The sequence below is a fragment of the Jaculus jaculus genome, chromosome 6 (assembly GCF_020740685.1).
Source record: "Jaculus jaculus isolate mJacJac1 chromosome 6, mJacJac1.mat.Y.cur, whole genome shotgun sequence".
NCBI classification, from domain to species: Eukaryota; Metazoa; Chordata; class Mammalia; order Rodentia; family Dipodidae; genus Jaculus; species Jaculus jaculus.
In genome coordinates, this window is record NC_059107.1 from 69,442,837 (window position 1) to 69,497,718 (window position 54,882).

Sequence of the window (54,882 nt, forward strand, 5' to 3'; positions counted from 1 at the left end):
AAAGGGGATAACCATTGAAGTATGATGGGTGTATCCTCACTTTTGGCAAAAAAAAAAAAAAAACAGTAGTAAGAGCTTCTTGTTGGAGTCCATAATCTTATGTCTCCATAGGATTCTGACTTGGTTCCTAGTTCCACTTATGGGTTCCTTTCTAGTGAGTAGATCTCTTAGCCAATCAAAAAGCCATTGATTACTGGGAGCCACCACTACATAGGTGTGCATATCTTGTCAGGCTCATTGTTTTTATATAGCAGTGTCCCCTGCTTCCTCACATCATTGTTGGTCATTTTCTCCCAGCTGTTCATGTAGCACTTATCAGCACTATATGGACTAGCCATCTGGGAACTGACTTCCTTCCACATTCCAGCTAGATCTCTCCATGTTCCATGTCAAAAGTATGTGTGACTTCAAAAGTAAGGTCTTACCTTTTACCCCAAGGTGTGGGGGCAGGGCTAATCAAGTGTTTTGAAGGAAGCCTGTCTTGTTTTGGGGACATTGTAGGTCTCTGACCAATATATCAATGTAGGTTGTAACAAATAATAATAAGGGAAATTAAAATCCACAACCAAATGTTTTAGGGTTAGTCTTCATCCCATCCTGTTAGCGCCATTCTTAACAGATGATATCCCTCATGTTTTATTGAGGGTTATATCTTTTTTAGTCCATTATCCAGGAATAATGTTTCTATTGTACAAATTCACTTTCAATTTAGTGCTCCCTATTTTTCCTTCAATCCACATTGCCCTCCCAAACCCTTCTATCACTATTATCTGTCCCTGCAGTTGCCTATCAGGAATGTCTGCAACTCACTCTGTTACATGTTAGAAACCACAGATAAGAGAGAGCATGTGACATGTGTCTTTCTATGCTTATGTGAGTTGGATTAGTATGATTTGTGCCAAGTCCACCTGTTTTTGTACACATTTTATTGTTATCATTTTTCCTTACTGCTGAGTAGAATCCCATTGTATAAATGTACCACAGCTTCATTATCTATATGTCAAACCATGGACATGTGGGTTGATTCCAGTTCTTAGGTATTGTGAATTGAGCAGCTATAAGCATTGTTGAGCAAATATTTCTGCAGTGAAGCATGGAGCTTTAGGGTAGATTCCCAGTAGAAGAATAGCTGAATCATTTGGTAACTGAAGTTTCATCTTTTTCAAGAGTCTCCATCGTTATTTATATAGTGGTTGTACAAGTTTGCACTCCCACTAGCAGTGAGTGAGGGTTCCCCTTTCCCTATATCCTTGCCAACTGATATTGCTGTTTGATTATTAATTAATTAATACTTAGTATTACTTATGAGAGAGAGAGAGAGAATAGGTGCAACAGGACCTCCAGCCACTACAAGTTAACTCCAGATGCCCATGCCTCCATGTGCATCTTGCTTGTGTAGGTCCTTGGGAATCAAATCTGGGTCCTTAGGCTTCACAGGCAAGTTCTATAACCACTAAGCTATTTCTGTAACTCTTGCTGTTTGATTGGTTAGTGATTGCCATCCTGAATGGACTAAGGTAGAATCTAATAGTTGTTTTTATTTGCATTTCGTGACAGTTATGAATGAGGAACATTTTCTTTTCTTAGGTATTAGACATATGTATTTCTTCCTTTGAGCATTCCCTATTTAGTTCTCTGCCCCAATGTTTTGAGTAAATTGTTTGATATTTTTTTAAATTTCATAGTTTTTTGAGTTCTTTGTAGATTCTAGGTATTAGGCATTAGGTCTCTGACAGGGATATAGCTGGCAAAGATTTTCTTCCATTCTGTGGGTAGACAGTTGGCTCTGTGATATACATGTACTAAAGCTTTTGAGCTTTAGGAGATCCCACTGATTAAGTGATTGTTTAATTTCTTGGGCTACTGGAGTGTTATTAAGGAAGATGTTTTTCACTTCTATATAAGGAAGAGTACCCCCTCCTTTTTCTTCCACTCATTTAAGACTTTCAGGTCTTATATTGAGGGCTTCAGTCCATTTGGAGTTGATTTCTGTGTACAGTGAGTAGAGTGGATCTAGTTTCATTTTTCTACATGTGGTTATCCAATTTGTCCAACACCATTTGTTAAAAAGTTCTGTCTTTTCTCCAGTGTACATTATTGACAGATCTCCTGTAGCTATTACTTGAATTAAGATCATATAGCTCTTACTTGTACTAAGGGCTGGGTCTTCAATTCTGTTCCATTGGTCTATATATCATTTTTATGCCAATACAGTTCTGTTTTTGTTACTATGGCTTTGCAGCATAGCTTTTGATTGGGTATGGTGATACCCCCAGAGGGTTTTTGTTTGTTTGTTTTGTTTTGTTTTAAGGACGTTTATTGGTTTTTAAATGGCTCAAATTGCAAATAAAGGAATTGGGTCATGGCATCAGCCTAAGACATTAATGCATCTTTGTCAGTTGGCTTCATAACACCGTGATACCCAGGAGAAGAAAGGTGTCAAGGCAAAGCCACAATGTTAGCGGTTAGGCCCTCTGACTCAATATGACTGTAATGAGTACATATGGAAGTTGCTGGGCCTGCTGGCCAGGGTCACACTGGGAACTTTAATTCTGCTCATAGAATAACCTGTAAAGATATGAAGTCAATCTCTTTAAGGACAAGGATTTATGAAAAGCTGGATAGAATAGTAGTTACTAGAGGCCCATGTTTGGTAACTTTACATACATACTTTTTACCTGTAATGCTGGAACACATCTTCTGACCTTTTGAAATTAGGACTCTGTAACAAGAAAGAAGAACTAATGAATCAACTGTCTTAGCTCCACAGAGGAAAAAAAAAAAAAACTCTGACACTTGTTTATCCCACTGAAATTACATTCTAAACAGCATGCATGAATCCTTTCAGTGTGTGGGTGGCATGTGCCAGTGTTTTCTGCATTATATGCCAAGTTTAACTGCTTCATTCTAACTTTAGAAAACATAGGTCCAGAATTGTTCATTATAAACATAATCCGACTATGAAGTCTCCTAATGACACCATAAATCTGACTGTCACCTGATGAAGTGACAGGTATCAAAGCACAAGCATCTCCCAAGTATGTTAGCACTGCTGACAGTCTGTGCTGTACACTCCCAGGAGATGGCAACCTCAACACCAATATGCTCAGCACTGGTAGGAAGAGATTACCAGGGACCAGCATCCTGGAAGGAAAGAGGGTTCACTCAAACATAATAGTGCTAAATCCTCATAGTTTAAATTTGTGTGACACATATATGCTAACTCTCTTTTTAATCTACTTCATAGTTTATTAAAATCAGTGATGGAGCTCTGGAACTTTATTTTTAAGAACCAGAGTATGGCACATATGTTTCAATTTGGACAGACTATTAGCAGACACAGCGATTTCTCAAGAATCTAGAAGACGTTAACTATACCCCATAATCACCAGGTAACTATGCAGTTTCAAAAAAGGATGACTGTCAGTTTCTTACTATATGCAACAACTATGCCAGTAAATTCTTCAATATTTTGCATAGTGATGGTTTAAGAAGTGGTACGGCTTACCATCTTCACAATTGTCATCTTTCAAGGTAGTAGAATACTAAGCCATTTTCAAATGGTATAAAATTTAAGCTTCATAACAGACACCAGAGGAAGTGGCCTGTCCTCGGAGACCCCCTACCCCATCTCACCTCTGATTTAACAGAAGGAAGGAATTTTAAAATTTAACAGGAAGGAATTTCCAAAGAAACACTAGCTCACGTGCTATATTCAGGACTGTTATGAAATAAACTGAATTCACTTATTGGTGAAGCAAAATTAATTTCTTTTTAAGTGAATTTGATTTTCAGTGCAGTTCCAATTCATGCTTTTAGTGATACATAACAATTTCCAAAGTGCTAAAGAAACTTTAGTCACTGAGTCTTCAATGGTAACATTTATAAATTATATTCATTAGTATGTCAAGGTAACAAAGGAGTTATGTTTTAATTATACAATGCAGCATTTTTCTGATTCTCTTGGATAAGCTTTCCCTCTTCTTTTTTCTATTCTTTTCTTTGCTGTGTTCCATCTTTCTGGTTCAAAGTTCCCTCATTAAATTAAAAAAATACCTCATCAACTTTGGCTCTTGTTTTAACAGATATTTCCACATAGTTAACATTCTACTGGTCAGCTCTGGCTTTCACCTCTTCTATAGAAACCTACCTTTTATCTTCTAAAGCTGACTTGTTACCAACCAGTAGAAATGGTACATTCTTCTCTTCTTTTACTTTTTTTTTGTGTGTGTGTTTGTTTGTTTTGAGGTAGGGTCTCACTCTAGCTCAGGCTGACCTGGAATTCACTATGTAGTCTCAGGGTGGCCTTGAACTCACAGCGATCCTCCTACCTCTGCCTCCCAAGTGCTGGGATTAAAGGTGTGCGCCACCACACCCGGCTTCTTTTACTCTTAAAATCTGCTTTTACTCTTAAAACCTGAAGTCTGCTGTGGCTGTAAAGAATTCCATTTCTGTGATGGAGAATGCAGAGAAATTTCAGATGCAGAGGAAGCCCTCCCCACTTCTAAAGTAGTTGTTTCTAAATTCAGAACAGTCCTTCTGCCCAGCTGTATTCAAGATACTGATTTGCAACTCCTCCCCATCCAGCACGACCCTCTTCCTGCAGCTGTCTGCTTTGGTGGGCTCAAAATCCTCCACAAACTTGTCATGCATGAAATGCATGGTCAGAGCAGACTTGCCCACTAGCTGCTACCTACCATGATGACCTGATGTAAATACAAGGAGTTCTGGCTTTATTATTTACAAGCATCTACCAGTGTGTTGACCAGAGGTTTAAGAAGACTGCACTCTGCCAGCCGGTCTCTCATGGGGATCTAGGAAGGACTGCTCACTAGAGGTGGTCCATGAGGTTCCTTAGGTAGCCCAAGGGCATCAGGAGGCCTAAGGCTGGGGGAACCCGAGAGCTGCGGAAGCCCAAGCAGAAGCCACAGCAGGAGAAAGAGGAAGTGAAGGTGGAGGTAGAGGTGGAGGGGAAGGGGGAGAACTCCCGCTCTGTGAGACCCACCCTTCTCCCTTCTGCTCTGACCAGAGGTGTTTCTTTTGTATATCCAAGGCCTTCTGTCATTCCACATGAAATTTTACATTATTTTTTCTGTCACTGAAGAATCATGCTGGAATTGTTATTGTTATTACACTGAATCTGTATATTGCTTTTGGTAGAACTACCATTTTTGTAGTATTAATTCTACCTTATTCAGGGACATGGGAGGTTTTTCCATCCTCTCATGCCCTCCTCAGTTTATTTCTTGATTGTTTTTGTGCTTTCATTACGTAGGTCTTTCACATTCTTGGTTAGTGTTATTCCAAGGTATTTGACATTTTGTGGCTATTGAAAATGGAACAGCTTGACTTATTTCTTTCTCTGTATATTCGTCCTTTGCATATAGGAGGACCACTGATTATTGTGTGTTGATTTTATATTCATCCACTTCGCTGAAGGAATTTAGCATCTTTAGAAGTGTGTGGTAGTCCTTTGGGTCAGTTGTGTATAGGATCATGTTATCTGCAAACAGGGCTTTTGATTTTACATCCCTTTCATTGCATAGGCTAGGAATTATAGTGCTGTTGAGCCACAGTGGTGAGAGTGGGCACTCCTATCTTAGTCCTCATCTTAATGGGAACTTCTTTATTTAGGTGCTTCGTATATAGCCTTTATTGTGTTGAGATATAAACCTTCCATGCCTAGTCTTTCCAGGGTTTCAATCATAAAATGATGTTTTATTTTGTCAAAGTCCTTCTCTGCATCTATGTAAATGATAATGTGGCTCTTGTGTTTAAGTTTATTTATGTGGTGGATTAAGTTAATCTGACTCTTCCAACAATGGGAATCTAGGTTAGTTCCAGTTCTTAAGTACTGTGAGCTGAATAGCTACAAACATGTTTAAGTAAGTATCCCTGCAGTGAAGTGTGAGGTCTTTAGGTTAGATACATAATAGAGGAATGGCTGGGTCATTGGTAGAGTTGGTAGCTCTATTGTCATCTTTTCCAGGAGTCTTCATATTGATATCCATACTGGTTGTATGAAGTTGCATTCCCACCAGTCATGAATGAGGGTTCCTGTTTTCCCACATCCTCAACAACATTTATTTTCATTTGATTTGTTAATGATTGCCATGCTTTCTGGACTAAGGTAGAAGCTCATAGTTATTATTATTAATTTCCCAGATGGCTAGGGATGTTGAACAATTTTTTGGTGAGTATTAGCCATTTGTATTTCTTCCTTTGAGAATGTCCTGTTCAGTTGTCTGTCCTGTATAATGAGTGTATTGTTTGATTTTTTTTTTTATAACTTAGTTTTTTTTTTTTTGAGGTCTTTGTTCTAAATATTAGGTGTCTGTCAGTGCTATAACTGGCAAAGAACTTATCCCATTCTGTGGGTAGTCTAAGGCTCTGAGTACATGTTTGTCTGTACTACAGCATTCATGAAATCCCACTGCTTGTGTGATTGTTTAATTGCCTGGGCTGCTAGGAAGTCTTTCCCCACATCTATATTGTATAGAATTCCCCCTAATTTTTATTCAGTACTTTTAGAGTTTCAGGTGTTATATTGAGGTCTTTCACTTCCTGGTTAATGTTATTCCAAGGTGTTGCATTATTTTTTTGTGGCTATTTTAAAAAGGTACAGCCTTGCTGACTTCTTTTTCTGTGCATTTGTGTTTTGCATATAGGACAGCTACTGATTTTTGTGTGTTGATTTTGTATCCTGCTTTTTTGTTGAAAGAATTTATCACCTTTAGAAGTTTTATGATAGAATCTTCCAGGTTATTTATGTATAGGATCATGTCATCTGAAAATAAGACTAGTTTTGTTTCTTTCTTTCCAAATTGTATCCCTTTTATATATTTCTCCTGTCTTAAAGTTTGGTCTAGGACTTATTTTTAAAAAAAAATATTTTATTTATTCCTTTGAGAAAGAGAGAGGCAGATAGGTGGAGATAGATAGATAGATAGATGGATAGATAGTCAGATAGATTATAGAAAGAAAGAGCGAAAGAAAGAAAGAAAGAAAGAAAGAAAGAAAGAAAGAAAGAAAGAAAGAAAGGAAGGAAGGAAGGAAGGAAGGAAGAAAGAAAGAAGGGGAAAAAAAGGAGGGAGGGAGGAAGGAAGGAAGGGTATAAAGAAGGAGGGAAGAAAGAAAGAAAGGGTCTGCCAAGACTTGTAGCTACTGCAAACTAACTCCAAAGGCATGCCCCATACTGAGCATCTGCCTTATGTAAATACTGGGTAATCAAACCTGTGCCCTTAGACTTTGCAGAAAAACACCTTAACTGTTAAGCTATCTCTACAGCTCATGGGCTACAACTTCTAATACTTATTTCTTCTTCTTCTTTTTTTTCTGGGCAAATCATTTTCCATCCTTTCACTCTTATGGGGTATCTATCCTTAGTGGCTAGGTGGGCTTCTTGAAGACAGCAGATAGAAGGGTCCATTTTTCTGATCCACTTTGTTAATTTGTGTCTTTTGATGTGAATATTTAACGTTATAACTCTGTCATTCTATTTAAACCCTGTCATGTTGGAGGCTTTAGGGATTTTGGTGCTTTCTTGGCTTTGAAAGTTTTTGTGCCTGCTCTGTGTGTGTGTGTGTGTGTGTGTATGGGGTCTTCCTCTTGTATGCTGTTGAGGCTGGCTGTTTTCTCTTCTGTATTCCCTGAAGCATTCTCTGTATATTGGCCTTGTGTTCATATAGTCTTAGAGATGGTTTTTATCATGGAATATTTCCTTTCACCATCTATTATGATGCATAATTTCAGTAGTATGAGTAAAGTAGTTTGAGTTGTAAGCCACAGATTTTTAGATTTTGAAGTGTTACATACCAACCCCTTCTTGTTTTCAGGGTCTCCATTGAATAATCTGAAGTAAATCTGGTGAGATTGCCATTGTATATAATGAGTTGTTTCTCTCTTGATGTTTTTATAACTCTGTTTGTTTTCATTGTTTGGGGTTTTAACTGTTGTGCCTTGGAGAGTTCCTTCTTTAGTCAAGTATGTTTGGTGTTCTGTGAACTTCTTGTATCTGAATGGGCATCTCTTTTGAGAGGGTGGGAAATTTTTCTTCAGTAATTTTGTTGAATTTGTTCTCCATTCTTTTGGCCTTAATTTATTCCCATTCTGGTATGCCCATGATCTTGATGGTTGTTTTAAGTTATCTCACAACTCTCTCCTATTCTGTTTGTATGATTTTTTTAAATTATGAAAGAGTTTGGAGTTCTAATCAATTTCTTCTGTCTTGTCTTCCAAATCCTCCATAATTAACTCTGTTAGTGAGCATATCTAGGGAAGGTTTTACAAACTTTATTTGATTTTTGTTGGCTGTTGCATTTTTCTGTATTGTATCCATCACTTCTTAGAATTCAGCCTTGCCTCTAATTATGTCTTCAGTAGGGCTTAATCAGCTGTTTACTGGGATCTCCTATTTGCTGACTTACCTTCAAATTATTTATCTCTCTTTTGAGGTCTCTCAGGATATCCTCCATTAAGTTAAGCCTAGTGATGAAAGCTCTGTGCTGTAAGAGATGTTTCCACTTAATTTTATTTATGTGATTGTGGGTTTTATGATAATCTGTTTCCAGTTACACAATTTTCTTTGTCAGGGTAAATAAGCTTACTGTGATTTCATTGGGAGATTCAAATTCTGTTTTCTCCTCTGTGATTTTATTGCAGACTTCCATTTTAGATGTAGGCAACCTTGTTGGAAATATCTCTGTTTATTCTCTCGTGTTATTTTTCTTGTGTTGGGATCTACCCATTTTGGATTAAAATTCTGTTTTATCAGGTTGAATCAAGTCCCTGCCCCCTTGTGGCATCTTCAGTGTGTGTTCTATTTTGGGTTTGAAATGGATTAGAGTGGGATGCCATTTGCATACACAAATGTGGAGTTGTAAAATATGCCTGCAGCTTTAGACTGGTGGCTGATATGAGAGCTGTGATTGCAGGTATGGAATCTTTTCAGCCCTTGATCAGATTACATTTGTTCATTGCCTGTTGGGCTCAGAGTCCCCAGAACTTGGTCCTGCCCACCTACTGTACCTAGCTAAGCAGGTTGTTGGGGACTCACTGGTAATCCCTGGTGGGTGGTTGTCAGATATTCCAGTGTTCCCATTCTGGTGCAGGATCAAAGTCCAAAGGGTGTGTAGGAAAAAACCCCCGCAGGGGGTCCCCACGCTCTGCCCGAATAAGGCGACACCCCAAATCACTCACTCACGAGAAGCGGTCTTGATCCAAACTGCAAGAGGATTTTATTCCAAGCGCGCTGGGGCCCACAGTCGTACACCGCACAGGGGTAGAGGACTGCAGAGCCCTGAATGCAGGAATGGGGTAGTTTTTATAGGGTTTCTAACAAAGCCTGTGTATTAGACCAATCATTATTTAATATCAGGAGCCCCTGCAGGGTGTTAGCCAGTCAGTTTGTGCCACCCCACAGTTTCTAAGCCAATTAGTTTACTTTGCTCAAGCCCCTCATGGACCAATCACTCTCTTATGACTATGACCTTGGTGGTCAGCGTTTGCGCAGGTCCTTGGGTGGGAGTAGCAGAGTGTGGTATCAGTCTCCTGTGACCTTGGAGGTCAGCACTTGTGCAATTCCTTAGGTGGGGGTAACAGAGTATGGTATCAGCCTCCTATGACCTTGGTGGTCTGAGGCAGGCTGCTACAGCCTATGGTGCGAGTTACTAAGGCTTACAGTGTAGGCTACTAAGGCTTACAGTGTGGGCTATTAAGGCTTATGGTGCAGGCTATTTACAGAAACCAAATAAGTGGTTCACTTCATTACTCATTTCCCATCCTTGAGGGCTATCTCATGCCCTTTTACCTAGTTTTATATTAGGAGTGGGCTCTGATATAATGAGAAGAGGGATTCTTTACTTGCTTCCAACAGAGAGTAAAGCCTGGAGTTTGAGGTATGCAGGGAGCCCGCTTAAGCTCCCCTTGGAGCGTGATAGTATTTCTGAGCTTCTGAATTCTTGGGCCTTTCAGGTGCACAGGTAGGGAGATACTAGCAGTGGGTGTATTAGTAGTGGAAAAATGGTGTGGGACACTAGGCTCCATGGACTAGTTTGGAGATTAAGTTAGCAGAGTTAGCTGGTGTAGGGCCATTGGTAAGAGGACACAGCCAGCAGCATGGCTTGGCAGGATCAGAGCAGGTGGCTGAGGCACACAGGATTTGCTGAGGCAGGATCACTTTGGTGGGTAGGAGGACCCACTGGGGAACTGTAGGCATAGGTTTGATGCACTGGCCCCAAATACACAGCTCCCCTAACTTGCTCTGAGTCCATAGGCCCAAATACACTATGCCCATCACCATATGGAACTGCAGAAGCCTCAAATATACTGGCACCCTGAAAGCACAGGCCCCAACCATGCCACACTCCTCACCTGCTAGGAGGGCACAGGCCCCAAACACTCCACACTCTCATCAGCCCAGAGTGCACAGGCCTCAGACACACTGCCCCTCCAAACCTGTTTGGAGCACACAGTCCCCAAACCCACCTGGCCTGTCACCGACTTGGAGCACACAGGTCCTAAATATGCCAAGTCCCTCACTCACCTGGAGTGCCTTCTCTCTCTTTTTTCTTGGTCTCTCTTTTTTTCCTCAATTAAGTAAGCCTAGTGATGAAATTGAGGATTCCATGGCATTTTGTTTATCCATTTATTTTTAATGATTTGCTTTCAGTTCAGTGATTCCCTTTCTCAGAGTCAAATAGCTTATTGTGTTTTCATTTTGGGATTCTATTTCCATTGTCCCTTCTATGTTTTCATTTGAGACTTCCATTGTGGAATGGGCAACCTTGGTGAAGATTTCCCAGTTTGTTGTCTTTCATTTTATTTAGTTATTTATTTGCATTGATATCTCCCCATCTCATGGTATACATCTAATTTTATTAAGGGGAAACAAGTATTCTCCCTAGTAGCATGCTCAGGGAGTTTTCTGTTCTGGGTTTGAACTAGATTGAGGTAGGATGGCACTGTGTCCAAGGATGCACAGTTTGTGGAGGCTGCCAGTGTGCAACAGCTCTGTGCTGGTGGCTGACACGAAAGCTGAGGTTTTGGTCCCGCATCACAACCATGCCTTGCCTGTGGAGCTCAGGAGCAGCATCACTTGACCCTGTACCCTACTGTACCCAAAAGAGTAGGCTTTGGGGAACTCACAGGTTCACTCTGGCAGATTATTGCCAGATATTCCTATACTTTCCCTCTGGGGAAGATGTGATGTCTCATATAGTTACTGGAAGGGGAGGGGCTATGGGGAGGTGAGGGCTGCTGGGAAACACTGAGTAGTCAGACCCAGGTCCATAGAATTTGCTGGTGTAGGGCTGCTGGGTGTGTGGAGCTTGCCAGGAATCAAAGGATGTGGTCAAGGCCAGAATGATCTGTGGATGTTTGTGGGGTGGAGTGGGTGTCAAGGCATATGGTGTAGGGTACCTGCTGGAGCACAGAGGTAGGTAGCATAGTGTGTTGGGTACCTGCTTGTCAGCACACAAAGGTGGTATAAGACCAGTCTATTACTTTCAATTAAACTCTGATAAAGTTCTCAGGACATAGGAAGAATGCAGCTGTAAGATCACATTATCTGGTTCTCCCTCAGTCCTGAAAAGTCCTCTTTACCATCTGAAACCTGATAAGCCTAGTCTACACAGTCCACAATTCTCTTTCTATGTTTATGTCTTTCAAATGCTCACTAAAATGGCCCATAAAGTTCTGCTTTTGACCCTGAAAGGCATCTTCAGTCAAAAGTTTCATATTCTTCAAAATTCCTCTAGGTAACTAGTACCAAAAGCCACATGGCTAGACTCCAAACAAAAATGACCCCACTTCTTGGCACCAATTATCCATTCAGATGACCTTGTCATTGGTAGGAAAAACACTCATGAAGTCAATCATTACTTGAAAAGTCCACTGTACTCATGAATTCACAAGAAATAAAGTTACTTACATAAACGGATCTAGTCATCATTTTGCTATAAATAAGGGATAGCTGTTGGTGACCACTATCACCATTTATGAAATGATATTTATGAATGACAGTTAAATATTGTTGGAGAGGGGAAGTTAGTCTCTTCCAAGGCATAGATATTTGCAATAGACAAGAATGAGTACAATCTGACTGAGCAGAATAAGGGAGGGTAATGTGAGGTACTTATATTTGAAATATCATGTATAAGAATGAAAATGTCAAAAAACAAAAATCTTATATAAATGTTACTTTGTTTATTAAACTAGTCTTAGCAGCATAATAAGATATGTGAGGCAATTTGGTGCAAACCTTTGCTAGAACAGAGAAAGATAACATTAATGTTAGTTGTAGTGAGTTTTCTTGATTCAGGGTAGAATCATTTATCAATGCCCAAACATTACTGATTATAATGCATGAAAATCAAAACTCTCTCTCTTATTCTCTTTTATTACTTCATATCTCCTCTCTCCAAAGAATATGTAAAGTAAATAAGTAATTTTAACTAAAGTGCTTTCACTGCCAGAAATTCCATAATAACTAAAAGCTTCAGTTGTACCAAAGACATAACTAGAAGACATAAGAGATATAAAGCGATTCAGAGAGAACTGAAGATCTTCCCTTTTACTGCTGAGACAATATGTGCTGAAATGCAGCAAGATCCCTTCTCCCTCTTTTGGAGTATCTACGTAAATGGTTGAATCTGATGTTTTGAGAAGATACTTTAAGGCACTGAACCTGATGCTTCCTCCTTGAGCTTCCATTTTCCTGCACTGTAACAAATCCATGAAACATCTCTGCCTTCATATGACAATAATATTCTAATTCTAATGATTGCTTGAAATTATAGGTACAATTGATATAATTTGTGATTATTTTCTAGGCTCTCACTTGGTGTTTTTATTCTTTTTTTAAGTGTGTTAACTTGTTAATGATGGCCGACTCCTAAAAACACTTTTTGATTATGTAAAGTAAAATATTGTCATGTAACTTTGGGGATTGATAGTTACCACCATATAGTATCATTTTGGTGGGTTATAAATAGTTTCTTTCCCCCTTTTTTCTTTATTTTTATTCCCTGCATTTCTTGTCATTACTCTTAAACAGGGTCATGTTTCCCGTAATTCTCAATAGACCAGGAAACATGTATACTATGGGATACAACAGTACAGTGCAAAATGAAACAAGACAAAAATACCTAATGAAGACATTCTCTATCAGCTGGAATAGCAAACACACAATAGGCTTTACCATGCTCTCTCTAGGTTTTCTAGTTTTGAGGACACAGTAGGACTGTTGAAATCATAGATGGCAGCTGTCTCCAGAGACTCATCCCTCTGAATATTCTCCTACTAAATTCTGTAAAGTCCATGCTTGGTTACACAAGAAACCCTGGGAAAATCATGTAGGATGCTGCCAACTCTCCTGGGCTGTTCAAGGTTCTTTGCATATGGGAGTGACTGGCTTAAGAAGGTCTAGCTTCTCTCAGGAAAAAGTTTGAGCTATGTGAACATGTCCCTTTTTGTAGTCCTCCTATTAACAAGTGCCAAATCCTCCATAGGAAAAATGATTACTGGAAACTTTACTATATAAAAATATAGCAAGTTGGTCTTATTCCCACAGGGTCATTCTCTTTTGTTCCCTCTCTCCCACACCCATTTTAATAAGTGTTGGGCCTTGAGAGGCCCTGACATGAGGCCTAGTGGAACTTCCAGAGCCTAACTGCCTCACCCAGCTATGACTCAGCAGGGGGCCAAATGGCCTCTGGCCTGCTATTTCCACACAGGAAATTAGAATTCCTGCCTGTGGGCACTTAGAACTCAGCAGGGGGCCGAAAGGCCGCTGGCCTGCCACTTCTGCACAGGAAGTTAGAGTTGCCCCCCCCCCATGCACGCTTACAACCAATCATCTCAAAGGTCACGGTATGCTATTGGCCCTTACATCTCACCCCACCCTAAAGTCTCCGCCTTCCTTCCCAACATTATATAAACACCCTCCTGTAAAAATAAAGTGAGTTCCTGCTTCGAAAGGACTCCTGACTCAGTGTGGTTTTTCTCTGGTGGCCAGGTCCGAAGCTCATCATCCCCTCAACCGGTAGGGAGGAACCAGCAGGCCTGATTCTTCCCTCGCACTACCTGAGCCAGAAGGAGCCCAACAAATAAGGAACCTCTTCGGTGGGGGATATGAGTAGTCACTATGGGATCATAAATGCAATAGTTAATTCTGTGATATTGGCAATCTCTCAAAGTAAGCCTTTCCAATTTGTGGTTATTGCATTATTTTTCCCTCTCTTCTGAAATGTTTTCTATGCCAGACAGGCTGTAAAACGTCTACTTAGGATTGAACTATACATCATCATCCTCTTATTTTCCACTTAAAAAAAATTTTTTTTTCCCTTACTGTCTACTGCCATCTATCTTAGTATGATTATTTGGCTAGCAGTGTGAGAACTACTCATATTTAACTCACCACTTCCTTCGGAATGTTTACTAGGCCCTGGAAGATATGATAAAGAACATTTATTCCGTGATAGGCAGTTGGCTTTCTATTCTTGTGATTTTGATGGGTAAAAAGAAGGTTCTCTAAGAGTGGAAACAGTACTGATCCAGAAAAATAAACACATTAACTTAGAAGTTTGTGTGTGTGTGTGTGTGTGTGCATATATATATATCTCCTCTCCATCTAACCATAAACAGTGGAAGCCTCCCTCTAAGTTCTATAACTTTTTAAGTCATAGACTTCTGACTTGGTGCTAATACTAATCTCAGTATTACACATGGATTCCCTCACACTGAGTTTATTACCCCACATCTAATGTATCACTATTTCTCCAATGGATTCTTCATTACTTGTTGGTTGATTTTGTAGTTTACAGGACCCACTACTTGTTTATACTATTGGTAATGTTTGACCCCAGCAGCTGATCTGGCATCTTCCAGAACTGTGGGATTAGGTTTCCTCCCACCCTCTCCAGGGTTCCTCTGCCCAGATGATACGCCCACACTCCCATTGAGAATTTTATGTTTTAGTTTGCTGTTCATGGGAAAGGCTTCTTTCATAATAATTCATGTTGCCTTTAATTTTGTGTGTATCTCCCCATATCATACCTTGACCTTCCCCAAAACTTTGCCCCTATTATCTGTACTTCAACTTGCCTGTCAGGCATGCCTGCAAAATCTGTTCCAGGTTAGGATTCACACATGAGGAAGAACATGTGGGGTTTGATTTTCTGTGCCTGTGGGTGAGTTAATTTAGTTTGATATGTCCCAAGTCCATCCATTTTCCTGTATATTTATTTATTTAATTTCCTTACTGCTGAGTATAATTCAATTGTATATATGTACCACATCTTCATTACCCATTCACCTGTTGATGGACATCTGGGATGATTACAAATCCTATTTATTGTGAATACAGCACCTACAAACATGGCTGAGCAATTATCTCTGAAATATAGAGTCTTTAGGGTATATGCTCAGGAATAGTATAACTGAATAAAATGGCAGGTTATTTCCAGCTTTTTGAGGAGTCTCCATACTCATTTCCATAGTGGTTGGACAAGTTTGCATTCCCATCAGCAGTAGATGTGGGCTCTTCTTTCTCCATATGCCTGCCAGAATTTGGTTTCACTTGATTTTTTTGATGAATGACATTCTGACTTGAGTTGTTTTAATCTTCATTTCTCTGATTGCAAGGGATATTGAACTTTTTTTTTTTTCTTCTTTCAGTCACTTTAGAATTGCAGGCCACCATACTGGCACTACCTAACCCTGAGGCTGATAGGGTATTCTGAGCTGTGAGTAGAAAATTCAACTCTACTTTGGCAGCTTCCTGTCTCTGATCTCCAGCTCTTACTGGACCATGTACTCACCATGACAGGAAATTTGGAAGTCTAATGAGCTTGGGGGCCCAGCATTACTCACTGCTTGGGGTTTATCAATGGGATCAGCCAGGGATCTCTCCTATGGTCTTTATCCAAGACTTGAAGGTGAGATCCATTCAGGAGCTTGCCTGGAATTTAGTGCTGAGTTGCTCTCTGGATACACCCTTCTTCATTTCTTTTTTTCTCTTTCCTTTCTGTGTGGGAGTCCTTTCTCAATATATCTGCTAAGGCTGATGGAGACGAGGCCTGGCGGGGCTGGTGGATCCCTTCCCAAGCACGGACTTCAGATTCTTGTGACTCCCAGCTTGTTTTAATATTAATGGGAATTGATATTGAACATTTGACCATATAGTAATTTTCCATTTGTGTGTTTTTGGCTCAGAGTCTATTAAAACTTTTTCTTACTTATAATTAAATTGTTCATTTTTCCGTCATTGAGTTTTAAGTTTCCCTTGTACAATTTGGATGTAATTTTTTTAAAATCATGTCTGTGTTTTGCACTATTTTCTTCCATTCTATACTTTTGATGTTGTCTGTTTGATGTTTCTTTTTAGAGAGAAGAAATTGTATATTTTCTCAAAATCAATTTATTTGCTTTCTTTTGCTGTGCTCTTGGTGGGTTTTAGAAGTTTTTGAGTCTTTTGATGTTGTTGGTCTTCAGTATCAATCTTTCTATTTTCTACTTTGTATTTCCATACAAACCTAAGAGTTGGCTTGTATTTTCTTGTAAAAAAATCTTTTTAGAATTTGGCAGGGATTCCACTGGATGGTCAGATCATATTTTGGATTCCTGTCACATAAATCCTCACCTGTACAATCACAGACCTTCCAGAGTTGTCCTCAAGTCCAGGTTTCCACATTGAGCTTATTCATCTGCTGGTACCCCATTCTTGACCAGAACTCAGACCAGTAAGTTAATTATCAGACATGGAGGCTTGGAGAATTTCCTAAGAATAATGAGGCTGTTGATAAGGAACTCCCAGGATCATAGACAACACTGCTTTCCCCAGTAAAAATACTATCTTGTTTGTGAAAGTTATCAGTACAGCTGAACCTCAGCCTCTTGCCTTCTTGATTTTACCACTTCCCTGATAGATAATGAACTGAGAACTGACATCATGAAATAATACCTTAGAGAAGAACAACTCTTGATCTAAGAGTAGATTCTACTTGTGTCTGATATGCCAGGGAGGACCCGAGGTGATTGTTTCCAAAACAGACTAACAATTGGAAGACATAGGGATCCATTTCCATGAAGCAACAGGGATAGAGAAGCCTCAGAAATCCTGAATGACACCTAAGCACAGAAGGTGTCCTTTGCAAAAGAATTAGCAGATGTCTGTTTAAGTGGCATTTCTCAGCTGTGTTGTTTTAAAAGTTAACTTTAATGCTGCACAGAGCACAGAACTATTAATTGTCCCCCAGTGAAATAGCCCGTTCAGTTTTGATAATCTCACCATTTACTGCATGAGTAATCTCATTTACATTGACAAATACCCCTTGATGAAAACAGCACACATGCTGTCTCCATTTTATATGAATGTGCTGTGTTTTAAATGAATTAGACAACATTTTCAAATTGGTAGACTTATCTAAAAGTAATTATTTGTGTTTGAATATACCATTTTATAGCAAATACAAAATTAGTGTGTAGTTAAGGGGAATGTTTAGCATTTCTTCTACTTTTCTCACATTAAAAACAATTATATTTTCCACAAAACCCAAATATCTAGGAGCAAGTAGGTTTTATAAATGTTGATTTATTACTCAATGAAAGACTTCATCCTCTCATATCCTCTCTTCTAGTTTCATACTCTTATAACTCTTTCTAGACTGACTCATGGATATAAGTATTCCTTTATTTTGTAACTAAAATAATAAATAACACAAAAGTATATATTTAGTATTTTCCAGTAGACAAGAAAAATTACAAGACCAACTGATAAACACTAGTGTTCGTCTTATTCATGAGGGTTGTAAAACTTATAAAATATGTTTGCATCTTTAAAATAATAAAAGTTAAAATTAAGTATCTTTGAAGATGGCATCTGTCTAACCATGTTACACCTCCTAGGGAAGGGTTCACTGGGTCTTTTGGGGAGAGCAGACTCTAATAGACCTGCAGTGGAAGGGCATAGAGGGGCAAAATAAAGGAAATGGCTGATTCCCATACTCTTGGGTAGTCAACCAGTCCACCAATCCTCTCAAGCAGCTGTCCTAGCCATAGTCCCTGCCGCAGGTTCCTCCTGCATTAACTGAAGTCAAGGGGAGCCAGTCCAGTGTAACACCACCACAAGAGAACACTGTCCCATTCACCCCAACTAGTGCAAACCACATCCCACTTGCCACAGCACACCAATGCTGTCCCATGCTCCAACACACACAAATGCTGTTCCATATGTCTCTGCACAGGGCGCAAACTCTGCCACCTTGAGCTCCAGTGCACCGCCATTCGCATTCTCATGCATGAACGCCATCCCGCTCACCACCAACCCCCCACCCAGTGCCCAGAACCAAGCTACCCATGCCTACAGGCTCAGGAACACCATCCCACTCCTCACTGCCACCCATCTCCATGCACTTCCCCAATCCAGCAAGCCACCATAGCTATACCCACACCTCTAGGCTTGGGATTGCCTTCACACTTGCTGCCCTCCCCCCACCCCCATGCCTGGACACAGGCAGGCCAGTGTAGCTCTACCCATATATCCAGGCTTAGGAACAGATATCCCACTCACCGCCAACCCCACACCCTTGCTCAGACCCAGACAGGCCATATTACCTCCACCCATACAGGCTCAGGAATGCCAGCCCAGTGTTCATCTCCCCTTATACCCCTGTCCACTTCGGGCCACCTGAACACATACTCCCATACCACAAATAATGGAACAACATGACTATACATCAGGTTATTGGGCTCCAACCATAGCCTCACAGGCTCCTTCTCTCTGAGCAGGCAGGCACAATTGCCACCAGAAACCTAGTGGAAGCAAACATGAAATGGAATAACCACTGAATACACTTTAAGGGTAGACTCTAGCTTCCTCCTAAATTAAATAAGCCTCCTACACAGTAACTGGTAAACCACAACACAAAAAAGGATTAAAATGAAAAAATGAAATGCAAGTAAATCCAATAAGATCACCCAGTCCCACAATGCATTTCTCTAATCAAAGCATAGAAGACACAATAGGATCAGAACTCCAATATGAAGATATAAGCTATGCAACCCTGACCAAGCAAATAGCAGAATTTGCAGAAAAGCAAAGGGCCAATAATCATATGAATGCTGTCCTCACTAGGCTAGACATAATAAATAAGAACCTGGTGGAAGGGTTCCAAAGATGGTTAAATGATCCAAAGGAGAACAAAAATAAATAAATAAATAAATAAAATAAGGACCTCAATAATCAGCTGGCTAAGTACAATGAAGACAGATAAATGCAAGGATGAATTCCAAGAAGCATCAAGAAAATTAGAAAACAATGTGGAAAGGGAATTTGACAGTGGGGGTGGAAACTACACATAAAAAGTAATATAAAATGCAAACCAAATTGTACAAGCCCAAAACTCTATAGGAGCCCTCAAGAATAGAGTCAGCCTGTGGAGGATAGAAACTCATAACTGAAAGACAAAACAGAAGAAACAGTTTGTGAGTCCAAAAGTTTCAGTAAGTTCAAAAATTTTGTGAACAGAACATGAGGGAACTGTGGATACCCTTAAATGTCTCAAAATTCAGATCATGGGAAAACCAGAAGGAGAAATTCTGACCAAAGGCATGGAGAAATTATTTAATAAAATAATCAAAGAAAACTTTCCCACTCTCTCAAAAAAGGCCCATCAAGTTACAAGAATTTAACAGAACTCCAAACTGGAAAATCTCCAGACTGGAAAAAAGGAGAAAATTTCCAATAAATATTGTCATTAAGACTCTAAACATCGATACCAAAGAGAAAGTCCTAAAAGCATCTAGGAAAGAACAACACATTATATTTAAAGGTAACCCCATCAGAATTACTTCAGACTTCTCAATGGAAACCCTGCAAACCAGTAGGGCCTGGAATGGAACATCACAAAAATCTAAGAACCTATGACTTTCAAACCATACTACTCTACCCAGCAAAAGTACCACTCATAATAGATGGTGAAACAAAAACTTTCCATTATAAAACTCAGATTTACAACTATATGTATACAAAGCTAAATCTGAAGAGAGCACTTCAGGAAATACTCCACACAGAAAAATCAAATAATCAACCTCAAGTTCCTACTAGAAGCAGATCACAATAGCCAAACTCAGAGAAGGCACAAAAAATACAAAGTCCAAGAAAATACCAAAACACATAAACCATCACTATATGCCAGGGATCAAATCAAACCTCACAGTCATTACCCTAAATATTAATGGCTTTAATTCAACCATCAAGAGACATAATCTAATAGGTGGATCAGAAAATTAGACTCCTCAATCTGCTGTTCTTAACAAACCCTCCTCACATCTAAAGACAGAAACCTCCTCAGGGTGAAAGGGTGGAAAATGATATTCCAAGCAAATGGGAATAAGAAACAAGCAGGCATAGCTATACTAATATCAGATAAAATAGACTTCAAACAAAGTAATCAAAAAAGACAAAGAAGGCCACTTCCTACATATCAAGAGAATGTTCCAACAAGAAGATATCACAATCAACCATCTTTATGAACCAAACATGGGGGCATCACAATTTATAAAAAAAATCTACTTGACAAAAAAACAGAATTAACTACCAACACCATTATATTTGGGGACATTAATACACCACTATCAGCAATAGATAGATCATCCAAATAGAAAATCAACAGGGAAGTGAGAGAGCTCAACAAAACCATAGAACAATTAGACCTAATGGACATCTCCAGAACATTCTACCCCAAATCCACAGACTATACATTCTTCTCAGTAGCCCATGAAACCTTCCCTAAAGTAGACCATACACTGGGTCATAAAGCCTGCCTCCATACATTTAAGAAGATCTAAATATTTTCTTGCATGATATCAGATCACAATTGTGTCTTGATAGAAATTAACAACAAAAGATGTACCAGGAATCACATTGGTTCTTTGAAAAAATAAGCAAGATTGGTAAACCCCTAGCCAATTTGGTCAAGCAAAAAAAGAGACATTTCAAATTAGCAAAATTAGAAATGAAAAAGAAGGGACTCCAACAGACATAATTGAAATTGGGAGAATCATCAGGACTTATTTCAAAATCCTCTACTCCACAAAACTAGATAATATGGAGGAAATGGTTGATTTCCTGAACATATACCACCTACCAAAGCTAAACTAGGAGCAGATTCATCTCCTAAACAAACTTTTCTCCCCCATAGAGATTGAAAAGGTAATGAACAACTCTTCCCCCCCACCCCCCCAAAAAAAACAGAGTCCAGGACAAGATGGCTTCTCAGCTGAATTCTATCAAATCTTCATGGAAGAACTGAAACCAATTTTTCTCAAATTGTGCCACACAATCGGAGAACAGAGAAAGCTCCCCAACTCCTTCTATATAGCTACCTTCACTGTCCTACCAAAACCAGGCAGAGTTGCCATAAGAACAGAAAACTTTAGGCCTATTTCCCTGATGACCTTAGGCACAAGGAACAAAATCCTCACAATCTGAATCCAACAACACATCAAAAGCATTATGACCTTGATCAAGTAGGCTTCATCCCAGGAATGCAACGATGGGTCACCATACAGAAATTTGTCAATGTAATTTACCACATAAATAAGCTTAAACACAAAACCACATGATCATTTTGATAGATGCCAAAAAGGCCTCTGACAAAAATACAACATCACTTCATGATCAAAACATTGGAGAGAATCGACATGGAAGGTTTAGATCTCAACACAATAAAGGCTATATATAAATCTCCTAAAACCCAAATAATACTTAATGGAGAGAGGCTGAAGGAATTCCCATTGAGATCAGGAACAAGATAGGGATCCACTCTCACCTCTGCTCTTGAATATAGTACTGGAGGTCCTAGCTCAAGCAATAATACAGGAGGAAGAAATAAAGGGATACAAATTGGAAAGAAAGAACTTGAGTTAGGTCTATTCTCAGATGACATGATTCTGTACATAAAAGACTTGAGAGCCTCCATCTCAAAACTCTTAAAGGTCATTAACTCCTTCAACAAAGTAACAGGATACAAAATCAATGCACAAGAATCAGTAGCCTTTCTATATACAGAAGACAAAGATACAGAAGAAGAAATAGGTGACATTGTCCCATTTTCAATAGCAACAACAACAAAAAATAAAATACTTTGTGTATTAGTAAGGGTTATCTAGAGGCACAGAACAGCTAGACTGAATTATATTACAAAGGAAATTTATTGGATTAATTTGCTATAATCCAATAGCAGTTGCAGGCATGAGAATCAGGGAACCAGGTAGCTGCTTAGTCCCTGTGGCCAGATGCCCCAGCAGTTCCAATATAGCCCTGAAGGCCTGTGGGCTTCCTGAGGAGCTGCTGATTTTCAATCCATGCAGGTCTTCAGTTGACACTGGGCTTCAGTCTATGCTGGAAGGCAGCAGGCAGTTCTGGCAGCCTAGTGGAAGGAAGGAAAGGGGCTCTTTCACCCAGAGCTTCCTTATATAATGTCCCCCTCTGAAAGGGGCCTCCAACTCTGGGGGAAGGACTTCCTCCTTCAGTTAATCCTTCCTGGAAGCAACCTTGAAGACACACTTGAAAGGGATTTCTGTGGATTACTAAACTGATCAAGTTGACAACATCTTAACTATCACAAGTCTACCCCTTGTCAACTTGACAACAAATCATATCTTCTTATATCATACTTAATTTCCAAATGAAAATAGATACAAGAATTATGCCATGGTATAATTAACCCATGAACAACCAGAAACACAAAATCTTCCCCCAACACAAAACAAGGTTCCTTGAGGAATGATTAGTCTCTAATATAATAGGTCTAATATACATTCAAAAAATAGCTATTGATATAATCTTAATATTGGTGTAGATATGTACAAACACTCTGTATCAAGGTAAGACAGAAACATTGCAATTATAGTCCTCGTTTCTGGTCATGTGGCCTTAGTTGGTATTTGTAAATGCCTTCTACTAACCATTCTGTATTTCCTCCACTTTCAGCAAGCACCTCAGTAGGTCTTGGTTCTTTACCTTGGGCTGGGGGTGATCCATACATTCATTAGTGAAGAATATGGGCCATTTATCACACCACCTCTACTGGGTTGTTGCAGTTGTCCATCGACTTTGACAACAGGGCATGGTAACACTAAAAGATGCCGTAATGGATCTCCTGAACTCCAGACCTACTCTTCCTTTCCTCCATTGTGGATCAGCATTCTGATTTCCCTCTGGATCAATCACCCCTGCTATCACTGTAACTCCTTTCTCAGTCTGTTCACTAAAGGGTATTAGGAGCCCAAAGTGGCCAGGCCAAAGCCTTAGCTTCCAGTTCAATGGAATGTTCTTTGTGACTCCTGGCAAAAACACTCCCCCTTCTGGCACCAAGTCCTGTAGGGCAGCAGAGTGTAAGGTTGCTGGAACAGGAAGAAAAAATTAACTAATGGGTCATTCAGGGTGATGATAAGTTGGACCATTGCTATTTCCACCACTTGCTTCCTGGACCTGTGAATCTGGACTATAGGAGAAACAGTGCCATATATAGGATGCTGATTCAGAGTATATACAGCCTGCTTGAGGACACTCCCCCACCCCTCCAAGCAATTGCCACCTAGGTGGTGCTGTAGCTGTTCATTTAAAAGGCCATTCCATTGTTCTATCAAGCCAGTTGCTTCAGGGTGGTGGTAAGACCAATGAATTCCATGATGATGAGCCCACTGCCATACTTTCTTGGCATGGAACATGGAGAAACCTGGCAGGAATCTGGAAGAGAGTCAGTACCTAGACAGCTAACTCATATAGTGCAAGAAGGTGCTACATGAGCAACTGCGGGAATATGACCAACATCTATTCAAGCAACTAGTGGTTGAAGCTACTTAGCAGCAAACAACCTGACATGAAGCTCACACAAGTGCAACAGTGGTGCACAGCCGTGGTAGGAAACCAGCTGCTCTTTATTTGGCTAACTGATCTACTCAGTGGAATGGAACTCATAGCTGAAACTGGGAAACAAGTCAGAACCATATCCATAAATGAGCCCACTCTCCATTATCAAGTTCCCACCAATCGTGAGATACAAGAGGGCCTATGCCTTCTCTCTAAAAAAAAAAAAAAAAAAAAAACCACGAAAAAGCAAAACAAAACAAAAAACAATGGTCATCCCATTTATCTGGCAGTGACTTCACTCTCTGTTGGAGAATTTACTTCTCTTTTTCAGATGGACACAGATCCTAAGGAGAGAACCAGTCCAATACACCTCAAAGGTCCCCAGCTGAAACAAAGAGTAATTGGGGAAATGAGCAAGAGTGCTGTTTTCTTGGTGAACCTGCTTCAGCACAAGGGTGAAGGAAATAGACACAGAGAACACTCAACTCCTACCAAATCAGATATTCAAAGACACAGAGGCTACCAAGATCTTATCACTGAAGCAGACCTAAAATTATCCCTGGAAGATGGGAAGAGCGATTGTTAGAGCCTCTCCTTGGGTCATTATGCACAGAAACATTGCATCTTACCCATAACTGATGGCTAACCCCACAATGCATGACCTGTATTCCCCAATGAGGACAGATCCTGTGGAGGGGCAAGGACAGGGAGGAGGCTAACCATGGTATCAACATGACTATACACACTGTGTACCTAACTAATAAAAAATAAGTATATTTTAGATACAATATGATGACTTCTTTTCATAATCACTATGAGAAAATACAATTGATTCCTCTCTGTCCTCTCAATTATTAGTGGCCCTTCAGTGAGTGAAAATAGTGCTGGATAAAAATGGATTATGTATTAGCTAGTAGTAATTGTCCCACTGGATGTGCAAGTCAATATCCTGTGACAGTTTAGGTCAGTTTCACTTTGATGATAAGGGTAATTATTGCTTAGAGGTGCTAATAGGAAGTGAGAAGTCAATTTCATGACATACAAAAGGCTAACCTCACACATTGCTGTGTCTTCTTTTTTTTTTTTTTTAATTAAGAAACTTCCTTGTTAGAGGGAAAAGGCAAATAGGAGCCCTCTATCATGGTGCAGGGAGGAAATGCAATGTATGATCAAAAGGCTTGATATCTAGTAGGTCCCTGCTTACCCAGAGAAGAGGCAAAAAATAAAAATAAGGAAGAAAGGGAAGGAGATAAAGGAAAGACCAGAGAAAAGGAGGAGAAATAGTAAGGATATAAAAAAACAAAGAAGTACATGTGAGGTGGAGGGCAAAGAAAATGACCTAGTATTTCTCCCCCACCTCTCACTGTAAGCAGTGAAGAACAATTTCTTTGAGTCTTACCAATACCTTTCAATATTAGTAGTGATGTTATATAGAGATGGGAGTGCTTTGTTGTTGTTATTGTTGTTGTTTTTTGAGGGAAGTTCTCATTCTAGCTCAGGCTGACATGAAATTTACTCTCTAGTCCCAGGTTGGCCTTGAATTCACAGTAATCTTCCTACCTTTGTCTCCTGAATGCTGGGATTATAGGTGTACACTACCATACCTTGTGTATATATTTTAATTACCACCTTAGCTCAAGAAAAAGGGTTAAAATTTGACTCCTCAGGCAAGTATAATCATCACAAAATAAAAGTGGAAAGTTTCTGAGTTCTGCATTATTATTGAAATGACTCAGAATTTAAAATCATGATGTATATTTCTTAAATCATTGATACAGCTGTCCAAGAACAAATGGTAATGACAAGAAGATAAAGTGCCATGCAAGATTCTGAAACTGTCTCATTCACCTCTCTGCTTTGGGAAAGACATAATAGTGCAAAGGAAGCTAGAACCCAATAGGTACAAACACATTCTTATAAGATTAGAATTATGATTCTAAATGTTGCTTTTCCCTGGCAGTATAACCAAATCTACTATGAAAGGAGGGATGTCTGTGAGATGGGACTGGTTATAAAGTGTATGACACTGATATATTTTCTCCCACTAAATATGTGTCTCCACTTCATCTCAATGCAATTCTTGGGAATTCAAGTGGCAACACATACAAAGCAATTTCCATGTGCTGCTGTGGGTGAAAATACATACACTATGATGTCATAAAAAAGAGAAAGGAAGGAGAAGAGTAATTGAGGAAGACAGCCAACGTTCACCCCGGTTTCCACTTGCAACTGCACAAGCACTTAAACACAATGAACTCATACATAACACACACACACACACACACACACACACACACACACACACACATTAGTTTAAAACAAGTGGATATATTCAAATTCCAAAATGTATATATATATATTTTTCATTTCAGGTATACTTTCATTTCCTTCTATATTCACATTCTATATAGTACTTTACCAAAATACTATATATTCTCTGAATTACATTTAGAATGCTCTGTTTTTCAATTTCCCCTTTACATTTTTACCTGTAGAATCTTTAGAATATAATTGACATTTTACTTAAAAAAATGAATGTATGTCACACATATAATGTTAATAAAATAATAGAGAAAAGAATGCATACATTATATAACTCGAAAATAGGCCTCACATGTATAATATTAGTAAAATAAGATATATAATACATTACATATTTCAAATGGCTAATAAACAGTTATAACTTGTCAATGATGATAGAGGCAAAGTTTGTGGTTAGCTGTGGGGTTAATCAATAAACATAGCAACTAGAAGAATAAAATTATGATGGAGACCTTCTCTCTCTTCATCATCATGTTTTCTACAGAGGTTTATTCTGTGTAAAAATTCATGTAGTTAATACAATGACAACGAATATAATTTACTACCACCCAAACTAACCTCTGAATAGAAGGAAACTTGGCATCTGTGATCATTAAGCTTTGTAGTCAACTTGCTCTTTTAAGGAATCCATAGACATTCATTCCTCTTGAGTGGGCCTTAAAAGTTTCTTCCAGGAAGGATTGACTGAAGGAGGAAGAGTGAGCCTTTCCCCAAGAGTGAGCCTTTCCCTCAGAGTGGGTGTCCTCTCTGAGAGGGGCATTGCCTAAGGAAGCTCTGGGAGAAAAGAGTCCCTTCCTCCCACCTGGTTGCCAGGACTACTGGCTGCCTTTCAGTGTGGACTTAAGGCCAACCTGCACTGAAAACCAGCGGCTCTCCAGGAAGCCTCCAGGCATTCAGTGCTGCTTTGGGACTGCTGAGATATCCAGCCTTGGGGACTGAGCAGCTACAGGGTTCCTTGACTCTTAGGTCTGCAAACTGCTATTGTTGGACTGCCATAAGCTAATTCAATAAATTCCCTATTTAATACAATTCATTGTATCAGTTCTGTTCCTTTGGAAAACCTTAATAAAAGCATCTTAGACATATGTGAAAACCTAATCAATCTTTAAAAATATCAATGAAGAATAAATACTGTGGTGGTTTGAATAGAATAGTTTGAATAGAATAGTTTGAATAGAATAGTTTGTAGTTTGCATCTGCTGGCTACCTGGCTGGAGGCAATGTCACTGGGTGATCTTAAGGGGTGGTGTTGGCTTTCCGATTTCAATCTAAAGATATGCAAAGTGTGCCTAGCTGGAGTTCCTTCAGTGTACAAGAGAGAGAGGAGAGAGAATGTGCATGTCAAAGCAGCTAGCCACTGCAAAAGGACTCCAAATGCTTATGTCACTTTGTGCAGTTGGCTTTACATGGGTACTAGGGAATCTAATACAGATTGTTAGGCTTTGCAGGCAAGCACCCTAACCACCAAGCAATCTCTGCAGCCCAAATATTAAAATCTTTATTGGTAAGAAGGAATTCACTGAAAACTTTTACATTCTTTGATAAAATATAATTATACCCCTAGTTGTATAATTGCATAAATTAATGCCAGTCCACTTTAATCTTTTTTTTGTTTATTTTGTTTAGGCCACTCAAATTCTGAAAGATCATGTGGGAAAACATGGATTCTGTCAATTTGTTATTTTTACTTTATTTTTATTTATTTTTCTATTTTTTATTAGATATTGATATATTTTGCATGTAAACAACACATGTTGGTTCCATCCTTTCCCTCCTCCCTGCTCCTTTTCTGAAGAGGCCTTCCTCATTAGGGATGTAGTTCAACCCCATGGGGATTGTGGGTCATCCATTATGGGGGGAGACAATGTCTCTGCAAAATATTCCAACTTGTGGCTCTAATAATCTTTCCGTTCCCTCTTCTACAAAATTTCTTGAGCATGCTGGAAGCATTTTAAATCTACTTCAATGATGGACACTTAGGAACATCTGGATCTCTGATTTAGTAGGTTTTGATTGTTCTCAGTATGTTTCTCCATCACCCTTGTGCTGATAACAGATTCACTAAGATAGCAGCACTCTTGTTTGTTTCCCCAGTTCCTCTGTGGTTTCAACTGGGGCCGAGGTGGAATACACTGGGTCATTTATCTCCTTAGGTCCAGCTCCCCTCTGAAAAAGAGATTTTTCCAATGGAGAGTGAAGTCAGCACCAGTTAAATGGGATAACCATTATTAATTTAGAGAGAATTAAAAAGGTTTACAACTCTTATAGTCTAAGGTAATTGGGAGCTTGACAATAGAAAGCAGAATTATTATCTGAATATGATTCTGACTTGTTTCCCAGTTCCAGATATGGTTTTCTTTCCACTGAGCAGATCTTGTAGCCAATCCAAGAGCAGTTAGTTACCCACCTTGGCTGTGTGCCATGATTGCACTTGTGTGAACATCACATCAAGTTGTTTGTTTCTGAGTTGCTTAGACTTTGAGTTGCTTGGACATATGTTGGCCACTTTCTCCCATAGCTCATTGCAGCCTTCCAGGACTAGATGGGCTAATTGTCTGGGGAATGGCTCTCCTCTGGTTTATAGGTCTCTCCATGGTCTATGCCAACAGCATTTGGTGTCTTCAGTACTAGGGCTTTACCATTAACCTCTGGTGAGTAATCAAGTGTTCTGGCCGAAGACTGTCTTGTTTGTTTTAGGAGATTAGTAGGTCTCTCTTATCAACAGATCATTGTGGATATAAACCACATCTGAGAATTACAGGCCACCCTCAAGGGAAAATAAAAAAAGAAAAACAGAGAAAAAAAAAAAAAAACAGAAGGAATTTGAGATGAGGTTTTGTCTTACTCTCTCCAGGGTCCTTCAATTCAGATGCTCCCTCTAAGGTCATCTTGAGGGTTCCACCTTTTACTCTGACTTCCAGGATGTAGGATTCTATGGTACCAGTTCAATTTGGGTTCAGTTTTGTGTCCCCTCCTACCTTTTCCTTTCCCTCAAGCCCTACCCTCCCTAATGTCCAAGCCTCAAGATTCTATTCAATTATGTCAGCAAGACTGATGTAGGTTAGGAACTGCAGATGAGTGAGATCATGTAATGGTTGTCTTTCTGTGACTGTGTGAGTTCACTTAGAATGATCTGTTCTAAGTTATACCATTTTTCTACAAATTTGAATGTGTCGCTTTTTTCTAACCATTGAGTAGAATTCCATCATGTAGGTACAGCACATCTTGGTTATCTATTCATCCAATGATGGGCAAATGGGTTGATTCCAGTTTTTATCTATTATGAATTTAGTAGCTGTAAACATGGTTGAGCAAATATCTCTGAGCTTTTAGGGTATTTTAAGGGTATTTTTACTTTATTTTTAATTTGTCTCATGTTACATATGATAAGTGATGTACTACCTATACAATATTTATATTGTATTTATTATTGCTTTTCTTTTAACCAGGCATGTACACATAAACTAATAGACCAAGCTACACAGAAATGAAATAAGATGATCATTTAAGCCCAGGAATTCAAGGTAGTTGGGACAACATAGCAAGAACATCTCAAAAGTCAAATTAAACAAATGAACAAACAAACAAAAATCCATCCAAACAATAATAATAGCAACAGATGCACAAAGTAGACCAGCAATAGCAACATCATAAACACAAAAACTACAAATGCAAATAAAATTAATAGCATCTCATTAGAAACCTGGTCTTGCTTTCACATTAATTTTGAAATGCTTTTAATGTAGCTTTATATTTAGTAATAATGCATAAAACTACATTAATGCTACTAACCCCTTAAATTTCAGATAAGGTTTCTGAGATTCAGAATTGAAGTGATTTACAGAAATATAAAATGTGAGAAATAATTAAAATTAAATTCAGAATTTCTAATTAATTCTATGTATCTTCATCCAAACTATTTTTTGATAACAAAGACAGAATAATTTGCAAGCATGATATATTAATTAGATCATTTGTAATATAAAATGTCTATATATTTATGGCTTCAAACTCACTACAAACTTGACATTTCAATCTGTTCAGTTTAAAGAATTAAATGTGAGCCTGAAAAGAAAATGTGTGGCCAAGCTCATTCAATGATTAGTGGATAAAGGCTTTCTTACTCTCTTTCCTTGTAGTATTCTTTCTGTCTCTTATTTTTTGAATCCAAGTGCAGAAAATACAGTAATTAACATTTTATTTTATTTTTTTCCCAGCATTTTTTGATTAGTTTTCTATTCTGCAAGTACAGGCAGATTGGTACCATTATTAGGCTCATCCATGACCTACCCCCTCCCCATTTGCCCCTCCTTGTTGAAGTGTATGGGTCGTGCATTGTGGGGTTAGCCCACAGTTATTGGTATGATAAATGTATCTGTATATCATGACCCAACATATGGCTCTGACATTCTTTCTGCCCCTCTTCTGCAAAATTTCCCTGAGCCATGTTGGGTTCATTTTTGGTCTGCTTCAGTGATGAGGTGTTGGGGGCCTCTGAGGCTCTGGCTCTCTGATTTGGTAGGCATTGATTTTTCTCTGTGTTGTTCTCCTTCCCCCTTGTGCTGGTATCCGGTTCATCAGGAAAACAGTACCCTTGCTTGTTTCACCAATTTTCCTTAGTTTCAGTCAGGGACCTTTTGAGGTATGATGGGTTGGCTCTCTCCTTAGGATCTGCATCTGTCTGAAAAAGAGAAGCAGATACTCCAAGGGAAAGGAAGTTAGCACCAGGTCAAATGAGATAATCCTTACTTTTTCTATAGAGAGTTTAATAGGTTTAGGCCCTCTTGTACCCCATGATTGATGGTAACTTGATATTGGAGAGTGGTCTTATGTTTGGATATGGTTCTGACTTGTTTCCCAGCTCCAGCTATGGGTCTTGTACCACTGAGGGGATCAGTTAGCCAAATCAAGAGCAATTGGTTCCTCACCATGGCTGTGTGCCACTATTGCACTTGTGTGGGCATCACAACAGGTTATCTGCTGCTACGTAGGTTGGACCATGAGTTGTGTGGACAGATATTGGTCGTTTCCCACAGTCGCCCATGTAGCACCTTCTGGCACTAGACATGCTGACTGTCTGGCGACTGACTCTCTCCTGGCTTCCAGGCATGCCCTTCCATTTTATGTGTCAGCTGCATATGGTGTCTTCAGCAATATGGTCTTACCACTAACCTTTGGTGGGTCATCAAGTACTCTGACAGAAATCTGTCCTTCTTTTAGAAAACCTTATAGGTTTTACTGATCAAAAGCTCATTGTGGGTGATAGCCCCATGCTGGTACTGGGAGTTACAGGTTAGTGCCCCCTGAAAAAATGAGGGTAAAAGTAAATAATATATAGGAGTTAGAGAGGAGAGAGAGAGAGAGAAAGAGAGAGAGAGAGAGAGAGAGAGAGAGAGAGGGAGGGAGGGAGGGAGGGAGGGAGGGAGGGAGGGACGATGTAGAGGATTTAGGTTAGACTTGATCCTACCCTCTCCAGTGTCTTGTGGTTCAGTTGTTTCCTGTAAGAGCCTGATGAAGGTTCAGCTATTTGTTCTGCCTTTTAGGATGTAGAATTTTATGATACCATTGCTATTTGGGTCTAGATTTGTGTTTCCCAACCCTTCGATGCCCTTTCCTCCCTCCCCATCCATCCTAGTGTCTAGTCCATGAGATGTTTGCTGGGTATGTAAGGTATCTTGGGTAGATTCATTTTAGGTGTTGTAGATGAGTGAGACTATGTGGCGATTTTTTTTTTTTTTTCCTGTGATTGGGTAAGTTCACTGAGAATGATCTGTTCCAGGTTCACCCATTTTTCCTCAATTTTCATTGTGTCATTTTTTCCTACTGCTGTATAGAATTCCAATGTGTAGATATACCACATCTTAGTTACCCATTCTTCTAGTGATAGACATCTGGGTTGATTCCAGCTTTTAGCTATTACGAATTGAGCAGCTACAAACATGGTTGAGCAAATGACTCTGGCCTGTGGTTTGAAGGTTTTAGGGTAGATGCTCAGTAAGGGAATAACTGCATCTGTTGATGTCTCTATAGTCAGCTTTTTCAGGAGTCTCCATATTGCTTTCCAAAGTGGTTGTACCATCCTACATTCCCACCAACAGTGGATGAGTGCTCCTGCTTCTCCACATCCTCGCCAGCATTTATTTTCATTTGATTTTTTGATGTTGGCTATCCTTATGGGGTAAGGTGGAATCTCATAGTTGTTTTAATTTGCATTTCTCTGATGATTAGGGATGCTAAACATTTTCTTAAGTGTGTGTTTGCCATTTGTGTTTCTTCCTCTGTGAACTGCCTGTTCAGCTCTTTGCCCCATTTTGTGATTGGGGTGTTTGACTTCTTACAGTAATTAATATTAACTTGAATTTAGTTATTTGGCTCCTCAACATTTCATTGGATTATGTTGACTTGATAATTTGATTGCAATGTGGATTTGAATAACACTGATTACATTAAAATATGTATAAGAAATGAGAAAATATTATCAGACAACATACAAAAAGATGCTGGATTCCCTACTATTCAGTATATCCTTCAGGGAAAAGAAATTGAGTAGTAAATACCATTGTCTCTATTCAAAGTTCTTTTCTGATGAACTGTATTAAGAAAAGTTATCATTTCTATGACAAATGTTGTGAATTGTAATCTACATGAAAATATAGAAGTACTCCATGTCATACTAAAAACTTTGGGTTTGTCCTGAAGATGTTGTAGTTTCATTGGTCACTGGGCTGGAGAGTTTATTAAGTATTTCACAATGGACTCAGGGAGAGAGCTCGGCTTTGTGAAAGTGTTTATTTCACAACACACCTGAGTTCAATCCAGGGCTCATATAGAAGTGACTGGCATGTTAGTGTGTGTGTAATCCCAATGCTGGGAAAGAAGGAACAGGAAGATTATGAAGGCTTGCTGGCTAGCCAAGACTCTTCTAGTTGAGGGGCTAATGAAAGAACCTATATCAGAAAAGATTATGTGTCTTGAAAGTATGTCCTCTGGCTTCTACATAGATATGCACACTCACCTACACACATGTGTACACTCCCACATATGAACATGCACACACATAAAAATGATGTGACTCAGATGAAGAGTGGGACTTCAGAAGTAGCAACTATATATTTATTTATTTTTTTTGTAAGAGTGAAAACTAATGAGCATTGTAATGAGATGTTTACACACATAACATTGTACCATGCTCTTAAGCTACTTCCCTCAACCCTCACAACTCCCAGACTCTGTCTTAATTTTTCTTGTCACATATATGTGTATAATTATATGCATGCATACACATACACACAAAAAAAAATTTTTATAAAAGTTTTGTGGATTGTGGGAACTATTAAAGCCACTGAAACCTAAATTGGAAGGTAGTCAGTCAATGCAATATACTTCCTTGGATATATTTTGGGAATATTTGCAAGAACTTCAAATACATAACTATAATTTATTTTAATAATTTAGTGATTTGTGTCTCTGTGGTGTGCACACATGTGTATGTTCATATGTGTATGGGTACATGCATGTGGATGTAAAATTGCAGGCCAGAGATCAACAATATATGTCTTTCTCAGTCACTTTTCACCTTATTTTTGTAAAAACAAAGGTCAGGCATTGCACCTGAAGTTCACCAATACAGATAGATATGCTATGTAGTAAGAACCTAAGTTCTTTCTGTCTCTGCTTCCCCCATTCTGGGATTACAGATGCACACTCTATCCAACTTATTTTTATTTTTTTTTTTTTTTAATGTTTTATTTATTTATTTGAGAGCGACAGACACAGAGAGAAAGACAGATAGAGGGAGAGAGAGAGAATGGGCGCGCCAGGGCCTCCAGTCTCTGCAAACGAACTCCAGACACGTGCGCCCCCTTGTGCATCTGGCTAACGTGGGACCTGGGGAACCGAGCCTCGAACCGGGGTCCTTAGGCTTCACAGGCAAGCGCTTAACCGCTAAGCCATCTCTCCAGCCCCTCCAACTTATTTTTAATTAAGAACGTACTTTGTATGGATATATCGTATGTTTGTAACATGTTTTTCCCTCTTTCCTGGCCTTATCCCACAGGGGACCCTGCTCAATGGAGTTGCCAGTATTCCCCATGGAATTGTGGATTATGCACTGTGGGAGCAGTAGTTACTGGGGAATGCAATGCTCTGGGCATGACATTCCAACCTGTGGCTCTTACAGTTTTTATGCCCCCTCTTCCACAAAATTCCCTAAGACATGGTGGGTGCATTTTAAGTTTGCTTCAGTGATGAGCTCTTAGGAGCCTCTGGATTTCTGCTTTGGTGTTTGTTGAGTATCATCAGTATCTGTCTCATTCACCCTGGTGCTTATTGTCAGGCTCACCATGCAAACATTACTCTTGCTCTCCTCCCCACTTCCTCTGAGTTTTTTTTTTTTTTAATTTTATTTATTTATTTGAGAGAGACAGACACACAGAGAGAAAGACAGATAGAGGAAGAGAGAGAGAATGGGCGCGCCAGGGCTTCCAGCCTCTGCAAACGAACTCCAGACGCGTGCGCCCCCTTTTGCATCTGGCTAACGTGGGACCTGGGGAACCGAGCCTTGAACCGGGGTCCTTAGGCTTCACAGGCAAGCACTTAACTGCTAAGCCATCTCTCCAGCCCTCCTCTGAGTTTTTTGCCTGTACATTGACTGAGATGAGAGGGGTGGTTTATCTCCTCAGTTCTCACTACCTTCTTAAAAAACAAAAACAAACAAACAAACAAAAGCCAACAACAACAACAACAACAAAAAACAACAAAAAACAGGTCATACAACAGAGAAAGAAGTCAGCATAGGTTAAATTGGACAACCGTTATTAATTTTGGGAGACTTAGACGGATGTAGCCCATCTTTTAGCCAAAGATTAGTGGGGACCTGTCATTGGAGAGCATAATCTTTGCCTCCATGGCATTCAGACCTGTTTCCCAATCCCACATTGTGGGTTCCTTTCAACTGATCGGGTTTCTTAGCAATTCAGAAAGCTGTTGGTTACCCATGAAGGCTCTGTGTTACCATTGCACTGGTGTGTACTTGTCAGACTGGTTGCTTCTGAGTAGCTTAGATCCCTGCTTACTCACACCATTGTTGGGCACTTTCCCTCAGTAACTCATGTAGTGCTTTCTGTCTGGGAACTGGTTCTCTTCCAGATCCCAGCTATGTCTCTCCATGTTCTGTGGCAACAGTGTATGGTGTATTCAGCAATACAGTATTATGTTTTATATCAGGCGGGTCATCAAGTGTTTTTGCAGAAGCCTATTATGTTTTGGAAACCTCATAGTTCTCTCTCATCAATATGGGTAGTACCTTTTTCTGCTATGGCGAGTTACAGACTTCCTTGAATCACTCTGATTAGTTGGTGGAACAAACATTTAGCACTCAATTACCAAAAGGAAAGTCTGACGTGTAAGTGCATGTAAAGCTGCAATGTATAGAATGATAGTTATCAGTCTGTTCTGAAAGAAAATGCAACCTTTGTCACCGATGCTACTTTTTCTTCAATAGTTCACACACTTGACTTTCTGAGGTTGTAAAATGGATTTTTTTATTTTTTTTTACTGTACCATGACAGGCAATTAGCTTTTATCTAGCATTTGAACGGACAATATCCTCCCTAGAGATTTCGTAGGCTAATCTTTTCATTTAGCCCACTAGCAAATTGATAAAGATGTTTTTCTGCTGTATAAAATTTTTTATTAGTAGCTTGGCTGTGTTTATCATTAAGCATGCATTTACTCACTATGAAAATCCATTATACTTTTATTTTTATTTTTTAATTTTTTTATTCACTTATGAGACAGACAGAGAGAGAGAGAGAGAGAGAGAGAGAGAAAGAGAGAGAGAGAGGAGAGAATGGGCATGCTAGGGTAGTCACTGCAAATGAACTCCAGACTCATGCACCACCTTGTGCATCTGGCTTATGTGGGATATTGGAAATCAAACTTGGGTCCTTAGACATCACAGCCTTCATAGACAAGCACTTTAATGACTGAGCCATCTCTCCAGTCCATCTTTCCAATATTTAATTTTATTTATTTATTTATTTGAGAGAAAGATAGAAAGGAAGAGAGAGAAGGAATATAGGTGTGCCAAAGCCTCTAGCCACTCCACAAAAACTCCAGATACATGCATGCCTTGTTCATCTGGGTTTATATGGGGACTAGGAAACCAAACCTGGGTCCTTTGGCTTTGCTGGCAAGTGCTATAGTTGCTAAGTCATCATCTCTACAGCCCCCATTATATATTTTTTTTTCAAATAAAGTATTTAGTAGCCTCATAATCACTATAAACTACATGAAATACAGCTAATCTAAATAGAGATGTGTAAGTATGTATGTATATATGTATGCTGATGTAGAATTAATAGATTTATGATGAAAAAAATAAATAAAATATTTTACACTTGATCTTAGCCAAAAGGCCGAGAAGCGATAAGTAAAATATTTTATATTATCTGTTCAAATGATAACATTTTTATTATTAGTTATGTACACAGTGTATACAGTCATGTTGGTACAATTGTTAGCCTCATCCCTGCCCTACCCCTCCACAGGGACCCTTCTCATTGGGAAACATGGATCATGCATTGTGGGGTTAGCCATTAGTTATGGGTAAGAGGCAATGTTTCTGTGTATAATGACCCAATGTATGGCTTTAACATTCCTTCTGCCTCCTCTTCTGCAAATTTCACTGAGCCATGTTGGGTTCATTTTAGTTCTGCTTCAGTGATAAGGTCTTGGGAGCCTCAGTGCCCTGGATATCTGGTTTAGTAGGAGTTGAGTGCTCTGTGTCTATTTCCTTCACCCTTGTGCTGGTACCAGGTTCTCCAAGAAAGCAGCACTCTTGCTCATTTACCCAATTACCCTTAGTTTCAGCTGGGGACCTTTTGAGGTGTGATTGGCTGGTTCTTTCCTTAGAATCTGTGTCATCTGAAAAAGAGAAGCAAATTCTCCAATGGAGAGTGAAGTTAGAGCCAGATAAATGAGATAACCTTTGTTTTGTTTTGTTTTGCTTTGTTTTTGGAGAGAATTTAATAGGTGTAGGCCCTCTTTTAGCCCCACAATTGGTAGGAGCTTGATAATGGAGAGCAGGCTTGTTTTTTGGATATGGTTCTCACTTGATTCCCAGTTCCAGATATGGGATCCATTCCATTGAGCAGATCAGTTAGCCAAATTAACAGCAGTTGGTTACCTACCATGGCTGTGCACCACTACTGCACTTGGTTGAACACCAAGTCAGGTTGTTTGCTGCTGAGTACCTTCAACCACTAGTTGCTTGGACAGATGATGGTCATATTCGCCCATGTAGCACTTTCTGGCACTAGACAAGCTAACTGTCTGGGGACTGACTGTCTTCCAGATTCCAGCCAGGTTGCTCCATGTTCCATGCTAACAGCATATGACGTCTCTGGCAGTAGAGTCTTACCAATAACCTTTGGTTGGTCATCAAGTACTCTGACAGAAATCTGTCTTCTTTTGGGAAACTTTGTAGGTCTCTCTGATCAACAGCTCATTGTGGATGTTAACTACATGTTGGTACTGGGAGTTACAGGCCAGTGCCAAGGAAAAGAAGGAAGAAAAAGATAGGTCATGTACAAGAGAAAGAGAGAAGAGGGAGAGAGAGAAAGGGAAACAAGAGAAGATTAATGTCAGTCTTCATCATACAGTCTCCAGGGCCTTGTGATTCACATGTTCCCTCTAAGGGTCTGATGAAGGTTTAACCATTTAGTCTATCTTTTAGGATGTAGAATTTTTTTTTATAAAAAAATAATTCTTTTTTTCTTCTTTTTACAATTTTTATTAACATTTTCCATGATTATAAAAAATATCACATGGTAATACCCTCCTTCTTCCCCAAATTTCCCCTTTGAAATTCCATTCTCCATCATATTCCCTCCCCATCTCAATCATTCTACTTACAATATAAAATATACAATACCAACCTATGATGTACCCTCCTCCCTTCTTTTCTCTTTCATTTATATCTCATTTTTAACTTACTGGAATTTGCTACTGAGTTTTTTCTTCTCACACAGAAGCCCAATCTTTAGCTAGGATCTACATATGAGGGAGAACATGTGGTGCTTGGCTTCCTGGGCCTGGGTTACCTCACTTAGTATAATCCTTTCCAGATCCATCCATTTTTCTGCAAATTTCATAACTTCATTTTTCTTTACTGCTGAATAAAACTCCATTGTATAAATGTGCCACATCTTCATTATCCATTCATCAGTTGAGGGACATCTAGGCTGGTTCCATTTCCCAGCTATTATAAATTAAGCAGCAATAAACATGGTTGAGCATGTACTTCTAAGGAAATGAGATGAGTCCTTAGGATATATGCCTAGGAGTGCTATAGCTGGGTCATATGGTAGATCAATCTCTAGCTGTTTTAGGAACCTCCACACTGATTTCCACAATGGCTGGACCAGATTGCATTCCCACCAGCAGTGCAGAAGGGTTCCTTTTTTCCACATCCCTGCCAACATTTATGATCATTTGTTTTCATGACAGTGGCCAATCTGACAGGAGTGAGATGGAATCTCAATGTAGCTTTAATCTGCATTTCCCTGATGGCTAGTGATGTAGAACATTGTTTTAGATGCTTATATGCCATTCATATTTCTTCCTTTGAGAACTCTCTATTTAGCTCCATAGCCCATTGTGGCTTGTTTGATTCCTCCTTATTTAACTTTTTGAGTTCTTTGTATATCCTAGATATTAATCCTCTATCAGATATATAGCCGGCGAAGATTTTTTCCCATTCTGTAGGTTGCCTCTTTGCTTTTTTCACTGTGTCCTTTGCAGTGCAAAATCTTTGTAATTTCATTAGGTCCCAGTGGTTAATCTGTGGTTTTATTGCCTGAGCAATTGGGGTTGTATTCAGAAAGTCTTTACCAAGACCAATATGTTGAAGGGTTTCCCCTACTTTTTCCTCTAGCAGTTTCAGAGTTTCAGGTCTGATGTTAAGGTCTTTAATCCATTTGGACTTAATTGTTGTGCATGGCGAGAGAGAAGAATCTATCTTCATCCTTCTGCAGGTACATATCCAGTTTTCCCAACACCATTTGCTGAAGAGGCTGTCTTTTCTCCAATGAGTATTCTGAGCATTTTTATCAAATATCAGATGGCTATAGTGACCTGGACTTACATCTGGGTCCTCTATTCTGTTCCACTGATCTACATGTCTGTTTTTGTCCCAGTACCGTGCTGTTTTTGTTCCTATGGCTCTGTAGTATAGGTTAAAATCAGGTATGGTGATACCACCAGCCTTATTTTTGTTGCTCAGTATTACTTTAGATATTCGAGGTTTTTTGTGATTCCAAATGAATTTTTGGATTGTTTTTTCTATTTCCATGAAGAACACCTTTGGAATTTTGATAGGGATTGCATTAAATGTGTATATTGCTTTAGGTAAGATTGCCATTTTCACAATATTGATTCTTCCAATCCAGGAACAAGGGATGTTTCTCCACTTTCTTGTGTCTTCTGCAATTTCTCGCTTGAGTGTTTTAAAGTTCTCATTGTAGAGATTCTTTACTTCATTCGTTAGGTTTGTTCCAAGGTACTTTATTTATTTATTTTTTGATGATTCCTTATTATTTAACTTTTTGAGTTCTTTGTATATCCTAGATATTAGTCCTCTGTCAGATATATAGCTGACGAAGATTTTTTCCCATTCTATATGTTGCCTCTTTGCTTTATTCACAGTGTCCTTTGCAGTGAAAAATCTTTGTAATTCATGAAGTCCCAGTGATTAATCTATCATTTTATTGCCTGATCAATTGGGGTTATATTCAGAAAGCCTTTGCCAAGTCTAATGTGTTAAGGGGTTTCCCCTACTTTTTCCTCAACCAGTTTAAGAGTTTCTGGTCTGATGTTAAGGTCTTTAATCCATTTCAACTTAATTCTTGTGCATGGAGAGAGAGAGAAGGATCTATTTTCATCCTTCTACAGATACATATCCAGTTTTCACAACACCATTTACTGCAGAGGCTGTCTTTTCTCCAATGAGTACTTTTGGCACTTTTATCAAATATCAGGTGGCTATAGCTACCTGGACATACATCTAGTTCCTCTATTCTGTTCCATTGATCTACATGTCTGTTTTTGTGCTAGTACCAAGCTGTTTTGTTACTATGACTCTGTAGTACAGGTTAAAATCAGGTATGGTAATACCACCAGCCTTATTTTTGGTGCTCAGTATTATTTTAGATATTCGAGGTTTTTTGTGATTCCAAATGAATTTTTGGATTATTTTTTCTGTTTCTGTGAAGAATGCTGTTGGACTTTTAATGGGGATTGCATAAAATGTGTAGATTGCTTTTGGTAAGATTGCCATTTTCACAATATTGATTCTTCCAATCCAGGAACATGGGATGTTTTTCCATTTCCTAGTGTCTTCTGTAATTCCTTACTTGAGTGTTTCAAAGTTCTCATTGTAGAGATTCCTTACTTCCTTGGTTAGGTTTATTCTAAGGTACTTTATTTTTTATTTTTTTGATACAAATGTGAATGGGAGTGATTCTCTGATTTTATTCTCTGTGTGTTTATTGTTAGCATATATGAAGGCTACTGATTTCTGTGTATTTATTTTGTATCCTGCTACATGGCTGTAGGTTTTGATCAGCTCTAACAGTTTGCTAGTAGAGTCTTTAGGGTCCTTTATATATAGAATCATGTCATCTGCAAATAATAATAACTTTATCTCTTCCTTTCCAATTTGTATCCATTTTATGTGTGTCTCTTGCCTTATTGCTATGGCTAAGACTTCCAGAACTATATTAAATAAAAGTGCGGACATTGAACACCCTTGTCTTGTTCCTGATTTTAGTTGAAAAGCTGCCAGTTTTTACCCATTTAGTAATATGTTGGCTGTACACTTGTCATAAATAGCCTTTATTATATTGAGATATGTTCCTTTTATTCCCAGTCTCTGTAGGACTTTTATCATGAAGGAATGTTGGATTTTGTCAAATGCTTTCTCTGCATCTAATGAGATGATCATACGATTTATGTCCTTCAATCTATTTATATAATGTATTACATTTATAGATTTGCATATATTGAACCATCCCTGCATCTCTGGGATAAAGCCTACTTGGTCAGGATGAATGATCTTTCTGATATATTCTTGTATTCTGTTTGCCAATATTTTGTTGAGAATTTTTGCATCTATGTTCATGAGGGAGACTGGTCTGTAATTTTCTTTCTTTTTTTGTTCTTTCTTTGTCTGGTTTTGGTATCAGGGTGATGCTGGATTGATAGGAGTTGGGTAGAATTCCTACTTTTTCTATTTCATGGAAAAGCTTAAGAAGCAATGGTGTTAGCTCTTCCTTGAAGGTCTAGTAAAATTCCACAGTGAATCCATCTGGCCCTGGGCTTTTTTTAGTTGGGAGATTTTTGATAACCATTCAGATATCCATGCTTGTTATAGGTCTATTTAAGCAATTAATCTCATCTTGATTTAATTTAGGTAGGTCATATAAATCAAAGAAATCATCCATTTCTTTCAGATTTTCAAACCTTGTGGAGAATATGGTTTTATAGCATGTCCCTATGATTTTTTTTTAAATTTCTCTGGTATCTGTTGTGATGTTACCTTTTATTTCTCTAATTTTATTTTATTTTTTTTTTTACTTTCTTAAATAATTAAAAATTTTATTGTTGAAAGCATCTTTCTGCCCTAATCTTTATTATTTCTTCCTGTCTACTGATTTTGGGTTTGCCTTGTTCTTCTTTTTCCAAGGCTTTAAGATGAAGCATTAGGTCATTTACTTGCAACCGTTCTAATTTCTTAATATAGGCTTTAAAGCTATAAATTTACCTTTTATGACTGCCTTGGATTTTCTAGCTAGCTAGGTATTCTTAGCTGTATCAATTGATCTGATGTTATATATCTTCAGGGTTGGAGGGTAAGGTGTTAGATGTGGCTCTTAAGACTCTCAGAGTACCTACAAAGGTGTTCCTAGGGGTTGGGTTTGCCTGCTTTGGGAGTATTCAAGTAGGGTGAGTGGGAAAAAATACAGGTAGATTTTAAAATTTAACTAAACACTGTACACATTCAATCAAAAACATCACTGAGTATTTATGCAATAGTAGGTATTATAACAACCAGATCCTTTATCAACAAAGAGGTTAAGATTTCTGGTCTGTTGAGGGTTCCAAGTCAGATTCTGACCAAGTGAGAACCTTCCCTGGTGCAGTCCCAGTTACTTTTTTGGATGATTTTGGTCTCAGTCAATTAGGCTGGCAGGGTCGCTGGACCGCTGTTCTGTTTTCTGGAGTTGGGCACTGGCTTTTTCCTGTGGGGCAAACTGATCCTGGCAACTGTGGCCCTGTAGATCAGCACCCCTACTGCTGGAACCACCACAGGTGCTGCTGAAGCTGCCACTGCTGGATCCGCTGCTGGTGCTGCCGAAGCTGCCACTGATGGACCTGCCCCTGCTGCTGCCGAAGTTGCCACTGCTGGGTCCACTGCTGCTGCTGCTGAAGCTGCCGCTGCTGGGTCAGCTGCTAGAGCCACTGTTGCTAGTGTCAGAGCTGCTGCTGTTGCTGCTGGAGCCAGAGCCACAGCTTCCATCACCGCTTCCACTGCCAGAGCCAGACCCACTGCTGCCAGAGCTTCTTCGGCCTGCCTGTGTGGGCTCTGGATGCTTGGATCTCTCCTACTTCTCTGCTGCCATTTTAATTTTTTATACACCTCACTTTTTAGTAAAAGTGTGTATTTTGCTGGGTTTTCTTTGGCTTTTTCTCCCCTAGGCTGCTTTGGTGTGGTTCCTATTCCACCATCTTCACCAGAAGTCCAGGATATAGAATTTTATGGTACCATTTCTTTTGGGTCCAGTTTTGTGTCCTGAGCCCCCACCCTTACCCTTTCCTTCTGCCCTTCCCATCTTATTGTCTGGTCCTCGAGATACTTATTAGGTGTTTCAACATCTCAGGTCGGTTCAGGTTAGGAGCTGTAGATAAGGGAGACTATGTGACTATTATCTTTGATTGATATCTTTGATATCTATGATTGATAACATTTTAATTAATAAGTAAAGACATTAAATTTTCACTGTGCTACCTTTAATATGACTGTTTAAGTTTATAAATGCAGTTTATAATGTACTTTTCTTAATCAATTTCCTGTAGGTCATAATTGCATTACTTTCTACGTAGTTTATATTTTTAGAGACGGTTCTTTAAACTTGACCCTGCTTCCATTGCCTCCATTTACTTTCCATTTAATGTGAAACTCACTGAAATCAACCTTGTGGTTTTCTTTGCTGCAACACATCTTTCAGAAAGTATATGCTATTGATAATCATATTGGTTTTATAATACTCTGCCCTCAATTCACACTGATTAGATCTTCATCGTGTATCACAAACTGCTGCCAATGTCTTCTCAAATGCTATGTTTTTGGTTTTTTACACTATTCATCTATATGAATTTGATATTTATTTTTTCTAATCTCCTAGTTATTTCTCTTCTTGTACTTTGCATCGTCCCTTCCTTAACAAATGAACTGTCAATTAATTTTAGGCTGAAATACATATATACATATATATGATTTTTACAAACAAATACCTCCATATATGCATGCTATGTAAACTGGACCTAAGTAATTTATACTAATTAATAACAGCTTAAAATGTGTCTTAAAATGTATGCAAATGTGATATAACTTATATAAAACTCAATATAAATATATTTTCCAGAGTATTATATCATTCTGTGTGTAGTTCAGAGGCTTCACTCAGTATTCGACAATGTTCTCAGGTGAAGAGTTGGAATTATAATATATATAACAATAACAATAATATATATTATACTATATAATTTTTATAAGATGTACATGGCTGACATGATGTGAAGTGATATCAGGAGTTATAGAGACAGGAGACAAACATTCTCTGTCACAGTATCTGATGATTTAAAGATATATTGTGTTCAAATATCTAACTAATATCTGGCATCTGGATGATGGGGCCTGGGCTCAGCTTGAAGTTACAGCCTAGAAGTTAACTGGCCTTGACCCCACAGTTCTTTTAATTTGCTGTGATTAAGACATTTATCATACCAATAACTGTGGGCTAACTCCACAATGCACGACCCATATACCTCAACAAGGAGGGGCCAATGGGGAGGGGGTAGGTCACTGATGAGCCCAATAATGGTACCAAACTGCCTGTACTTGCAGAATAGAAAACTAATTTTTTTAAAAAAAGCACTTGGGTTGATGTGGTTGTGGCTACAAAAGTACTCTCACAACAGCTGATCAAACAACAAAATAAAATGTGTACAAAAACACAGAAAGAATCTGTTTCGTATTTATCTAACACTATATCTAAAGGTAGCATCAATGTGACAAGAATGTTTATTTCTTTTATAGCAGGAATGACATTATAGTGTAATCTCAGCATCTTATCAAATTATATGTTTATTTCTTATAGTAGTGTCTTGCTATACTTGATGTAGATAAGAACTGTATTTACAAATATAGTTTTTGCTTATGACTCCAAAAATGTATTGATCATTATCACTTAAGAATGTAAACATTGAATCTATAAATTTGTGGAGTTAAAGTTTAAGAAAGTTCAAACAAACTGGGATACACTTCTAAATATAATGCTATGAGGTGAAACTTTTAAAATAAATAATTGTAGTAAACTTAAATGGCTCTGGGGATTTTCAGATTCTTGAAAGCAAAGAAATGAGAAATGAGAGATGAACTAACCATTTTGTATTATTTTTCCTATTGAGGAATCTGGCAATTATAACAGTTTATGGCCAATTTAAAGATTATCTTTCAGGAGAAAAGTCTCCGTTTAATGTTGATATATTGATAACTTACAAGTCATAAGTGAGCACATACAAATGCCCCCACACAAATTCATAGACTTATGACATAATGAGTTGTTGAGAAGCTGGAAGGGGCAGTGATGCTCTTTTGGATTATGCTGTGTTTATGGTACAGAGATAGAGCAGAGATCATCATCTTAATAAGGTTGTCTTGTTTCCTTTGACCTCTCTCCTCTTGCAATAGATGAAGCATGGAACTTTCCTATTTTCTGGTTTAGAGCTAAGTGAGAGGGACAGGAGAATGGGGAAAATTACCACAGTCATTGGTTAAAGATTAAAAATGTAGCTGGAATCTGTTGCATCTAAGCATTGGTTCCAACTATGGGACCAGTTATCAGAGCTCACCATTTTAAGAGCATAGCTCAGGTATCAGACTGAATTTTCAATAGACAACACAATATGAGAAGAGCAAAGAAGGACCTACTCTCAGAACTGATGGAAAGCACTGAAATACTATGATGTCCATGTGAAATACAATGGTATGGGATATTTAGTGCCAAAATATGTTGGGTGTCATTCCCTATCCCTCTTCTACTTTGTTTTTCCTGGACAGAAACCCTCACTGAACCTGTAAGTACTATTTAACAGTTAAGACAGTTTAACCAGTTAGCAATAGTGCTCCTCCTGTTTCCACCACCCTGAGGATTTATAAATAGGAGCTGTGAGGTCAATCTTTGTATACAGGCCCTGGGAATCAACTCAGACCCTCATATTTGTGTAACAAATGCTCTTACTTGCTGATTCATCTCCCCTAGCCTGGTGTTCTTTTTTGTTTGTTTGTTTGTTTGTTTGTTCATTTGTTTTGTTTCTCAAGGTAGTGTCTCACTCTAGTTCAGGCTGACCTGGAATTCACTGTATAGTCTCAGGGTAGCCTCAAACTCACAGTGATCCCCCTACCTCTGCCTCCAGGGTGCTAGGATTAAAGGCATGCACCACCATGCCTGGCTTTGGTGTTCTCTTCTTTTAAAGCATCTATTTTAACTGGAAAGTAACTCCACTCTTATAATCTCATTTAATTGTAATAACTGCCATAAAGTCCCTCTATATAAAAATGGTAACTATGGATTATGGACTTTAACATAATTTTTGAAGGTACAAACATTCACTCTAAAGCAAGGTAAATTAATAAGTTATCACATCACTAAATAATCAAAACATAGGTGTTAGAGTAATGATGATGAATATGTTTAAAAATAAAATTTAACCACGAAATTCAAAAACGGTTTTACTTAAAAAATTAAAGTCATGAAAACATAATTTGAATAATTATGCTTAATGAAGAATAAGTACAAACATCCAAAACGATATGTAGAAGTCCCTTCTTATGGCTGGGTAAAATACCCATCAAGTAGTAGACTATAGAAGGAAAGAGTTTATGTCAGGCTTACAGTTTTAAGAGGAAGTATAATTATGGCAAAGAAAAATATGAAAGTGAAGCCAGCCAGCCCACATTTTTATATATCAGTAGCTCACTCAGACTGCTGTCACCCAAAGAGGGAAAAAATAAAGGACTAAGCATTGGCAAGGATATGGAGAACCTGGCACCCATATGTACTGCTGGTGGGAGTGTAATGCCAATGTGTGATATGGGAACTCTGGAAATAGTCTAGTGATGACTAGGATGGAAAAGCCACATATTCTAGTAATCCTGCTTGTCAGGACATGCCAAAAATGTGACATCAGAGTCATGGAGAGATATTTGTATGTCTATATTCACATTAATCATAACAGACAAAAGGAGAAAAATTGTAGTATCTATAAACAGATGAATATGGATAAAAATCTGTGGCATATGTATAGGCAATCCTTAAAGGTAAAGGAAATTCTGATGCATATTTCAATGTGAAGGAATTTTGAGGACATGTTACCAAGTGAAAGAGTTACAAAAAGACACATAGCATGAGTCCAGTAACATGTGATCCTCAGAGTAGTCAAATTCAGTGTGGAAAGTTGGTGGTCAGGATGGGGGTCAGAAATAAGTAAATTGTGTTTAAATACACTGAGTTTCCATTTAGGAAGATAAATATTCTGGTGATGGATTTTGGTAATTGTTCAACAGCACTGCAAAGGTGCTGAATGTTAGTGCGTTAGATACTTCAAATGATTAAAATACTTAAAATCAACTTTTCTGTTAATTATATTGGGTGAAAAATATTTAGAAAGTAAAACTGCTAAATGCAGTATTTATATCTCTGCAGGGAACCTGCAGTGACATGAAAGAATCACAAACACATGCACACTAGAGTCAAAGGTTTAAAAACATAATAATTAAGGTAATGGTGGGTTTATCATTGGATTAATTACAGCTCGAGTAGGTCTGAGACCATTTCCACCTGAACTGCAATAAAAGGAGTCAGAACCCTCTAGAACTGAATAGAATATATATTTCAGCTTACTTGTGAAGAACTCATTTTAAAATCCACTATATCCTTTTAGATAAATAGAATCTTTTGAAAAGACTAAGCAAAGTAGGTAAAAGCAAGATGACCTATGCTTATCCTATTGATGGTGCAGCCAACCTATCCTAAAGAAGCAGAAAAAATGTCTTTCCAATATCAAGATGAACTGAATGTATTCAGGTGTCAATGGGAGGATGCTTTCCACATTCTGACAAAAAGATCAACAAAGAATTATGTTACAAGCAAATATCTCCTTCACAACTCATAAAATAAAGACGTTGATAGACAAACCTAAATTAAGATATTTATGAGGAGACATTCATTAAGAGAACACTAGAGGTGTGGGAAGATGGCTCAGTGTTGCACAAACGTGAAGACTTAAGGTCAGATTCCCAGAAGCTAGGCAAAATCAAGCATAGAATAGCTTGATTTTAATGGTGTGCCTATAATCCCAGCTGTGGGGAGATGTTGACAGAAAATTCCTACGGCTCACTGACTAGTTCCTAAAGCAGAATTAGTGATCTCTAGTTTCAGTAAGGAACTCTGTCTTAAAGGACAAAAGTGAAGAACAACCAATGAAGACACCTTACTTATACCTCTGGCCTATACCTGTTTCAGTATAAACCTGCATACATGTGACCACACACATACAGACACATGCATGCATGCATGTGCATGCACACACACATGCATACACTACACACAAGTCCACAAGATAAATGATGAATAAAAGAGACCATTAGAGGACATTCTTCTGTTACAGAGGAAGTGAGCCACAGCGGGAGACAAGAAATAATAATACTTATTTAAAAAATAGTAAGTAGGCGAATGTAAGTTTAATTAGAATTCAAATATTGATATGCTGTAGATAACAAATATATAAAATTTTTAAATATATTAAAATTTGCACAAAATTTGGCAGTATATGAAGAGCCAAATGTTTTAGGATTTAACATTATCTGGGAAGAGGTAATAATAACTATTTTTTGAGGTAAGCCCAACATACTGTCTTTTTTATATACAAGACCACAGGAGCAAGAGTGAGAGAGAGAGACTTAGCACACCAGGGCCTCTAGCCACTCTAACTGAACTCCAGATGTGTGCATCTGGCTTACATGGGATCTGGAGAGTAGAACTTTGATCCTTAGACTCCACAGGCAAGCACTTTAACTGCTAGGCCATCTCTCCAGTCCATGGTAACTACTTTAGTACACTTTACAGTAGCCTTGAATTACTATATTTCAAAACTGAAAAAAAAAAAAAAACACAGGCAAAAAGCTGTCAATGAAAAAAGTTTTTAAAAAGAATAGAAAATAAGGGCTGGAGAGATTACTTAGAGGTTAAGGCATTTGCCTGAAAAACTGAAGGACATAAATTCCAGTCCCTAGTGCCCACATAAGCCATATGTACAAAGGGGTGCATGCATCTGGAGTTCATTTACAGTGGCTGGAAGCCCTAGTGTGCCCATTCTTTCTCTACCTGCCTCTTCCTCTCTCTCCCTGCTTCACTCTCTCCCTCTCCCCCTCTATCTCTCTCTTTCATACATTTAAAAACTAAGAAAAAAAAAAAGAAAAGAAAATTATAACGATTTCTCAATCCAGAATAAAAGCAATTCAATTCAAAAAGATGAGGGTAAATCAAATAGGAGAGATAACTACAACTACTATAATTAAGACAAAATAGAAGACTGCATAAACTGCTTATGAGATAAATCATGCTATAAGGTACAAAAAGTTAAACTATAAAATGTTATAGCATAAAATCATTTTACAAAAGAAAATAATGCTACAAAGATGGCTTAGTGGTTAAGAAACTTGCCTGCAAAGCCTGGCAACCAAGGTTCCCTACATCAGTACCCACATAAAGCCAGATGCACAAGGTGGTGCACACATTTGGAGTTCATTTGCTGTGGCTGGAGGTACATTCCCTCCTTCTCACTCTTTCTCTCTTCTTTCCTTGCAAATAAATAAATAAAATATTTAAAAAATATATAAAAAGAAAATAATGTATAACCATACTGTCAGATGAAGCTATCTTTAAATAAAGAGGTAAGTTAAGATTTAAGAAAATACTGAAGGTGAAAGTTTTAATTTTCTAGGCAAAAGGATTTGTTTCTCTCTGTGGTAGGGAAGAGACATAATTGTCTGGTATTAAGAAGCCACTAGAACTCCCATGAGCAGTTATGATCACAAATAAGTCACTCTGACAAATAGTTTGTCATTGGCTATGAAAGATGTATGTGGTCTATGGACATTTCTATGTGTATCCTTGTAAGAATGTGTATTTTACAAATTCACTCAGGTGCACAAGAAAGTTCACAGTGTTATTACCCTTAGCATACATACTCAGGTACAATCTGAAATTCTTTTTATGCAAAATAGATGTACATATTGGGATGTAAAGACAGATATAATAATATGTACATACCAGACCCATGATTATGGAGAATGGAATATGAATATTTGTAATGTTTCGAGAAATATAAACAATATAAAACAAAAATTATAATATGCTTTTACAATAGGGCAAAATTAGTCATTATTATGATTTGTTGACAGGTTAGGGAAATAATTGGGAACAACTTAATACACTATTTAGGGCTTTTATTTTATAATTTATTGTATATAGTACTTATTGCTCTCACTTCAGTCATCTAGCTGTATATCTTGATTTGCATAACTTTTATATCTTTATTTATAATACAATATTTCATTGCTTGTCATTTTTGCATGTGCTTATGGCTATAAGTTTGTCAGCATTTTTGTATGAGTGTGGGTGCACATGTATGGAGACCAGAGGTCAAATTTTGGTACCTTCCTTATTTGCTCTCCACCTTTTTATTGACAGAGATCCTCTTACTTAACCTTCACATCACCCATGCAACTATACTAGTTGGCCAACAAGGTCCACTAATCCTTCTGTCTTTAACCCTCAGCACTGAGATTAAAGGTACATGTTACCATGGTTGACTTTTACATGGATTGTGGGGTCCCAGACACTTGCCTAAAAAATGCCTTACCAAATGAGGCAGCTCCTCATGTCTTCATCATTTTTATATAAGAAGAATGAAGACCTATATTTTTTCCAGTATCCTTGGGGATAAAAACAAACAAACAAACAAAAACCCTTTAGCCCCGAAGCTTTATATCCTAATATTTAAGAGAAAATTCTCTATAGAAGAATTTCTGAATCTTCAAACCCTGATTCTATGGTGTACTATGTGATTTTTGGGCAAGGAAATTAATAATTTTTTGCTTCATCCCTCATCTGTAAAATGGAAAATACAAAATAATGTGCTATTCATGGAAATTGCATAGAACAGAGCCAGAGACATGATGAACACTACAGTTTGGTTAAAAAAAGAAAAAAAAAAACTTTGTTTGGAATGGCTAAACTTTTTATGGACAAATTTTATATATGTACATAATATATTTTGATCATAATTCATTCACATTGCCTTCTTTTTCACCCTCATATGTCACCCTTCCACTGAACTCCTTTCCAACTAGCCTTGATTCTATTTTGATTGATCATTTTAGATGAGATACTAGTCTTGACATACATAAGTGTTATAAATTCTCATGACCTTTTATTCTGTAGTAAGTTTATCCAGCAGTTACTATGCTAATGTGCTAATTACTAAATCTTCTAAAATAAAAATTAATGCCAGCTTGTTATTTTGTTATTTGTAGCAGTATCAATGTTTGAATAAATATGCATAATTTATCATTCAATTTTTGATTTATAATTCCCTCACATATGAATGACACTAGAGAGAAGTTAATTTCTTTCCAGTGTTGCTACTCTTTGTGGTGATAGGACATAGCTTCTGTTTTGTGTGCAGCATGAGTGAATCCTGTTGCTGGCTGAAGTACAATAGTCCCCAGAACAGACTCTACATCTGACCAAAGCACAATCCAGTCCTAGTGTGATGTGTAGACTTTGTGCACAAACTTGCTTATTCTTTGTGTGACTCACTCTATTCATGTTCAGGATGCACAGGGAATACTCTCCCACTCTGACACTCTGTGTGTCAGGATATTACAGAAATATCCGAACCAATACTACTGTGCTTAGTGAGGTGCCATTCAGAAGAACCAGATATTCATATCAGCCTAAGTGTTCATCAAATGATGAGTGATAAATTGTGTGTGCACGTGCATGTGCACATGCGTGTGCGTGTGTGTGTGTGTAAGTGATTTATTAAAGGAAGCATGATTTGGTGAGAGAGTAAGTTTAAGCACGCAAGTAGCTTATGCATCATCTTCAGCTAAGTAAGGTCTCTTTTTTGCATAAAACAGGATTTCAGATATTTAGATGTCTACAAGATATACAATATTGGCAAAAGAAAAACAAAGAAAGATTCAGGGTCATACATGGAATAGAAAGGGGATTACTTGGGAAGAGAAAGGGAACTCATTGGAGGATAGGATATGGTGTTTATGGATGAATATGGTCAACATACATTATATAGTTGAATGAACTTGTGACAAAGCTTCTCACTTTGTATCTTTGTATAGTGAGTAGACAGCAATAAAAATTAAATGGAAAATGATAATTTCTTTTTTTATTAGTTTTCTATTCAGCAAATACAGGCAGTTTGGTACCATTATTAGGCTCATCTGTAAAACACAATGAAAAATCAAGCATGTTAGTGAACTAAATCTACTAGCAGTAAAATTATAAAGATAATGGAGCAGGTAACCAACCAGTTTGCATCATGGGAACTATAATATTTATATTCTGTGGCTGACCATTTAATATACTTTGATGTTCTGTACATTCTCTTAAGAGAACATCATTAAATTGCCACAGATGCAAACAAAGTAGACAAATATCAATGAGCAAGGGGAACTCAGAGAATATTAATAGAAAAGATGGTTCAAAGAATCTGTGTTTACAAGACTGATTGGATTTAGGAGCCCTTGACCTTTGGTCAATGATAAAGTCACTGGTCTTACAAAGTAAGAATAAAAGGATGAAAAAAAAAAAATGAAAAGCAAGTTTGTCTGCTTCATCATTTTACCCAGGAACAGTCCTGGCTTTGTGCCTAAGGCCTTTTGGAAATATATGAAGCATTAAAATTACTAATTATAAGCGCACTTTAAACCATTCCATAAGGCCTTTATGAGTACACAAATGCTGAAACATTTTCTAATTGCTTCTATGGGAACCTGTGGCATCTAATACTGTATTAAACCATAGTATTAGCATAGTAGTTACTTATGCAAAAATCACATCTGCAATTGATAGAAATATTTATCAGTGTGTTCACTAAAATGAAAATGCAGTGAAGCAAGTAATAACATTTAAAACAAATAGGCAAGTCCAAACGAAAATGAAGCACTTGAATAATTATACAGTGTGTAGCCTGGAATAAATTATATCAAAACCCACCTCTGCTTCAAATCAATAACCCACAAATGTGACAGAATCTTGATAATACTATGTAGAAAAAAAATTAGTCCATAATCTTACTTGTAAAACATTTCCAGACACTTTTACTTGCTTTTCTTCTTTAGTGCATAATGTTTGTATCCTGGGACTTACTTTCTCTTTCATAGTTTATTATTACATAAGAATCAAAAATATGGATTAAGATTGTAGTATTTACATTGCTTAAATTGGTAGGATAGTTTTATAAGTTCATACAGCTTGGGTAGTGTGGGCAAGATACATCCTAAGTGATAGTAAATCAGATAAAAGTAGAATATTTCACAAATTTGTTTGTTTTGTTAAGTTTAATATGTACAAAACCCTCATGGAGTTTTCAAGTCTTATTAAAGGCTGTGTCTCTTAACATGTTTTATAAATTCCTGTGCCAGGTTTTTATTATTCTGTAAAAATCAGTACCATTTCTGTATGAAAATGAAAAAGATACAGAAAAAGAAATTAGGGACATAGTCCTGTTTTCTATAGCAACAAAAAAATAAAATACCTTGGAAAAACGTTAACCAAGGAAGTAAAAGATCTATACAACGAAAATATAAAAACACTCAAAAAAGAAATTGAGGAGGATTTGAGAAGATGGAAAGAACTCCCATGCTCCGGGATAGGCAGAATTAACATTGTGAAGATGACAATCCTACCAAAGGCAATATATAGATTTAATGTAATTCCAATTAAAATCCCTCCAGTGTTCTTCACAGAGATAGAAAAAATGATCTCAAATTTCATATGGAAAAGCAGAAGGCCTCGCATATCCAAACATGTCCTCAGCAAAAGAAATACCTCTGGCGGCATCACTATACCTGATCTAAAGCTATACTACAAAGCCATAGTAATAAAAACAGCATGGTACTGGCATCAAAAAAAGGAGTATAGACCAATGGAATAGACTTGAGGACCTGGATTTTGGGTCAAGCAACTGTAGCTACTTGATATTCAACAAAGGCCTGAACAAGATACACTGGAAAAAAGATAGCATCTTCAACAAATGGTGCTGGACAAACTAGATAACCACATGCAGGAAACTGAAACTTGATCCACACATTTCACCATGCACTACACTCAAATCCAAATGGATCAAAGACCTCAACATAAGACCAGAAACTCGAATACTACTGGAAGAAAATTTAGGAAGTACTTTCCATGATATAGGAATGGAAAAAGACTTCCTTTTTTTTTTTCCTTTTTATTTTATTTTATTTTTTTAATTTAATTTATTAGTTTTCTTTTCAGCAAATACAGGCAGTTTGGTACTATTGTTTAAGTTAATCCATGATCTACTCCCTCCCAATGGATCCTCCTTGTTGATGTAAATGGGTGCATTGTGGAGTTAGTACACAGTTATTGGTACGAGACTTCCTGAACAAAACCGGAGTGGCTCATGATCTTAAACAGTCACTCAACCAATGGGATCATATGAAGCTGAAGAATTTCTTTACAGACAAGCATACAATAAGCAAATCCAATAGATTACCCACAGAATGGGAGAAAATATTTGCTGGTTATCCAACTGATAGAGGCCTAATCTCTAGAATCTATGAAAAACTCAAAAATCTAAAGAATAAGAAGACAAACACCCCCTCACAAAATGGGGCAAAGAGATGAATAGGCAGTTCACAGAGGAACATATACAAATGGCAAACACACACTTAAGAAAATGTTCATCATCCCTAATCATCAGAGAAATGCAAATTAAAACAACTATGAGATTCCACCTTACCCCAATAAGGATAGCAAACATCAAAAAAATCAAATGAAAATAAATGCTGGCGAGGATGTGGAGAAGCAGGAACACTCATTCACTGTTGGTGGGAATGTAGGATGGTACAACCACTTTGGAAAGCAATATGGAGACTCCTGAAAAAGCTGACTATAGAAATACCAACAGACCCAGTTATACCCTTATTGGGCATCTACCCTAAAACCTTCAAACCACAGGCCAGAGAGATTTGCTCAACCATGTTTGTAGCAGCTCATTTCATAATAGCT

The 54,882-nt window shown here is 38.1% G+C and overlaps 2 pseudogenes; both read right to left on the minus strand.

Moving 5' to 3' along the window:
* Positions 1–3,923: 3,923 nt before the first annotated feature.
* LOC101594580 lies at positions 3,924–18,307 on the minus strand (annotated as a pseudogene).
* An 18,250-nt stretch (positions 18,308–36,557) lies between these two features.
* LOC123461755 lies at positions 36,558–36,627 on the minus strand (annotated as a pseudogene).
* Positions 36,628–54,882: the final 18,255 nt, after the last annotated feature.